The sequence below is a fragment of the Lepus europaeus genome, chromosome 20 (genome assembly GCF_033115175.1).
Source record: "Lepus europaeus isolate LE1 chromosome 20, mLepTim1.pri, whole genome shotgun sequence".
Classification (NCBI taxonomy): Eukaryota; Metazoa; Chordata; class Mammalia; order Lagomorpha; family Leporidae; genus Lepus; species Lepus europaeus.
The window spans coordinates 15,334,554-15,395,501 of NC_084846.1; the positions used below are offsets into that span (position 1 = coordinate 15,334,554).

Sequence of the window (60,948 nt, forward strand, 5' to 3'; positions counted from 1 at the left end):
GGCCAAGCGTGCAAATGCAATGGAAACAATACATCATGAGCACATGCCGACCCACATGACATCACACAATTAACCATGTGATGTCATGCAATTAACGATGTGACCTCACCTGATGACCGACACGACGTCACAGGCTCCAACCCACATGACGTCACGCAAAGAGCCATGTGAGATCACCTGATAACCGCATGACGTCACTCGAGAAGCTCCCCCCCCCCCGTGTGACATTGCCTGGAGTGGGCAGGGAATTCCTGGATGCCTCTGTGATGTCATCGAGCCGCGACTGGCGGCTCGTGTTGGATGTGATGGTGGCAAGGTTTTCCCCTCCTTCTCCTCCTCCTCTCAGTGAAGCCCGGCTCACCCCGTGACATCAGCTTCCAGTGGGAGGAGGAGGCAGTGACTGTGAGCTGCATGCAACTACCCTACAGCGGGATCCTGTACGAGGTGCAGCACCGTAGCACCTTCGACACTGAGTGGCAGGTGAAGGAGTCGGGGCCTGGGGCGGGGGGCGGGGTCTGCACGGGTCTCCCAGGTGAGTGCAGCAGGTGCACAGGGACCTGAGCCACCTCCTGCTGCTGCCTCCTAAGTGTGCGTGAGCAGAAACATGAAGCCAGGAGCCAGGAGCTCCATCCGGGTTTCCCAGGTGGGTGTAGCAGGTGCATAGGTATCTGCAGCCTCAGATGAGCCCTGAAGTGTGGTCGCTCTGTTTCCCCAAAACCCCCAGTCCCAGGATGCGGAGACCTGCAATGTCACCATCCGGGGCTTGGATCCAGACAAATGCTACCGCTTCCGGGTGCGAGCGAGGACGAAGCTGTCTGTCTATGGCCCTGAGGCCCAGCCCAGCGAGTGGTCAGCTGTCAGTCATTGGAAGCAGGCACGGCCAAAAGGTGAGAACACCTGGCTTCAGGTATAAGCCACACCCAGCTTCAGGGTTCCCAGGGGAACTAGAGGAACGGGGTGGGACCAGGGGAAAGGGGAGGAACTAGGAGCTAAGATTGACAGGAGAAGGGGCAGGATCAGGAGTAAGGATTGGCAGGAGAACAGGAGGGACCAGAAGAGGAGATTGGCAGGAAAAAGGGTGGGACCTGGAGTGGAGACTGATAGGAGATGGGTGAGGTATCAAGGCTGGAGATTGACAGGAAAAGGGGTGGGACCAGGAGTGGACAGAGGGTGACTTCTGCTGGGCACAGATGAACAAATGGGAATAACAGAAAGCAGTGATGGAGGCCCTGATGGATGTCTAAGGTGACAGTCGTCATGGCCAGGAGGTGATACGTGACATGTGACATGGCCACGTGGCTTCAGGCATGTCTATGGCTGCTCAGAGATGTCAGGCAACAGGTGGATGACCAGGTGGAAGGGTGGAATAGATGGTTGTGAAGGGACATGGAGCTGTGCAGGTGATGGGCAGACTGGTAGAGAGATGTGGAGAGGCTCAGATGATTGACACATGGAGAGATGGATGATTGACAAATGAATAAACACTCAGATGATTGACACATAGATGGACAGATATTAAGATGATGGACACATACATTAATAGATACACAGAGGATGGACACACACCCAAAGATGATGGGTAATGGACACATAGGATAGATTGATGGACAGGTGCAAAATAACAAGAAGGAAATTGGAGTTGAAAGGCCAGCTTGTTTTGGGTGAAAGAAATGTGAAATCAATGCAAAGTGATTTCCATGACACCTCCAAGGTCACTGCATGGATAACAGATAGATAGGCAGATTGACAGGTAAATGGATGGATTAATAGATAGATAGATAGATAGATAGATAAAATGGATAGGCAGATAAATGGATGGATTGACAGACACATAGATATGTAGCTAGATAGATGATAAGTTGATGGATTGGCAAATGGATAAATACATAGATACTTTGATATGTAGACATGATAGATAAATGGATGGATTGGCAGATGGATGCATATATATGTAGATAGATAGATGATAGATAACTAGATGGACTGATGGATAAGTGGTTGGATTGACAGATACATAAACAGATGGATCTGTAGATAGATGATAAATAAGTGGGTAGATTGACAGATACATAGATATGTAAATAGATGATACATACATAAGTGGATGGATAGACAGATAAGTAGCTGGATTGACAGATGGATAGACAGATATGTAGATAGATGATAGATAAGTGGATGGAAAGACAAATAAATGGTAGGATTGACAGATACACAGATAGATATGTAGATAGATAATAGATAAGTGGATGAATTATCAGATGGATAGATATCTAGACAGATGATAGATACATGGTTAAATTGACAGATACATAGATGGATATGTAGATATATAATAGGTACATGGTTGGATAGATAAATGATACATCAGCAGATGGATACATAAGTGGATGGATTGACAGATAGATATATTGATACACATAGATAGATACATAGATACATATATAAATGATTAATGAGAGACACAAACCAGAGGATTGACACATGACTGGGAGAACTGATAGAGAAACAGTTATGGAATGTGAATACCTGATGCACAAATGACAGTTCACCAACAATGGGTAAATATAGACACATATATTGGAGATGATGGACAAGTGACAGACAGAGGAGAAGATAGACATCAGTTGGTGGTAGATGGCACAGACAGACAAGTAAGATGACAGATGGATCTATGAATTGATGACAAGAAATAGATTGACAGACGATAGGTGAGGGATGGATGGATAAAAGATGAGACAGAACATACATAGTTGATGGACTGGTGGATGATTGACAGATGGTAGATAGACATACGACATGATGGAATTGACAGGTCAATCTGTATTATACATATCATGGACATATGTGATTGACAGATGGTAGATAGACCCACAGATGAGTGGATTGATTGACAGGTCAGTTTGTACTATATGTGTCTCCATGCATGAAGATGGACAGACATAGATGATTGACAGATGGCAGATAGACATCAGATGAGTGGATTGACAGATCAGTCCATATTACCTATGTCTCCATAGATAATGATAGCTAGACATAGATGATAGACAAGTAGTAGTGACACACAGGTGAGTGGACTGATTGACAGATGTCTCTGTGGATGATGATGGACAGGGTCAGCATCAGGGTCTTGTGGGTGGCCCTGCCTCTGCCCTGGCTGGGGGTGGGTGTGCAGGTGGACGCCTGGTTCATTTGTGGCCTGAAGGCAGTTCATGGCATTCTAGAGCATTCCAGAAGGTTCTAGAAATGGAGCAGGGCCTTGTTGATTTATTTTATTTTATTTTATTTTTTAAGATTCATGCTCGGACAGGACTCAGGTCCCCAAGTTTACCTTCGTCTTTGTCCTGGCCAGCATCCTGCTCATGGGCCTCCTCTTTCTGTCCTTGTGGAAGCTGCACAGGTGAGGCTGGCACTGACCAGATGCACAGGTGGGGGGGCATCAGGGCTGGGCAGGGGTCCATGCACATCTGGGAAGAGGCAGCAACAGGGCTTGGCTCAGAGCCTTGTACACCTGCTATACCCACCTGGGAGACCCAGATGGAGCTCCTGGGGATGGCTCAGGGTCTTGTGCTCCTGAGTAGGGAGGGGAAGGGAGGACCTGCCACATGAATGACAGCTGTCGGTTACAGTGTCAAGAAATTTCTCGTGCCCACTGTGCCAGACCCCAAATCCAGCTTCCCCGGGCTCTTCGAGTGCCACCGAGGAGATTTCCAGGTAAAGCCCAGTGTTCCTGGCCCATGTACTTATCCCTCACCTTTTACATTTCACCATTCACCTTTCACCTTTCACCCCAGCAGGAGTGGATCTCTGACACCCAGAACGTGGCACCTCCAGATCCAATGGAAGACAGTGCCCCGGAGCACACACTGGTCATCCACCTGCCCAGGATGGACCCCCAGGAGGTGCCTGGGGCATCCAACCCGGGGTACCCTGAAGTTAGGGAGCAGAAAGCCGCTGTGGACTCCCCCAGGCTCCCTTGCTCCCCACCAGAAAGCACCAGCCTGGAAGCCCTGGCACAGCCCAAATTCACACTGGAAGACACACACTATGTGGTGATGTAAAAGGAGTTTGCAAACTAAGGAGGCAAAGCGGGCAGCGGGGGCAGGGGGATGTCTCCTGGGCTCCACAGCTTCAGGATGCGGACCTCTGTGGTTCCCCCAGCCTGTGCTGGGCACCATCCTGGGGACCTGAGGACCTTACCTGGGGAAGGAGGGGAGCTGTTAGGAGTTGGCTGCTGGGGACTGTTGCTGCACAGGACCCCTTCTGGATGTGAATCAGAGACCTCCTTGGTCTCCGGGAACCCCTCCCTCAGCTGTCACTCAGAGGAGGGGTGGGGGATGGGTAGATGGAGCTGTCGCTGCCAAGGATCCCCTTTTGGCTATGCATCAGAGACTCCCTTGCTCTCAAGGAACCCTCCCTCAGCTGTGGGCAGGGACTGCAGCTGTCCATTACCCTGCAAGGCCCGCCCCTTCCTGGAACTTTTTAGAAACTAAGCTGTGGTGGCTGCCTAGATGCTGAGCACCAGATACCTCAGCCACACCCTTGGGCTCCAGCCAAGACCACAGATGCCATCTCTGTTGTTGCTCAGTGTCCATCATGGAAATGACAGCTCAGCCATTAAGCCTCTGAACCATCTGAGAAGATACTTCCTTGACGTGTGTCAGTTACACTAGGGAAAAAAAACCCAGAGGTGATAGGAATTCCCTCCACAATGACATTAGCACTTCTCCTAAATCTGCCAGCTGACCTCTGTGACTCTTGACCTGCATGACCCCTGACCTCGTGCCCCACTAGGAAAAAAATGGAAAAATATTCACATTCTCGGTTTGGCTTTTATTATTTATTAAGCAGAAAACACAAAACGCACAGATACCTGAGCAAGCACCTGCTGCTGCTTCCCAGGGTGGGCATCAGCAGGAGCCTGTAGCCAGGAGCTCCATCTGGGTCTCCTATGTAGGTGTAGCAGGTGCGCAATGCACTGAGCTATCCCCTGCTGCTGCCTTCCAGAGGTGCATGAGCAGGGGACTGCAGCCAGGAGCTCCATTGGGGTTTGCCACGTGGATACAGCAGGTGCACAAGGACCTGAACCATCTCTCAGCAGGTGGACTGGGTGGGGCATGCCCTGGCATGCCATGTCAGGGGGCCCAGAGGCCTTTGAAGGCAGGAGCCTGAGGTCCAGGTCTGGGCCTGAGCTGGGCTCCCTTGGTGGACTGCAGGAGCTCACCTGTGCCTGGGGCACCTGAGTTCCTGGACATCAGGTGAATGCCACCACATAGGAGGCAGGTGCACAAGGCCCTGAGCCTTCCCCTGCTGCTGCCTCCCATGTGTGCATGAGCAGGGAGGTGCAGTCAGGGAGCCAGCAACTCCACCCAGGTCTCTCAGTGTCAGTAATCCATCTGGACAGATGTCCATCAGTTCTGATGGCTGCCTTACCTGCTGCTTGTGCTGGGTCTCCCACCAGGATTTGTCTTCATGCAAAGATCTATTGCACTCACATTGGGGAGCTGTCATAGCAATGCTTGAACTTGAGTCCGGCTTTTGGGTGTGTCACCAGGCCAGCTGTCCGTTGACTTTCAGTGCAGCTTCCCTGTGCTATACATCTATCTACCTACCTACCTACCTACCTACCTATCTATCTATCTATTTATCAGTCTATCTACATCTCCATCTACGTCCATCCATAATCCATCATCTCTTATCTGTCTATCTTCATTATCATCACGTGTCATCTAACTCTGTGTACCATCTCTCTTTCTACCTATTGTCTAATTATATATATGGGGCACCTGTCAGCTACCCATCCTCTTTATTAATCTGTACATCATGTCTTTCTCTATATCTGCATATCTAGGAATGAATCCATCATCTATCTACTCATCATTCTGTCAATCATCTCTCTTTCCTCTCTTTTCCCTCTTATCATTCTGTCAATCATCCCTCTATGTGTGTCTATGACTTATCTATTATCTCTTTGAGCATTAGTCTCTAAGTCAATCACCTCTCTTTCATATATCTCAGTCTCTATGTGTGAATCTCTCCATTATCCACCCATCAACCTCTCTGTCTACCTGTGCATGTCCCTACCTGTAATCTGTCCATCATCCAACCATCTGACAATCATCGTCTGCCTTTCATTATCCACCAGTCCATCATCCATTTGTCAAGCATCCATCCATCTGTCAATCATCCATCTACCTGTCCATAGTCAGTCTGAAAGCAAAATGGGAACCAGAACCAGAATCACTGGTTCTTCCCCCACCAGCAGCCACGTCACAAGTGCCCCTGGAAAGTCCAGGACATCCCAGTTTCTAGAATGTGTTGAATCAAACTGTCATTCATGGGCTGGATGAGGAAGAGGAAGCTTGATGCTGAGGCCCAGGGCTGCAAAGCAATGAGTCTCCCTGAAAGCCAGTTCCCCTTTTTTATTTAAAAATAATTTATTTGGAAGGCAGAGTTAGAGAGCGAGAGAGAGAGAGGGAGAGAAAGAGAGATAGGAAGAGAAAGAAAGCGACTGGTGACATCTGCAGGTCCTCATGCCCATGTGATTGACAGGATGACTTCCCCAGTATGTCCAGGTCCTCATGCCCTTGTGATAGACAGGCTAACAACCCTGTGTGATTGACAGAATGATGGCCATGTGTGTGTGTGTGTATGTGTGTGTTTTAATGCCAAGACTGACTCTGCTTCCTTCCTGCCACTTTATCCCCCACTGCATCTGTGCCTCTTCAACAAAGGGGCATGGCCTCCACATGTCACTGACCAGCTGAATTCCCCCTGGAGAGCTGTCAGATATGTGTCAGTCCCTTGTCTCAGGAGCAGGCATGAAGGCTTCCAGCTGGGCAGGGGCTCCCACTTCTGTCTTCCTCTTTTCTTTTCCTGCTGGGACTTGGGGAGGCTTCAGGGCACCTGGGGACACGTTAGGAATCACCTGGGAGCAGGTAAAGGGGCACCTCAGCAAAGGTAAGGCCTCAGCCCATGTTACTTGTGGTTTATGGTCTCTGTCCTGCTTTTCGATTTTTTTTTTCTCTTTGTGAAAGTACTGTGGAATGGGGTTCATTTTTGTGTGTGATTATTTCCTGGCACCACAAAAAGACCTACCTCCGGGGTGTGTGGAGAATCTGAGGTGTCTTGAGAATCTGGTCTGTGTGCAGAATTTGGGCCATGTGGAGAATCTGGGCTAAAGCCAGGAACCAGGAGCTCCATCCAGATCTCCAACATGGGTGCAACAGATGCTCTGGGATTTGAGCCATCCCCTGATTCCTCTCTTCATCCTCCTCCTCCTGCTCCTGAGTCACACCCCAGCTATAAGTTCCACAGCTGCTTCTCCATTGCAAAGTGGCCATGGCAAATGGCTATCACTCACTTCAGTTTGGTGGGTTTTGTGTATTTTTTTGCATGAGGCCTGTGCTGCTGCTGGAGGCATGCACAGGGATACATGCACACATGCAACTTCTTCTCCCACAGGCCTGGGTGAATCCCAGCAAGGACTTCCCAAAGCTTCAGGTCAAGATGCCAAGAGTTGATGGGTGACTGACAGCTGTCATAACTAGTAACACTGAGACTGCTCCAGCTCACAAAACAAATCTGCTAGATGAGATAGAAACTTCCAGACCCGGGACAGGCAGGGCCTGCACTACGCCCCTCATAAGCAGGAAGCAGCTGTAGATGTGATGATTCTATGCCCTTCAACATCCCTTAAGATTAAGAGAATGGAGTCTCTGAGGGGGGAATGTTGTAGGCAGGCATATAGGATAAAATCGATCAGGTTTGTGAGCTACGCCTTCACCATGCCTCCTGTGTGGCCTCATCCCCCTACCTGGCCCCACCTGTGTGCCTACCTGCCAGTCAGGCTAATTAACCACTCCCCTTTGGAAATGGATTAAAGACCTGGGACACTGTGGGTCCAGCTCTTTTTTTTTTTGCCCTTTTTCCTTATTCCCTGGACCCACTTGCTGCCCCTGCACCTTCAGGGCACACAGCCTTTGAACCACCTGCCCCATGCTTTCTGGCCTGCGTGCTCCTCCACATGGCTGGCTCCTGGTACTCAGTATGAATCCAGATTTCCCTCTCTCTCTTTGATAGGGCCATCACTCTCATGCATTCCTGTCACTGAATAAAAACCTTAAAATTAAAAAAACATCCAAACAAACTGGTGTCACCAACTGCAACCCCTCAGAGAAAGCCACGTGGCATTCAAAGAAGAGTTGATTTCGGCATTGAGATTTCCTTTTTGTAAATGTTTGTTTTTTTTTTTTCATGATATGCATTGCCCAAGAATGTTTTTAGCAACTTCTCATTGACTGACACTTGGATGCTTATATATGCATTCAGCTGCATCACATACAAGTTGCTATTGATCCATCTGCCCATGAATCCATCCATATGTTCACCTACATGTCCATCTGTCCACCCATCCACCCATATATCCATCTATCCATCCATTCATCACCCATCCATCTATATATCATCTACTCATCCAATGACCCACACACCCATCCATCCATCCATTCATCCACTCATCTTTCCAACAATTCATCCATCCATCCATCCTCCCATCCATCAATCCAGATGGCCATCCACCCATCCATCTACCCATCCACCCATCCTTCCACCCACCCACCCATCCCTCCACCCACCCATCCCTCCACTCACCCATCTATCCATCTATCAATCACTTGTCCATCAATCCATATTGACATCTATCAATCACCTGTCCATTGATCTGATATAGGCAGGCAGATAAGATAAATTGATTAGGTTTGTGAGCTGGAAGACCATGTCTCCACCACGCCCCTGTGTGATCTCATCTCCCTACCTGACCCAACCCGTATGCCCACCTACCAATCAGACTATGTAACCACACCCCTTTGGAAGTGTAAAAGGCCTGGAAAATCACAAAGTTGCTCTCTTCTTCACCTTCGCTTTGCTGCTCATACTAAGCTGCTTGTGGCTGCTCATAACCAAACACTCACTGCACATGGCTCTTGGCCTGCTCTCTGCCCAGTATGGACTTAATTTCCTGGCTTTTCTTTCTTCCTTAGATTAAAGTCCTCACTCTCCCATGCATTTCTCTCACTAAATAAAAAGCTTAAAAACTTACCATGCTGCCTGGTCTATTTGTGCAAGAACCCAAGCAGCTTATTAATTTCAGAAATATTAATAGGGGCCAGTGCTGTGGCATAGTGGGTAAAGCTGCTTCCTGCAGTGCCAGCATCCCATATGGGCACCGGTTCAAAACCTGGCTGCTCCACTTCTGATCCAGTTCTCTGCTTTGGCCTGAGAAAGCAGTACAAGATGCCCAAGTGTTTGGGACCCTACACCCGGGTGTGAGGAAGATCCTGGATCCTGGCTTCGGATTGGCTCAGCTCCAGCCATTGCAGCCACATGGGGAGTGAGCCAGCGAATGGAAGACTTCTCTCTCTCTCTCTGCCTTTGCCTCTGCCTCTCTGTAACTCTTCCTTTCAAATAAATAAATAAATCTTTAAAAAGAAATATTAATAAACAGTTTGATTTCAGATCCACATCCACATCTTATCCTGTCCATCTATCTATATCCCAGGTGCATCCCTTGGCCAAATTACCCACCATCTGCTTCCAAAAATGAGGACAGGGACTCTGGGTGATGGACAGCTAGGGCATCTGACCCTCACCATGCATGAACCATGCACTGATCACGTGGTCACCCTACAATCTCCACTCAGCTGGCTGCCAAAACATGGCTACCTCTGCAATGGATGCTTCTTCCCATAGCAGCCATCCAGCCACGCCCTTTCCTTACTGCAATCCCCACACTGCTGCCCATATGAGGACCAAGCATGCCCATGCCCATAAACTGGGGACCCGAAGAGCAGGGGAATTTTTTCCCCAGTTCAGCGTGGACCAGGCCTGGTCTACATGGCTCCCCGTGTGCCAGCACCACCTGTACCTTGAATGAGGTACTTGTGCACCTGCTGCACCCATGTGGAGGTCCAGAATGGAACTCTGGTGCAGGTGATTCAGAGCTGAGTGACTGATGTGTGCAAAGTAGCCAGGATCTTGGGAGCAGCCAGAGCTGGCAGCTCTCCCACCAGCAGCACTGTGTGGTTCTTTGATTTCTGCAGCTGCTGGTGGTCTTTGTGGTGCTAATAGAAACATGTGTCAGTGATCCTGTGATGTATGTACATAGCCTTGTCTTAGTCATTCAGAATGACTGGTCCCCTGCAAAAAAAAAAAAAAGTGAAGAATGACAGCTGGGTAAGGGAGATGTAATGTAGCAACTCAGCATCCCCTGCTGCCTCCCAGGTGTGCATGAGCAGGGAGCTGCATTCAAACCACAGCAACCTAGCCCCTTTGCAACGCTCCCCAAGCTACCAGCCCAGCCTCCCCACCTTCCCCCATCCACTACACCAGCATCATTGTTTTGACAGACAGGCCCTGGGGGGATGCTGTGACATCGTTCCTCTGGACATAGCATGCCCTGGTGATTATAGGTGATCTTGCTTTGCTGCTTCAGAGCAGGGACTGTTCCTTTGAGAACAACAAGTAATAGATATTGGTCTGCTCATCTGGCTGTAACCCTGTAACTGGCATATTTCTGGCTTCTGTACTTCTGCTTGCTTGCTTGATAAGAGCCAAGGCCACCAAAATGTGGTTTCTCTTTAAAAATACCCCACAATACAACTTGGGGCTGTTTTCTCCAGACTTACTCTGTGAGAAGGCAGTCACCAGCTGTCTAATAGACTCATAATTTGACCTCAAAAGTCTCCCTGACTTTTTCATCTGTGTACCCCACAACAATGCATGTACTTGCTGCTACACAGACCAACCCAAAGCCCCAGTCTCGTTTTGATCTAAGTCCCCCTCACAGTGCTGTCAAGAGCAGGAGGCCCAGAGGGAGCTGTGATGGTTGAGGGACACAGCAGGGTATGATGGGGGTGGGGCAGCAGGCTCTGTACTGGGGTGAAGGTGGGGTGACGTGCACCCCTCCCATTCCCCCCTCTACCGCTGAGGCCTTGGAGGGAGGAGCAGAGGTAGCTGGGTGCACACACACAAATTATTCAAGGTTTTTTGCTTGCTAAAATGATTTGTTGGTGCAACCTTGAGCTCAGCTGGTTTGCAAAATTTGCAGCTTTGACTTCAGATTCTTTGCAAAAAATTGTAGCTCCGAGGTCAGATTCTTTGCAGAAATTCCAGCCCTGAGCTGAGTTGCTTGCAGAAATTCCAGCTCTGAATTCAGTCTTTTCAGAAATTGCAGCTGGTGTTACAAATTGTTAGGTTTGGAATAGCTTGGGGTTCTGGCCTTTCATACCCCCAGAAAGGAAAACGGAAAAAGGAAGACATGAAAAAGGAAGACAAGACTGACCTCAACAGAGATAGGTTGCATTATCTGAAGCAAAGAGGTTGGTGACACTCTGTTCTTGCAAAGAGACTGCACAAAGAGGGTGTTTAGAGCTCAGTTTTTATCCGGCCAAGGAGGGGGTTTGCCACTGGGGAGGGTGGGTAGGAGGCAGCTGGTGGGGGGGGGGAGTGGGGAAGTAGGTGGAACTTTCCTCTTTTCTGTTTCATACCTGCCCTGTGCAGCTTATCTGTTTTGCCATTTGCTTTGCAACAAGTCTGGAAGGGTCTGGTTCAGCACCAAGGGTCTCAGCTAAAAGGAAGAAATAGGACTGGGGGTGGGAGGAGGAAGAAAGGTGACATGTCCTTTATTCCAGCCCCTAGAGGCAAAAAGGAAAAGGGGTGTTGATTTCATCTGGCTACTTCCTGCTGAGAAAGGGCCCTGTGGATACTGCGGTTTGCCTGTAGAGCCCAAGGTCCTATTTGGGTTTTGAGGGAAGGGTCTGGTATCCTTGATTGAGGTGGTAGAGTAGCATCATGGTTTTAATCTGGACTTGAGAGAGCTTTGATGCTATTCTTTAAGAAATTTTGCAATAAATTAAGTAGGCATGGTCCGAATAGCAAGGCCTTAAGGATGACTGTCATGGGCCTGAGAAGAGGAGCTAGCCATGCCCACTCTCCCAGTGTAGCAGTCCACCCCATGTTTTGTTGGTTTTGAGCCTGTGCCTGTTCCAGTAGTCTATTTTTTATCTTGTCTGGGGAGTCAGTTACCACTCCAGACTGGCTGACATAACAACAGCACTCTTCTCCCAGAAAAGACAGGTTCCACCCTGTTGTGCTGTCAGGAGATCTAGTGCTCTCCTGTTTTGCAGGACCATGGAAGCCAGGGAGTTTATTTGTTCTAGTAAGGCGGTGGCTTCCTGGTGGAGGCTTTCAAAGTCAGAGTCTATTTGTTGGGCCAATTGGTTTAAGAAGTGCTGAGAGCAATTTTTAACATAGGTCCAATCAGTAGGCGTGACTGCCACTAATCCTACAGCAACAATAAGGGCAAGGACTGTGGTTGAAGACAGCAGCAAAGGGTGACAATGCATTTAAACAGAAAGAAAATCATGGAGGCTGGCGCCGTGGCTCACTTGGTTAATCCTCCACCTGCGGCGTCAGCATCCCATATGGGCGCCGGGTTCTAGACCCGGTTGCTCCTTTGCCAGTCCAGCTCTCTGCTGTGGCCCAGGAAGGCAGTGGAAGATGGCCCAAGTGCTTGGGCCCTGTACCCGTATGGGAGACCAGCAGGAAGCACCTGGCTCCTGGCTTCGGATTGGCGTAGCTCTGGCCGTAGCGGCCATCTGGGGAGTGAACCAATGGAAGGAAGACCTTTCTCTCTGTCTCTCTCTCTCACTGTCTAACTCTATCTGTCAAATAAAAAAAAAGAAAGAAAATCAGATATTTGCATAGGAGTGAAGTCACTGAGACCACCTAGGGCCAATAATAAGGGAGTGAAGAAGTCCATTTACTCTGGAATGAAGTCAGTGAACATTCCCTGGAGCCCAAGATCCTCAACCAGGGGCCATAGGTTGTTCAATGAGGAGATCTGAGGTGAAGTCACCCAGAGATCTGACTGAAGGGCTGTGAGGAAGATGCAGAGTTGGGGCAGGGCAAAGGCCATTAGTCAAAGGTGGCTGTGAAACAGGTTCTGCTAAAATAATGCTGCATGATTTAGTTAGTTTGAGTGTGGTGAGAACAGTGGGGGAAGCCATATATCTGGAGTGGATTGGCATTGTTGTGGGAGGGGCCTCTCCTATAGCCAAGGCTGGCAGGGGGGCCTCAGGGAAGCCTTCCAGGCCTGGTTAGTATGTTGTAAAATGGTCTGAGAGCTGAAAGGAGGGGATAGAGCAAGTTGGAAGGAAGTGTGGAGGGGAAAACCTCAGCCCCAGGATAGCAATGTGTCTGCCAAACATGACATGAAAGGGACCGAGCTATACAGGTTTCTTTGGCAGAGCTCTAAGCTTTGGGAAGGCTAAAGGTAGAAGTTTTGTCCAATCTAAATTGAGCTTGATGGAGAGTTTGGTGAAGGTTTCTTTCAAGGATCTGCAAGTCCTCTCAACTTTTCCTGATGACCGAGGCCTATAAGCAATATGAAATTTCCAAGGGATGGGTAAACACTGAGTGACTTGTTGGGACACCTGGGAGCTGAATTCAGACCTGTTGTCTGATTGGAGGGAGGAGGGTAAGCCAAAAAGTGGTATAATTTCCGTTAGGAGGGAGTGGACAACTATGGGGGCTCATTTTTTCTTAGTTGGGGGGAATGCCTCCACCCACCCTGAGAAGGTGTCTACCAATACAGAGAGATATTTAACTCTATGCACAGGTGGCATGTGAGTGAAGCCCATGGCAGGGAGAGAACCCTGCGTTTGGTGAGTGGGGAACTTTGGAGGTGAAAGATTGGTGCTAGGATTTGTCTGTTGGCAGATGGGGCAGGTTTTAATGAGGTTTTCTAGAAATTGTTGGTCTAGGGGATGTAGGGACAGGTGAGTCTTTACAGAATGCTGTAAGATTTGAGTAGAGGGATGAAAAGGAGAGTATAGATATGAGAGGATTTGGGGAGCAGAAAGGTTAAATGGGTGTTGGGATGGTTTTGAGGTTGTAGCCATTAGGGCAAGTAGAGAGCTTTGGGAGTGAGGGCAATATGCTTCACCACTTGGTCTGTGACATGATATAAAGTGGTCAGGGGAGATTTATCTCTTTGGTGATCCAGACAGTGGAGTACAGCAGTTTGTTTGGGTAGGAGGGCTGCAGCAAGAAGAGCTTTAATGTGAGAGGCATTGACTACAGGAGTGCCTGTCTGAGTGAAAAGGCCACATTCTCTCCAGATAAAGATATTATAATGAAGAATGTTATACGCAAACTTGAGTTAGTGTGGGTGTTTACCTGTTTATCCTTTGTTAGTGTGAGAGCTCGGGAGAGTGCAATAGGCTCTTCCTATTGGGAAGTAGTTTTAGGTGGAGGTGTTGTGCCTCTAATTGGATGTGTTTAGAGGGATAAGAGTTCTTTCCTTGTATAATTGCATATCCTGCTACATAGGGTGGTATTTTTAGGAACTGACATTGATGAACCAGTGTGGGACATGGGGAATCTTTGAGAGGCTCATGCATGATATGGGCAAAGGGTTTTAGGGTGAGATCTAAGATCTCACAGCAATTGTGTGTTTTAACTTGTGAATCTTGAGTATGGAGGAGGGAGTGTTGCAGGGTTTAGAAAGGGGAGAAGGATATGATGGTTAAGGCATGTAGGACCTGGACCCTGGGAGAAGGAAAAGAAAGAAAAGTCTAATGCTCACAAGTCTTGGGGGTTATGGGGTGAGTGAATATGTAGGAGGAGGTAGGGACCCATGGTCAAGACAGGGTTCAGGCAGAAGGTGGCTTCTCGGGGGGGGGGTGGTGCAGCTCCAGCTCTCAAAAACTGTCTCCATTACAGGCTTCATGTGCATGGCCATCTAAAATCTCATTGTTAAGTCTGGAGGAGATAGATCTGACAAACAGGGTTTAAAATAAAGGGCAGATGGTTATTAGAGGACCTAGAAAAGGTTCTGTCCAGACCAGGAGTGAGTTTTTCATTGAGAGGCAAACAGCAAGTAATGGGAGGAGAAAATTTTAATTGTATGTTAATTAGATAGCTTTTGTATTTAAAATTTTCATTCTTTTATAGCCTTCTATGACTTCCTCACATCTTCCGCAGCTTACTTAAACCTTCTTAGCTTTTCATTCCAGTCTAAAATAATCTAGCACTTGAGATAATTTCTTACAAGCCTTGTCCTTCATTCAAAATTCTCTATCTTAACCTTTCTTACTAATAACATACTTTTGTGCTTAAACTCAATGTCCAGTTACAGCTGAACCAAAATTTTATATATGAGGTTATTGTTTACCATTATGTTAGGCTGGGAAGGGCACCTATCAGAGTAGATGGACACCTCTCTGGTCGGAGAGAGAGATTTTTAAGGAGGAGAATCTGATAGATGACAGAATAAGGGACAATTATGCAAAAGGAGATATGCCTAAAAATAATAACCTGGTGAGCCTGTTGGTTTGAGGGCCAGTAGTCTTGAATTTTTTTTTTTAATTTTTGACAGGCAGAGTGGACAGTGAGAGAGAGATAGAGAGAAAGGTCTTCCTTTTGCCGTTGGTTCACCCTCCAATGGCAGCCGCGGTAGGTGCGCTGCAGCCGGCGCACCGCGCTGTTCCGATGGCAGGAGCCAGGTGCTTATCCTGGTCTCCCATGGGGTGCAGGGCCCAAGAACTTGGGCCATCCTTCACTGCACTCCCTGGCCACAGCAGAGAGCTGGCCTGGAAGAGGGGCAACCGGGACAGGATTGGTGCCCCGACCGGGACTAGAACCCGGTGTGCCGGTGCCGCAAGGCGGAGGATTAGCCTAGTGAGCCGCGGCGCCGGCCAGTAGTCTTGATTATTTTACGTAGTTTGGAAGAGATATCTTTCAGGGTAATGTTGCCTTGGGAGGGGGACCTTTATTTTTATTTACTTATTTACTATTCTCTCTGTGTGGAACATTGCTGGGTAGAGGGCTTCATGGGTGTAGAATTCCTAAAATTCCTCCCAGGACTTTACAATGGACTTGACAGCCCTTTTGGTGTAGGGTTGGGGAGCCAAAGCAGAAGAGACAGCTAGTTAGAGTAGACTGGAGCTGAGCCTGCCCAGAGGGTGGGGGTGGGCTTGGGGTTTGAAGTCAGACTTGCAGAGCAGAGCTGCTTGTTGGGGGAGGTGCAGAGTACCACAAAGACCCTGATTAGGTGAGGGGAGGATGAGAGAATTTCTCCTTGGTGAAATCTGCAGTGCATCCTCTTAGCAGTTTGGAATGTCCCAGGTGCAGGGCTTTTGGAGTGATAATTTTTGGCTAGCCATTACAATATTTTCTTTGTACTCAGGAGGAGAGAGTGGTGGAATGATGGAGGAGGGTTCAGGAAGAGAGAGGCAGTTTTGGCTGCCGCAGAGGGGAAGGAACAGGGCATCAGGCAGAGGGGAGGGAGAGATGGGGATCTGAGGACAATCGGAGGGGTGGAGCTGTAGACAAAAGATGGAGGTGGAGTCTAGGGGTGGTATGAAGACCCAGACCTTTAGCTTGGAGAGAAGGTCTCTGCCCATTAGGGGCATGGGGCATTGTGGCATCACAAGGAAGGCATGGGCCAGAGTAAGGAAGCCAAAGGTGCAGGGAAGGAGTGGAGTGATTCTTGCTTTGATGGGGATGCCTGAGACTCCTTTAATGGAGATGTTGGGGTCCAGAGTATGGCCTAAAAATGTTTTCAACAGAGAGAAAGAGGCCTCAGTGTCCAGGACAAAAGAAACAATGTGTCTGGCCACCATCCCAACCACCCAGAGTTCTTTGGATGAGTCAGAAACTCCAACCAGGGTTGAAGAACCCAGGCCCCCTCATTGGAACAGTTGCACTGGCAGGAGTCAGGGTGGGAGGGGGGTCACCAGGGGCACTAGGGCATCCCTGGGGACAGTCCCATTGGCCACAAGTGGGGCACGCATTTGTCGGGGGCCTTGGGTTAGGACATGCTTTTGCCCAATGTCCAGCCTAGTTGCATTGAAAGCAGGGAACAGGAGGGGTCCTATTTTGGGTGTTGGAGTGTCGGGGCCAGATGGATTCTGGTTTCAGAAGGCTGAGACCAGTGTATATTTATTTAGTTTTTCTGTCCCAGTCCTTTTCTCTTTTTGCCTCATCATCTCGGTTGTTATATACCTTAAAGGCCACATCCAGGAGCTCCTTTCGGGGGGATTTCAGGCCTTAAGTTGTCGGGGTTTGCATCTGGCATCAGGTACCAACTGGACATGAAGATATAGAGTTCCGGCTGGGGCGGTTACATCTAGATTTGTAGATTTTTTGGACTGCTTCCGTGAGACAAGGCCTGGATTTTTGTCAGGCACAGGGTAATCCTCCTGACCCTATCATGGTTCACATAGGCATGAGTATTTTTCTGCATTCCTTCCAGGAGACAGGCTACCATATGATTAAGTCTGTGTGCCTGACTCTCCAGGTTGATACGTCCAGTCTGGGAGAGCAGTGTCTGCCACTGGAGATGGTGAGGGGTCTTTTTACGCAGGTGGTCCACATGAGCCTGAGCTGAGGGCCAGATATGCTCCTTTTTATCAACCATAAGTGTAGAGGTTAACACATATTAGACATCTCCCCAGGTTAAAAGGTACACTTGGGTGAGGCAGAGGAAACATTCTTAAATTTAGCTGGGATTTGTGAAAAGGAGCCTAGCTTTTCCTCAATCTTGCCCATGTTGGACAAACAGAAGAGGACTTGGACCCTGGTGGGTCCTTCTATCCCTGCCACTTCCCTTAGGGGGAACATATGTATTTGCCTGTGGCTCTGAGACTGAGTGAGGGGAGGGGAACATATGGGGGGCTCTGCTGGGGGCATGGGGAGGATAATAGGTGGAGCCAGCTAGTGTGGTTGGCAAAGGGAAACCAGAGAAGGGAGAGAGAAGACAGATAAGTCTGTTTGGCCTCATGGTTGGGGAGGAGGGTGGTCAGAGAATTCTCTATAATAATAGAGGTGTTAGCAGAGGAGGTGGAGGGAGTTTGGGAGGGAGCTTCCAGGAGAGGCTGGGAGGTGGAGGAGGGGGTTGTCACAGGGGAGTTGAGTGGTTTGGGCAGTGCAGGGGGTGGGGGTTGGTAAGGAGGGGGCTCTTTAGCTGGATCAAATGCATCTAGATCAAGGGGTGAGGAACTGGCTTTGGATTTTGAGGTGGGTCTGGGAGGGAAAGAGGGGGAACAGAGGAGGAGTACATAGGAAGAACAGTCCTTACATAAAGACAGTTGGTTGTGAAGGGTGAAGAAGGCCTGTAGGCATGGAGGGAGAACTGGTTCTAAAAGCTTGCAAGGGGGAGTGGGAGAAGAGAGGGAGGAGGGAAGCTCAGAATACTTGCCATTCCATGTGAGGATGTTAATAGGTCCATGAATAAAGGATGTTTTGGTTAATGGTGCCAAATTCTGGCCTGTGGTCACGGTTATCCAATTTGTATTGAGGCCAAATTTCTGGGCAAGAACATGTCATCTTGCAAGCCTGAAGGTCTGTGAATGTCAGAGGCTTAAGATTTTTTAACATGCAGGCCAAGGCTGATTCTTTTGGAACTGAAATTTCAGGCCCCGTGGTGTTAGGCAGAGACAGGATTCCTGCCTCTGGGCAAGTCCCCACTTGACACAGAAGACTGCAGGAACGGAGATGGAGACGCTGCAGTGAAGTTGGAAGTTCCCTTGTTCACCGTGGGTCAGGCCAAAGCTGGAGCCAGTAGGCAGAGTGCACGCAGCAGTGAACTTAGGCGGCCCCTTGTTCGCCGGTGGGTGCAACCGAAGCTGGAGCCTAAGGGCAGAGGATCTGGGGCCTGGACCTGGAAGACAATATCCTAGGGTAGCTCTAGAATATGTCCAGATGGAAGAGTCTTACCTTACCACACAAGGGGCTGAGGCCAGTGTCTGCATGTAACTTGGTCAAACGGCAAGAAGCCCTGCTCTGGAGGTTGGCTTAATAGGAAAAGAAGGGGGAGAAGATGAAAGTCTAAGGGACAGGCTTACACCAGTGAGCTCAGCAGGAAGCATTGCTCCTGAATGCCTCTGGAGGGTGGTGTGGAAGGGCGAGGAGAGAGGCAAAAGGTTAGGGCCAAGGAAGTCAGAAATGAAAGTAAAAGGAAGTTGACTCTAGGATAGAGAAAAGTTTGGAAGAAGCTGGGGGTTAAGGCCGGCGCCGCGGCTCAACAGGCTAATCCTCCGCCTTGCGGCGCCGGCACACCGGGTTCTAGTCCCGGTCGGGGCACCGATCCTGTCCCGGTTGCCCCTCTTCCAGGCCAGCTCTCTGCTGTGGCCAGGGAGTGCAGTGGAGGATGGTCCAAGTGCTTGGGCCCTGCACCCCATGGGAGACCAGGAGAAGCACCTGGCTCCTGCCATCGGATCAGCGCGGTGCGCTGTCCGCAGCGCGCTACCGCGGCGGCCATTGGAGGGGGAACCAGCGGCAAAAGGAAGACCTTTCTCTCTGTCTCTCTCTCACTGTCCACTCTGCCTGTCAAAAAAAAAAAAAAAAGAAGAAGAAGCTGGGGGTTAAGACATGAAAAGACCCATTCCCTGTGCAGGCCTCCAGGTGCTGGGTTTGGAATAGCTCGGGGTTCTGGCCTTTCATACCCCCAGAATGGAGACAGATAAAGGAGACAGAGACCAACCTCAACAGAGAGAGGTTGCTTTATTTGAAGCAAAGAGGTTGGCAACAGTCTGTTTTTGGGAAGAGACTGCACTAAGGGTGCAGTTTTTATCTGGTCAAGGAGGAGATTTGTCACTGAGGGGGAGTAGGGGGCTCTTTGAAGCCTCAGGGAACTTTCTTCTTATCTGTTTTACCATTTGCTTTGCAAGGAGTCTGGAAGGGTCTGGTTCAGCACCTAGGGTCTCAGCTAAAGGCAGGAAATGGGGGTATATGTGACATGTCCCTAACAGACCCCCTCCTGTTTGCCATTAAGGAGCCAGTTCAAGGGAATGCTAGCCTCCCTCCTGCTTGTTATCAGAGGGCCAGCTGGGTCTGAGCAGCCCAACACTGATAGAAACACTTTCTCCAGCTGCCATAAAAGCCTAGCCCCATGTCTAAGGTAAGACAGTGTGTGCCTCCTGAAATGGCCTTCAAGTTGTGATTTACCAGTTCCTGCCTTGCTGACCATGTGACAGTAACTCCTGCAGGACAGACAGACAGGGAGGAGTCCTCCAGACAGTGGGGAGCTCTGCTGTCCCAGCCACCAGCCACTACCACCAACCCAGACTCAAGGAGACTTGGAATGATTGGACCTTGACAACATCAGACGAGGTAAGACATGCCCTAGCAGGCAGACGGGGTACCTGATCACTCTCCAAGAAATCCACTTCATCTTCTAGGGACTGGTCCCTAGGGGCCAGGACTCTGTGAGTAGTTGGAACTTGACTTTGGCAATATGTGAGTTAATAAAACAGGTAATGGCATTGAGTATGCAGGGGCCAACCACAGATATCACGAACAGGAGAAGCAGGGGTCCCAACACAACCCATCAGAGGCCTTAACAACCCAGGATTCCAGATGTAGGAGGGAGGGTCTCACATACATGCACAGAGAAACACAAGTGCCATAGCATGACATAACACATACAACAAAATGCCTTTTTTTTTTTTACAAGCAGAGTTAGACAGTGAGAGAGAGACAGACAGAGAGAGAGAAAGGTCTTCCTTTTTTCAGTTGATTCACCCCTCAAATGGCCGCTATGGCCGGTGCACTGCACCGATCCGAAGCCAGGAGCCAGGTGCTTCCTCCTGGTCTCCCATGCAGGTGCAGGGCCCAAGGACTTGGGCCATCCTCCACTGCCTTCTTGGGCCTCAGCAGAGAGCTGGACTGGAAGAGGAGCAACCGGGACAGAATCTGGTGCCCCAACCCGGACTAGAACCCGGGGTGTTAGCGCCGCAGGTGGAGGATTACCCTAGTGAGCCACAGCACCGGCCAAAATGGCTTTTTTTTAAATTTATTTATTTGAATGGCAGAGCTAGATAGAGAGAGCACGAGAGGTCTTCTATGCATTGGTTCACTTCCCAAAAGGCAACAATGGCAGAAGATGGCCCAATCTGAAGCCAGGAGCCAGGAGTTTCTACTGGGTCTCCCATGTGGGTGCAACTCCTTGGGCCATCTTCTATTGCTTTCCTGGGCCATAGCAGAGAGCTGGATTGGAAGAGGAGCAGCTGGGACTCCATTTTTTTTTTTTTTCAAGGAAAGCGGGGAATGGTTAGCAAAGCTCTGTAGAACTGTTCCCCCAGGCCCCAAACACTTTTTTTTTTTTTTTGACAGAGTGGATAGTGAGAGAGAGACAAAGGTCTTCCTTTGCCATTGGTTCACCCTCCAATGGCCACCGCGGCCGGCGCACCGTGCTAATCCAAAGGCAGGAGCCCCGTGCTTCTCCTGGTCTCCCATGGGGTGCAGGGCCCAAGCACTTGGGCCATCCTCCACTGCACTCCCGGGCCACAGCAGAGAGCTGGCCTGGAAGAGGGGCAACTAGGAGAGAATCCGGTGCCCTGACTGGGACTAGAACCCGGTGTGCCGGCGCCACAAGGCGGAGGATTAGCCTGTTGAGCCACGGCACCGGCCCCAAGCGCCTTCTTATGACAGCATAAAGAATGACATAAAATGGTATCTCATAACATCATGAAAAGGAAAGAAGATAAAATGCCATCCCAGGGTGTTATAAACAATGACATAAAACATCAGGGCCGGCGCTGTGGTGCAGTGGGTTAATGCCCCAGACTGAAGTGCCGGCATCCCATATGGGTGCCGGTTCGAGACCCGGCTGCTCCACTTCCTGTCCAGCTCTCTGCTATGGCCCAGGATAGCAGTAGAAGATGGCCCAAGTCCTTGGGCCCCTGTACCCACGTGGGAGACTGGGAAGACTCTCTTGGCTCCTGGCTTCAGATTGGCGCAGGTCCAGCTGTTGTGGCCAATTGGGGAGTGAACCATCGGATGGAAGACCTCTCTCTTTCTCTGCCTCTCCTCTCTCTGTGTAACCCTGACTTTCAAATAAATAAATCTTAAAAAATAAAATAAAATAGAATAAAATATCATCATGTGACATCATAAACAATGGCCTAAATGCCATTCCATGATGTTATAAATAATGACATGTTATCCTATACTATAATAAAATGACATAAGCCAAAATATCTTCCCATGACATAATAAAAATAACATGAAATACAATGCCATAGTGTAACATAATAAAAATTAAAACCATCCCATGACATGATAAAAATAAATAAAATAAAATAAAAATGTCATCCCACGACATCATAAGCAATGACATAAAATGCCATCCCATGTCATAAACAATGATATGATTAAAAATTCCATCCCATGACATCATAAAAAATAACATAAAATATAACAACAATGAAATGCAATGAAATAGAATAACCACATAACTTAATAAAAGTGAAATAAAATAAAAAGGAAATCATATAGCATAGCATAATATTACATGAAATGAAATAATGAAATAAAAAAGGAAATAAAATATACCAGAACATAGTACGATAAAAAATAAAACAAAATACCATCCCATAACATAATAAAAAATAAAATACAATAAAATAACATAGCATAACATAGTATAAAATAACATGAAATAAAATGCCATGGCATAAGATCATAAAAACTAAAATAGCATCCCATCCCATAATATAATAAAAAATAAAATAGCATGCAATATCAGACCATAACATCATAAAAAATAAAATACCATATTATAAAAACTAAAATACCATTCTATCCCGACATATGAAATATCATCCATGTCATAAGAATGACATAAAATGCCATCCCATGATTTAAATAAAATACCATGAAGTCATAAACAGTGACATAAAATAAACTGACATCCCATGATGTCACAGCACCCAACCCTCCTCTGCGCAGTACTGGCTGTGGCCTTCCCTCCTGGGAGCAGTGGGCGGAGCTTCCCCACCTGGCCCCACCCTTTGCACTCACCCAGGTTGAGGAGGCCTCTCCAGGGAGGGTGCCATGGGCATGTCCTTGCAGGGGGGCCCCCTGCACTCCCCTAGCAGTCCGATCAGGTGAACCTGTGATTGAGAGCTTCTCAGCCATGTGTCAATCATTTCTGACAGGCACCTGTCACTTTATTCTTATTTACATTATTCTTTTTAAATTTTTTTTTATTTGACAGGCAGAGTTAGACAGTGAGAGAAAGACAGAAAAGTCTTCCTTCCATTGGTTCACTCCCCAAATGGCCACCACAGCTGGTGTGCTGCGCCGATCCGAAGCCAGGAGCCAGGTGCTTCCTCCTGGTCTCCACTTGGGCCATCCTCCACTGCACTCCGGGCCACAACAGAGATCTGTACTGGCAAAGGAGCAACCTGGTCTAGAACCCTGCGCCCATATGGGATGCCAGCGCCGCAGGTGGAGGATTAACCAAGTGAGCCATGGCGCCAGCCCATATTCTAATTATCTTAATTTATTTTTAATTCATTTATTTCATTTTTATCTTATTTCATTTCTTTTTTATCTTATTTCATTTCTTTTTTATTTTATTCCATTTTATATTGTATTTACTTCATTTAATTTTATTTAATTATATCTCATTTAATCTGATTTCATTCTCTCATTTCATTTTATACCATTTTAAAATTTTTTCATTTTGTTTCATTTATTCAACTTTATTACATTATATACCATTTTATTCATTTATTGCATTATTTATAACATTGTATTTATTTTATTCTATTTTTATCTCATTGTATTTCATTTATATAATTTTAATTTATTTATATATAAATATTTAAAGATTTATTTGCTTGAAAGTCAGAGTTAGAGAAAGAGGTAGAGCCAGAGAGAGAGAAAGTCTTCTATCCACTGGTTCACTCCCTAAATGGGCCAGAGCTGAGCTGATGTGAGGCCAGCAGCCAGGAGATTCTTCCGGGTCTCCCTCACAGGTGCAGGGGCTCAAGGACTTAGGCCATCTTCCACTGCTTTCCCAGGCCATAGCAGAGAGCTGGACTGGAAGAGGAGCAGCCAGCCTGGAACAGGCGCCCATATGGGATGCTGGCACTGCAGGCTGGGGCTTTAACCTGCTGCGCCACAGCGCCTGCCCCCATTTATATTGTTTTAACTCATTTTATTTTATTTTACTGAATTTCATTTAATTAATTTACTTCAATACATTTAATTATTTTGTTTTATTCCATTTCTTTTTACTTCATTTTATTGCATTTACTTCATTTCATTTAATTTCATGTATTCCCTTTCATCGTATTTATTTATTTCATTTCATTTTAATTTATTGCATGATTTACCCAGAGCTACTGGATACACACTGAATTTTTCTGGAAGCTTTGTGCTTTGATTGGCAAGTGTTGAGCCCTGGGGAGCAGACTGGGTCCCTCCTCAAAAATCAGCTGTAGACAAAAAATTATTCAAGAAAATAATTTTTTCTCTAAAAAATTAAAGTATATATAAATACTGTATGCAAAATTCAAACAATATGCAAATCCTAATTCAAAATACATGAATATCAAGCTATATGCAAATCATGCAGGTAAAAACCCAAACTATATGCAAATAATGTATGCAAAAAAGTATATGCAAATCCTATATGAAAAAACCAACTGCATGCAAATATTATGTCCAAAAAATCAAATACTACCTTGGAAAAAGCTATGAAAAATTCAAATTAGATGCAAATACTTAATCAACGATGCACCCAACAATCAAATCATATAAAAAATCAAATTATATACAAATCATGTATGGAAAAAATCGAACATGCAAATTCTGTATGCAAAAGGTCAAAATATATGCAAATATGTCCCCAGATGCATACAATTAACTATATACAAAATTTGTATTCAAAAATGCATGCAAAATTCAAATCATATGGAAATATTGCCTGCAAAAAATGCATCCAAAAATCAAATTATATAAAAACATCAAATTACATGCAAATACTGTGTCCAAAAATGCACCAACACATCAAACTGTAAGCAGTGAATCCAAAAAATGCATTCAAAAATAAGGATATACGGAAATGACTGTGCACAACATGCATGAAATAAACTACGTGTAAATCCAGCTGCTCTCCTTTGCCTTCTGGGACACCTGCAGCCGGCAGCGGAAATCCACGAGGGTACCTGCCTTCCTTCTCCCCCTCCTCTTCCCCGTTTGTCATCCCAGAAAGCCGCAGCAAAAATCCCTGACTGACAAGGATTCGTACGGCATTTTTCAAGAGTATTAAAAAAAAATTTTTTTTTTCAAAAAGTCCCAGGGAGGAGCAGAGCTTAATCCGGAAGCGCGTGGGCGGATTCGCCGCGCTGTCAATCACGAGGCGGCGCGAACTCGGCCCCCGCCCGCTTCGCCCACGCTGCAGGGGCGCGCTCGGGGACTCTGCCCGCCAGCTCCAAGTTTTAACAGACTCTCCGGGCTCGGATCAAGGGGTGTCCGCCGGCTGCCTGGACTTCCAATGCCGGGCCCAAGGTTTCATCGTCACTCACTGCTGGGCCAGGTCTTTAGTGGACCCCAATTCATTTTAAAATCCAAGTAGTTTAAAATCCTACTACACATAAGCCGCCTTACTGGCGCAGTCCCGGGGACACACACTGCGCATGCACCTAACCATAGTCTTTCAAGTCCTGCGCGCGAGCCTAGCTGCACACCGCGCATGCTCACTCCCATCCTCGCTCTCTCCCGGGTGTTCCCGTTCTCAGAGGATCGCATCGCGCAAGCGCCAACGAGCAGCCGTGTTTCCCTTCACAGCCTTGCTTCATCAGCACGTTCTGCGCACGCGCAATCCCACAACTGCGTCCTCCCTGGACGTACTGTGCACGTTCCTGCGGCACCTCCTCAGAACACCTCAGGTATCCCAAAAAGCCATGCGAGCTGGGGTGCCGGTCGTTGCCTAAGCCTCCGGGACTTTCCCGTTAGCGTCAAGTAATGGCAGATTGGGCTAAGAAGTGAGACACAGGAAGGGAAAAAACAGCGTCGCGGCCCAGTGACGTCAGGCAAGTGGAAGCCGTGACGCGCGTCGCCGCCGGTTCGGGGCAGCTGTGAGTCCGGAGCGCCCGGTCCTTGGTTTTGTGAGGGGAGAACGGCGGCGGCCGTCATGCCGCCGGGCAAGACGCTCCAGCCCGTGCTGAAAATGAAGGTGGACGAGCTCTTCCTGCGGTGGCTGAGCGAGGCCGCAACGCAGCGGCTGCTCCACGAGTGCCTGCGCGCAGTCCAGGCCCCTCAAAGCGCTCCCAACGTGGCCGTCTCCGCGGGTGCCGAGATGCCCGCGCCCGCCCCGGGAGGACCCGGACCCCCTGCCGCTCCTGCCGCTCCTGGACTCCCGCCTGAACCTCAAAGCCGCAGAACCCGCAGACCTGCAGTTCCCAGAGGCGGGCGTGGCTGCACGGAGGTAAGGGGAGGACTTTATCTGGGAAGTGACTTCCGGAGAGGGCGTGGCCTATGAGGAGGGTGTGCCCTGATCGGTGGGCGTGGCCTTTGAGGAGCGTGAGCGGGCTCTGTGGGAGAGTGAGCCTGGCCTTCATGGATGAGCGTGGCCTGGCGTGGCCTCTCTGAGAAGTAACCCCGAGAACCAATACTGCTTTGGAGGCTGCAGGACCATTTTGGGCGTTGGCCACCTTGGGTGGTAGAGAGGAGAGGGTGGCAGGAGCCTAAGTCGGGTGTAGGTGGGGACAGGGGCTTCATCCGTGGAGCGAATTCCGGTGTGCCTGGCTTGTTGAGGTGGGTGTGGCCCGTGGCTGTGGGCTGGTGAGGGGCTGGGGGAAGAGAGGTTCCCTGAGTTCACCAGGGCCAGACCCCAGTGTTTTCCTTCGGGTGTGTGGGGGGGTGGTTCTACAGCAAGGGGGACTGTTTGACAGTTGCTTCGCCCCTGCTCCAGAACCTTCACCCCGAAAAGAGGAGGTTCTATCCGAAGTTGTGGGTCCCTGGAGATTTTTTTAATTCCTTAAAAGAGCCATCCTTGGTAAGAAGTGATTTTTTTGTTTTGTTTTGAAAGCTGGAGTGCCTGGTGATGGGCAGATGTCACTCATATCAGGATTGTCCGTAGGGGCTCATGAGAAGGAAGCAGAGATGCTGAGCTGTCACTCATGGAGCAGGGAATCATGGGAAGGGATGCTGAGCTGTCACTCATGGAGCAGGGAATCATGGGAAGGGAATGGAGGCGCTGACCTGTCACTGAGCATAGGCTCATGGAAAGCAGCAGACACTGAGCTGTCTTGGAGCAGGGGTTCACCTGCTACTTTCAGCCCCACCTCTGCCCCTCCCCTAGATGGGTTTCTGGGATCTCTGGCCAAACGCAGGTATCCTAGGCCCAGCCATGGATAGCCGGGGTATTGGGGTCAGCGGCTCTGTGCGGCCTATGGGCCAAGGGCTAGGCTAGGCCATCCCTGCGGCTGTTGATCGCAGGCTGATCTGAGCTGTCAATTAACTTTCTTGGGTTTGGAGTTTATCCCAAAGGCTGCTGTCAGCCTAAGTGGCATGAGGGTGATGAGGACTGTGTGTGTCTGAGGAGGATGAAGAGGGAGCCGTGACCACTGCTGGGTCTCTTCGCAAGGCCGACTGATTGTGGTCCTTGGAAGTGGGTTCTGGCCCTGGCCCTGTTGCAAGGATAATGGACAGCTGTCAATCATTGCCTGTCTGATGTGGAGTGGCGGGTTCCCAGATGGATGCTGTGGGGCCAGGAATGGGCTCCTGGCAAGAGGGAGTGGGGCAGCTATCCATCAAATCTACTTTCTGTGGAGATAGGGCCCCATCCACCGACAGCCCTGGATGCTCAGGGACAGCCAAGGGTAGGGTCAGCACAGCAGGGAGTGGCTCTGCATTCCAGTTCTCACTGCCCAGGCTCAGCAGGGGAGGGGCTTGATGTGGGAATAGGGTCTCTGGCCCTGCTATGGGATTGAGAGTTCCCAGGCTGGAGTGACAGGTCCTGGGCAGGAGTGACAGTTCTAGGGATGGAGTGGCAGGTTCCGTGGGCAGTCCGTGGTCAGTGATGGTCAGTGCTCAACAGCACAACAGGGGTGGCTGGGGCAGGTCGCTGGCCACTAATGCCCCCTTCATCCATCCCCCACAGGTGCAGACGTGGCCAGAGCTGCAGGGAACCCCAGGACTCCCGGTGGGTGGGATCCCCACCTTCTACTTCCCGCGCGGCCGCCCAGTGGGTCCTGCCAGCAAGGATGCAGCCATACGTGCCGTGGAGACTGCGTTTGCCCTGTTCCCACTGCAGCGCGCCCGCCTGGAGGACATGGGCAATGTGGCTAAGGTGGGTGCCAGGGATGGGGTGGAGGTTGGGCTTTTGGGGCTGGAGATTGGGCTGGAGGCCAAGGGCGGGGCCTGCGAGACCTGGATGTGACCAAGGTGGGTACCGGCCTGGGGATGGGACAGCCTGTGCCCTCCCTGTGGCTGGGTCCCTTTGTCACCGCTATCAACCAGAGTGGTATTGCCTGTGCCCTCTCTGTTGCCGGGCCCTTCCTTCACATCTCTGCTGTCTGTCAGCATGAGTGACACAGCCTCTGCCCTCCCGGTGGCTGGATCCTTCTCCCTGGTATTTGGTTCCTTCCTTTCGCTGTTGTCTGTCGCTGTGAGTGGCACAGCCTGATCCTTGCCTGTGATCAGGCCCTTCCAGTTGCTGCTGTCTGTCACCCTCATTGGCAGTCTCAGTGACTGCCTGGTGGTGTTCCAGGCCTGTGGCTGCCCTTTGTACTGGAAGGGACCCCTGTTCTACCGGGCCGGGGGCCGCCGTGGGGGATCCGTGTCTGTGCATACCTTCGTGGCCATGTGGCACAGGTGAGTCCCAGGTGTGCAGGGTAAGCAGTACAGGGGGCAAGCCTTGGGGATCCTACACCTGCTGGGCAGGAGAGTGTAAGGGGGGTGGGGGAAGGCCTCCTCCAGGGGGAATCCTGGGCAGGCCCTGCCTCCCCAGCTACAGTAGCCAGAGGAGACCCAGGCTCTGCTTCCCACCTGTGATTGGCAGAGGGGACCCAGGCCCCGCCCCCACCTCCTGGGGATGGGGCTCCGAATGATGCTGATGCTTCCAGAATCCTCCAGGACTGCCACGATGAGGAGGCTAGGTTCCTGCACCTGCTCGCCAGTCCTGGGTGCGACTTTTTGGAACAGGAGGATTTCATCCCCTTCTTGCAGGTGAGCGCCCTGCCCCTCCCCCAGTGGGAGGTACACACGTCACACCTATCAATCACAGCTCGAACCTTTCAGTCACACCTGTCAGTCACAGGTCATACCTCATACTTGTCAATCAACAGTCACACTTGTCAGAGGGATATTCGCACCTCACATCTGTCACAGTTCATACCTGTCACAGGGATGTCTTCACCTCACACATGTCACACACCTCACACCTGTCACTCACTTCCTGTGTCCCAGGATGTGGTAGAATCACACCCTGGCCTCGCCTTCCTCAAGGAGGCACCTGAGTTCCACTCCTGCTACATCACCACTGTGAGTACCCCTGACCCCGACCCCAGTGTGATACCCAAACCCTGCCTGTAACCCCTGACCTTGCAGTTACCCCTGACCCCGCCTGGGACCCCTGTCCTGGGCAGTAAGAGGAATACACCAGGGTATAAGTTCGACTGTGCTGGTCAGAGTCATCCTGTGAGTGGCAGCTCCTTGTGAGTGGTGGCTCCTCCCGCCCTCTGTGAGTGGCAGCTCCTCCCTCCCTCCCTGTGACAGCTCCTCCCTCCCCTGTGGCTCTGCCCCTTATGGGGGCAGTTCTCTCGGGCCATCTGCTCACTGCTGCCCTGGACTCAGGTGAGAGGATGCCCTCAGGTGAGGACAGATGAGAGGACACTCAGGTGAGCACAGGTGAGGATGTCTGCCAGCCACTGCCAACATGCCACTGCTGGCCCCGCCCCCTGCTAGCCCCAGCCCCACCCCATCTGCCCTGCAGGTCATCCAGCGGATCTTCTACGCTGTCAACAGGTCCTGGTCCGGGCGCATCAGCTACAATGAGCTCAGGAGGAGCCGCTTCCTGCAGGTGGGGGGAATGGGAACCACCCACCATGATGGGAGACCCCGCCTCCTGGGAAAGGAGTCCCTGCTGCCAGGACAGGAGACCCCACCCCCAAAGAAGATTCCACCCTTAGGACAGGAGACCCTAGGTCCTCACCCAGCAGGAAAACCCACCCTGCACAACCTGAGGTCCTGAGCCCCACCTTATTCCCATCCTGAGGCCCTGCTCCCCGCAGGTTGTGGCGCGGCTGGAGGAGGAGGCGGACCTGAGCCTGACAAGTGGGCTCTTCTGCTACGAGCACGTCTATGTCATCTACTGTACCTTCCGTGAGCTCGACACTGACTGCGACCTCCTGCTGGGCAACTGTGACCTGGCCCGGCACCGCGACCACGGTCAGGGACCCCAAGACCCCTTCCCAGGGAGCACCCCCCCGCCCCCCGCTGACCCCAGCCTCCTGCCCTGCCCTCTGCATGGCTCACAGGCCCTGCCTTTTCTTCCACAGCCATCTCCGACAAGATGATTGACAGGATATTTTCAGGTGCTGTCATGCGGTAGGTGGGGTCCCTGGCAGGGGAGTAGAGGTGATACCATCGTGTTGAGGGATGACATGGGTGATGACATCACAGATGATGGCATCACAGGTATCATCACACCAGATTGGGGCAGTGTGGATAGCACTGGAGGGGGACTCAGGGCCAGCACAGGACTCCTGGGGTTCTCCTTGTGGGGCTGGACAGGGATACCCCCAGCTGGGAGTGGCCCATGCTGAACCAGCCTGTGTGTCTGCTGGCTACTGCTGACCACAGGGACAGGACCGCACAGAGGGCAGGGAAGATGAGCTACGAGGACTTCGTGTGGTTCCTGCTCTCCGAGGAGGACAAGACCACGCCCACCAGGTGGGTCTGTGGGCCCCCCTTGCAGGCGGATAGTGGATGACACTGGACACCATGGGCTCAGTCCTTGGCCCAGGTCAGTGGTCAACTTGGGTTCAGTGAGGTCAGCAGTGTCCATGGTGTGACCAGTGGTGAATTTGGGGTTAGTGTGGTTAGCAGTGCCCATGTGGTCAGCTCAGGGGGTCAGTGAACAGAAACTGTTGGGTGATCAGTGGTCATATTGCTGTCAGTGTGGTCAGCAGCATGGTCAGGGATCACTCCACGGTTAGTGTGGTCAGTGGCTGACTGCCATCTCCTTTGACCAGGCAGCATTGAGTACTAGTTCTGAATGGACCTGGTGGGGACTGTGTCCCTAGAGTGGTCAGTGGTCACTCTGGGGTCAACATAGTCAGTTTATTCCCCCACTGACTGCCACCTACCCAACTGGGCAGCATTGAGTACTGGTTCCGCTGCATGGACCTAGACGGGGATGGGGCACTGTCTGCCTTTGAGCTCGAGTTCTTCTACGAGGAGCAGAGCCGCCGACTACGTAGCCTGGACGTCGAACCACTGCCCTTCCCCGACTGCCTCTGCCAGATGCTGGACCTGGTTCGGCCAAGGACCCAGGGTAGAGATCCCGCCCCTTCCCCTCCCAGCCACCACCATGAAGGTCCCTTCCCTTGCTGGCCCTGCCCCCTCCCCATCTCCAGGGTCCTCAGTGGCTGAGCTCCACTTTCCAGGTCCCTGCTGAGATTTGCCCACAGGGTCTGGAGGGTGTTGCTGGCGGGTGGTCCTGCCGTCCCCTCTGGCCGTGGCCAAGGCGTCTGGGTTACCCCCCTCACCACGTCCATCCCAGCATCCAGGCCTCCTATGCCCCTGCTGCCCAGTGCCTGCCTGTGTCGTTTACTCTGATTTCTCTGAGGCCTCTCTGGGTCTGCATGTACATCCCCCACGAATGTCCCTGGCCCTGGTGTCTATCCCCACCCACATCCATGCCCTCGCGTCCACCCCCACAGGCCGCATCACGCTGGGCGATCTGAAGCGGTGCCGGCTGCTGGCGCCCATTTTCTTTGACACCTTCTTCAACGTAGACAAGTACCTGGACCGTGAGCAGCACGAGCAGTTGGCCCTGCCCGGGGTGAGGCTGCCTGCTGACCCCTGCTGACTACTGACCCATGACCAACAACTGACCGCTACTGACCACAGACCACCACTAACACAGGGAGGTGGGAACTTCCTGAGGAAAGAAGCTCCATTGGCCTCTGTCACCCCACTAGCCTGGCAGCAGAGGGAGTCTGAGCAGGTGGCTCCTTAAGTCTAAATTTCTGGCTTTGGTTGCCATGTCTCCAACCCTCGGCAGTCCCCTCATACCCATGGTTCCCTGGGAAGCTGGGCGGAGCCAATGAATTGTTTTTTAAGCCTGGGCCAACAGGGTCATCTATGACCCAGGAACCCTTTGACCCCTTACCCCCCAACCAGGGCATGGAAACGGGAACTACTGGGGGATGGGCTGGCCTTTTGGGGTCTCCATGATGGCCAATGACCTTGTCAATCACCCATTAACTGGCATGAATTTTTCTCAGTCTTCTTCCTCCTGGTCTCTTACAAAGCTGACCTTGGAGGTGGCCATGAGGACTTCAGCTGAGAGGGTAGTGCTTGGTCTCATCCCTAATTATTATTTTTTTTTAATATTTCCTGGAATATCAGGAAAGTAATGGTCGTGGCTAGATTCTGTCATTTTTTTGTATTTTCCATGTGAATTAAGATGATGCCCAGGAGAACTATGTGCTTGCAGCTCAGAGCTAATGTGCTAAGCTGCCCAAATGTTGACATCATCATGACGTCATCTAATAGTTTGATGTTATCAGAACGACAGGCATCACTAGCAGCATATTGGCATTTTGATGTCATCCTGACATCATCTATATTATGACATCAACAACACTTCCTATCTGCCCATCACTTTGGCCAGGCATGATGGCAGAAGATCTTCCTCACTGCTTTTGTAAATCTGATGACTGATGACCTCTGCTGACCGCTGATCAATGCTGTCCACTAGCCAATGCTGACCACTACTACTCACCAATGACTGCTGCCAACCAATTGCTGATGGCCCCTACTTGACCGCTGCTAACCAATGACTGCTGACCTCTACTGACCAATGACTGCTGATTACCACTGCTGACTGCATGCCTCCTGCAGGATGGTGATGGCCCTGAGCTGTCAGACTGGGACCGTTTTGCAGCCGCGGAGTACAGACTGCTGGTGGCCGAGGAGGCGGCGGCACAGCTGTGGGAGGACGGGTCAGTGCTGGATGCTCCAGGGATAGGGGAGGGTTGGGGGTTGGAGATGGGGCTGGGAAGAGAGGGTGGTGAACGACTTCCTGTGGTGGAGGGGCCCCAGGAGATGTCAGCAACCTCAGAGGGCTGTCCAGCAACCTCAGAGGGCTGTCCAGCAACCTCAGAGGGCTGTCCTCATACTACTCAGAGGAGCCTGGCAAAGCTGGAGAGGTGGGGCCAGTGAGAGGGGTGGGGCTGGAGTGAGAGGCTGGGAGGGAACTGAGGGAGGCAGGGCTGGGGAGGAAGTGGTAGAGCTGAGGGGGTGGGGCATAGATAGGGGTGGGGCCCGACAGGGAAAGCCCAGGACCTGGGCAGGTCCACCTCCCATGTTCAGAGGGGTCCAGAGTGGCAGCTGCACTGGTGTCGGAAGGAGTGGGTGCGTGGATTTGGGGATTGACCTGGGAAGCAGGTGTGCCAGTCCGGGCTGCAGAGTGCAGGTGCATCTGGTACCCACTTGAGGCTCACCTGTCACATGTCAAACTTGTCACTCTCCTGGGCACACCACAGGTCTGACACGGATGAGCCGAGCCCTGGGAAGCAGCAACCAAGTGGGCTTCACCCCCAGCGTCCGTTCTGGGAGGCATCGGGGGCTGAGCTCCTGGAAGAGGAAGATGACCTGTGGCCGGCGTGACATGCGTGGCATGTGCGTGTTGCATGCACATCACATGCAGGATATAAATCATTTATTCATCCCAGGGTTGCTTGGGGGTGTCTATGACTCAGCCTCCAGAAGTGGGTCCCATCCAGTGTCCACTCAGTCATCCTATTGTCCACTCTTGAGTCCAGTGTCCACTCCCCCTGCCCTCTGTAGAGTTACCTGAAGGTCACAGGGACTATCTGCTCTTGGGCAGGCCTCAGCTGATGTTCCTGGGTCGGAGTCCAGCTGGGTAATGTCCAGACTCAGCCCCAGCAAGGCCTAGCTGGTGCCCACGGCCATTCTGACCCTTGTAGACGCTAAGCAGCTGGATCACGTTTTGCTGACCTGAGCTCCCTGAATAACATCTGCCTCTCAGCTGTGTTCCAGAAGCTGCACTTGTGCTCAAGCTGCTGGCCTAGGGCCTTTACCCCAATCCCTTACCCCTACCCCCTCCCTGGGCTCTGACCCCACTGGGCTTCTGGGTCCTCCCTGTGGCCACTCAGGGCTCTGTCAATCCTTTACTTTTTCCGTTTACACATGTTGGCTCTTTCCTTTTGCACAAGGCCCTCTCTGTGTGCACACAGCCCTCTCCCTGAGCTGGGCCCTTTCCTTTTGACTCAGCTCTTTGTGTTTGCACATAGGCTTTCCATTGACATGGTTTTCATTTGCAATTCCCTATGAGGAGATGTTAAACATCTTCCTATGTGTCTTCACATACATCTGTAGATCTAATACAGTATGGTGCATTCTTGGATATTTACTCATTTTAGATCAGATGCATATTTTGTTATAGTTTTGTTTTCTGTTTTTGCTGAGTCTTTTATCTGTCTTGACATACATGTTTTCTAGTTGTAATATGTCTTTTCATTCTTTAACAGCAGCTTTCAAAAAGACAAAGTGCTTAACTTTCACACAATTATTTATTAATTTTTTGTTTAAGTATTTTGCTATTGGTGTTTCATTAATCTGGTTATTAAACTCAAGGCCATATTTTTCATGTAGACATTTTATGTTTTACAGTTTTCATTTCATGATGTGATTCGAGTTAAATTGTGTTAAGGTTTGCATCTGTGATTTTTTTTTTGTATTGGTGTCTAGATGTTCAAGGTGGATAATTTTATGTTTGTTGGCTTTGTTTTGAGAATCACTTAAGTCACTTAAAGCCAGCTGCATCCTTTCAAGTCCTAATTTTACTCTTTAGGTGGTTCCAGGGTAGCATTAAATTGTGAATTAGTTTTTCCCATCAATAGGCAAATATTTTCTTAAAATTATACCAGGCCCCAAGAATGAAAGGTTCTACCCTGGTTGGAAAGAACAGGATCTATCAGTGTGAAATCTAACATTGCTCCTTATGATTCTCTGGGTGATTCCCTCTATTAGTTGATGACCTTATATGCATTACCTCATTAGTCCTCAGATGAAACGCTCTTAGGGACCCCTGCTGACCTTTCCATTTTGGAGACCATTTTTATATTGGATTTTTGTTTTTGCTGAGTTTCAAATTTCCCTCGTTATTTTAGGTTGTCTATATGATATGTTCATAAATATTCCTTTATGACATGTTTTTACAAAAAATGTTTACCAGCTTTGGCCCTTCTTTTCTCTTGACATTGTCACAGAGGAAATGTCTTTCATTTTAATGAAGACCAGTTAACAGTCATTTATTTCATGGACTGTGCCTTCAGGACTGTATATAAGCACCATACCCAAGCTTACCTAAATTTTCTCCTATATCTTTTCCTGGGAGGTTAATAATTTACCTTTTTTTTTTTTTTTTTCATTTAGGTTTACAGTCAACTTAAGCTAATTTTTGTGAAGTTTGTGAGTAGATTTGTGTTATGGCATGTGGATGTCCATTTTTTGCAGCACTATTTGTTGAAAGTCTGTCCTTGCTCCATGACACTGATTTTATTCCTATGTCAGTGATCTGTTATCCACGTTGATGAAGGTCTATTTCTGTGCTCTCTATTTTTTTTTTTTAATATATAATGTGCTTACCTATTCCTTCATCAATACTGCACTGTCTTGGTTAACTTTCTTTTGTTTTTAAAAGACTATTTGAGAAGTAGAGTTGCAGACTGAGAGAGGGGGAGACAGTGAGAGGTCTTCCTTTCATTGGATCACTCACCAAATGTCGCAACTGCTGGAGCTGGAGCTTCCTCCAGGTCTTCCATGTGGGTGCAGGGGCCCATGCACTTGGGCCATCTTCTACTGCTTTTCCAGGCTACAGCAGAGAGCTGGATCAGACAGAACAGAAACAGCCAGGACTAGAACCAGCACCCATGTGGGATGCCAGCACCACAGGTGGAGGCTTAGCCTACTTGCATTTCAGCGCTGGCCCCTTGGTTAACGTTCTAGTAAATACTAAAGTTGGAGAGTGCTGATCCTCCAAGTGTATTATTTTCTTTTCTTTTTCTTTTTCTTTTTCTTTTTTTTTTTTTTTGACAGGCAGAGTGGATAGTGAGAGAGAGACAGAGAGAAAGGTCTTCCTTTTTGCCATTGGTTCACCCTCCAGTGGCCGCTGCGGCCGGCGCATTGTGCTGATCCGAAGTGGAGCCAGGCGCTTCTCCCGGTCTCCCATGCGGGTGCAGGGCCCAAGGACTTGGGCCATCCTCCACTGCCTTCCCGGGCCATAGCAGAGAGCTGGCCTGCAAGAGAGGCAACCGGGATAGAATCCGGCGCCCCAACCGGGACTAGAACCCGGTGTGCCGGCGCCGCAAGGCAGAGGATTAGCCTGTTGAGCCACGGCACCAGCCAAGTGTATTCTTTTCTTCCAGTAATGAGTTGGCTTTTTGGGTCTTTTGGTCTTCCACATTAATTTTAGAATATATTTTTGTTTATAATCACGAAATAACTTGTCAGCATTTTGATTGAATTATGTTGAATCAATATAGCAAGTGGGGGAAGTACTTGTAATTTTTTTTTTTTTTATTTTTTTTGACAGGCAGAGTGGACAGTGAGAGAGAGAGAGACAGAGAGAAAGGTCTTCCTTTTGCCGTTGGTTCACCCTCTAATGGCCGCCGCGGTAGCGCGCTGCGGCCGGCGCACCGCGCTGTTCCGATTGCAGGAGCCAGGTGCTTATCCTGGTCTCCCATGGGGTGCAGAGCCCAAGAACTTGGGCCATCCTCCACTGCACTCCCTGGCCACAGCAGAGAGCTGGCCTGGAAGAGGGGCGACCGGGACAGGATCGGTGCCCCGACCGGGACTAGAACCCGGTGTGCCGGCGCCGCAAGGCGGAGGATTAGCCTGTTGAGCCACGGCGCCGGCCAGTACTTGTAATTTTAATATTGGGTCTTTTCTACCTGTGACCATGGAATCCATCTCCAATATTTAATTTTTCTTTAATAGCTTTCAACAAAGGATTATGGTTTTTCTCATATAGATCTTTCACTTAGATATGCTCTGTCTACACTCATAATTTGTTAGGATTATACTGACATATTTTGGGGGGTTATGTAAATGGTAATGTGCTTTTATTTAAATTATTTATGTTATGTAGGGAAGCAACTGATCACAACTATATATAAACTTGGTATGATTGATCGATCATTGGTTCCAGGAGTAACTTAGTTGATTTGTTTGTATTTTTCTACATAAATATTTACATTCTCTCTGAACAAAGACTTTTTTCTTCCTAAACCTGTATGCCTTTATTTCCACTTCTTACCTATGTCATTAGCTAGGACTTCTAGTAAGATGTTGAAAGGCAGTGGTGGAAGGGACATATGTGTCTGTTCCTGATCTTAGGAAATTTAGACACTTCAGTAGAAAAGAGGTGGAAAGTCTGGTGTCTGAGGCTGCTGTCCAGTTCCTACACTTGCCAGACTGTTGACCTCCAGCCTCCTTGGTGCTGCTCTAATAGGGCTTTTAAAATTTTTCAAATTTCTTTGCAATAAAATTCAAAGCCCCCAAGACTATTTCCACTCCCATCTTTTTTACTAACTGAAAATGTATTCCCTGCCCTCCACCCTCAAGCAAGGAGTAAACCACACAATATTCAAGGGACATTTTAAAATCAGGGCCACATGAAGTTAATTATGCTGATCTTCAGGGCTACTGTAATTACTCTGGTCAAGATGTTATCAGCATATTTTTTACAAGAGACCAGCCTCAAAAAGCATATAAGCCTTCAGAGATGATTAGAAATTGGAAGAAAAGATCCACAGAAAAGGTTGATGGCAATGACACTGATAGTTGGGTGTTAACCAATTTGTGCAGGGCTTTCAAATACCACACTTGTCCATTGTCATAAACCAATCAGTCATATAGCTGATTATGTTTGGCAGTAGCGCTGAGTATGGAGTATTAACATTTGATGTGAACCATGTCATACTGGAGTTTAAATTGCTTTTGGTCTGCTATATTTTCATTTCCTAGCTTGTAAATTATACACTCTTACACACTTTTTAATGGTTACCCTACATACTAAAGCATGTATTGATTTATTGAAGTCTAATAATAGTTGGGCTCGGTGATCTTATGGTGAATATTATAGGCATTAGAACACTTTAAGCTCAATTACTCAACATCTGCCATATTTGATATATCCTGTTATGCATATTCCATTTGTTAAATACCTTGGATAAAATGTGTTTTAGATAACATAAAACCTTCTGAGGTAATTGTCCATTCATCAGCTTGTTCCTATCTGGCGGAGTTAAGGCCCCATGCTGGCTCTCAAGACCACTGGATGTCCCGTTGCCTACATTCTTCTCAACACACCTGCATCCAACTTGCAGCCTCAGTGACCTCTGCCTCAGGTTCTGCACCAGTCTCAGCTGTTTTGGCTTTGGTGCTTGGTGGGAATCAAGCATCTGTCCTGGTACTCACGATACCAGTTTTCCAGACATAACTTTCATTTAGGTAGTTCCACTATCAGAATTGGACTCTTCCAAATATACACCCGAGGTTTTCAAATAGTCCTCTATTCTGTGCCTGATTATGAACCAATATAATTAGGATAATATGTCATTATTACATTCTAAGATTGTTTCCTTTTCAAGTTTTGTCAACGTTTCCTAAAATATACTCCGAAAAACGTCACCTGCATGGGTTTTTCAAAAAAGATTTTGTGCTGAAATACATTTGGTGAATTCTATTCTGTTTTCTGTTCCTACTGATGATTCATGTTCATTTTGACAAAGGACAGTCTCTGAAGAATCCTGTATGAACGAGGTGTATTTACCTTGTTTTACGTGGTGATTTTTAAATTTACTGTTCATGGAGTAATTCTTTAACCACCTTAATATTCCATTTTGGAACATTGTATTAAAATTGCATAAAATTATACATTTTATGGGTTTCGAAGACCTTTTCTAATATTTTTATTGTCTCATAATGAACTGGGTACATAACATTATTTGTATGAAATAAAATGTGTCAAGATTCACTAGAAACAACTTATAGAGAATACATAGCAATCCTGTAATGACTTGAAATTGACTAAAAAAATCCAATTTCTCTTCTTCCCTTGAGTGCCATGTTTTCATGGCTGTGTGTCTGATATTGCGTAGAATGGAGTCTAATCTGAACAATGTTTTATTAACATGATCTTTTTCCAACCCAGTAAAATATGTATTTTGAGAATACTCTTTCTAATTTACTTCTGCATTTGTTCTAGATCTATTAAATATCAGAATTTCATCATTTTTGGCTTATATCTGTATAAATCAAGGATTTAACCTTTCCTACATGGATTCACAGCATTACTTTCATCTTCAGAATATTGTACATGACTAAAGTTAGAAATGTCTACCCAAGGAAGAGCCAAGCCTGTCTTGAGCAGAATGGGCTATACCCATTGATTGATCAAAGGAAGGGCGATAACATGAACAGTTTTTCCTACTGAGTTGCATTTCCTATAAACTAATGGACTCAAGTAGAGAATTTTTAAATTGAACTTAATGTTTGTCACTGAAGCACTTGTTGAAATGCATGTAATAGTTGGGGCCGGCGCCATGGCTCAGTAGGTTAATCCTCCACCTGTGCTGCTGGCATCCTATATGGGCACCGGTTCTAGTTCCAACTGCCCCTCTTCCGGTCCAGCTCTCTGCTATGGCTTGGGAAAGCAGTGGAGGATAGCCCAAGTGCTTGGGCCCCCTTGCGCCTGTGTAGGAGACCAGGAAGAACACCTGGCTCCTGGCTTTGGATCCACACAGCTCCAGCTGTTGTAGCCATCTGGGGAGTGAACCAATAGTAGGAAGACCTTTCCCTCCCTCCCTCTCACTGTCTGTACCTCTCAAATAAATAAATAAAAATCTTTAAAGAAAAATGCATGTAATAGTTTTCCTGAAAAGTCCATTTTTCTCCTGTTTTTATGACAATCATCCCCAAAACATGCCTTTCAGTAAACCGAAGCTCATCCTACTAAGAGCTCACAACTTTCAGCATTGCCTTCTCTTTGTTTTTGTAAAATGAAGTACTCTCTTGGTTCCAGTCAAAAATACTGTTGTAGCTGACACACATTAAGCTTTAGCATAAAATCAATTAGGATCCTCATAATTTTACATTAAAATGGCACACTGAACAGAAGTACTATTCATTCTGTTGTGTTGCCTACTAATTAAATAACAAGAACTCTGATCTACGAAGGCATCATTGTTACTCTTTGTGGATTTTCTTCACTTAGCAACTGAGATTGTAGCCTTTCAAGAAGCATTCTTTTGTCCTACATATTTTCTCTTCTGCTTGCTCAGTGTTTTTTGAATCAGAAAACTTGACAGAAGATAGGGATGTGTGTGTGTGTGCATATTTTTATTCAATAGAATAGGTGCCCTTCTGCACTATTTTATTTATGCTACTAAAATTGTTAAAAGCTTCTCATAGAAGTCTATTCATCACAAGAGGAAATGAGATATTTTTGCATAACCATTTCTGTGTGTGTATATATATATATATATATATATATATATATAAACAGGCAGAGTGGACAGTGAGAGAGAGAGAGAGAAAGGTCTTCCTTTTGCTGTTGGTTCACCCTCCAATGGCTGCTGCGGCCGGCGCACCATGCTGATCCGAAGGCAGGAGCCAGGTGCTTCTCCTGGTCTCCCATGCGGGTGCAGGGCCCAAGCACTTGGGCCATCCTCCACTGCACTCCTGGGCCACAGCAGAGAGCTGGCCTGGAAGAGGGGCAACCGGGACAGAATCCGGTGCCCTGACCAGGACTAGAACCCAGTGTGCCAGCGCCACAGGCGGAAGATTAGCCTATTGAGCCGCGGCGCCGGCCGCCATTATTTCTATTTTATATCCACCTACAGTTTTAAAATATAACTGAAATTTCATAGTGGCTACACAGAATTTATTAATTAACATGGTGGAATCATATGTAATTATTGTCGTATGAGCAATATAATTTGCAAATCCAAATGTTAAAAAGATTAAGGAAATGCATAAAATTAAAGCAAAGATAATGGAGTAACTACTATTCAGGATAAACGGAGTCACCTTTCCCCTCCCAACATCCTACCACCTATCAGTTCAATCTTTGCTTCTTTCATGAGAAGCATTGTGGGGTTTTAATTCCCCAACTGTAGATTTTGATTGCTCTTCACGAGTACCAGTGGGCCCATTTGTTCTATGAGTATATGCCTAGTGATGTGGGAGGAGCTATAACACGATATAGTGGTTCTAGAGTGCTTGAGAATGTAGCACTAAATATATACATGTATGTGCTTTCTACAGCTTCTTCAAAGTCTATTGATGTCAAAGTTGTTTTCTCAGCTCCTATGGTAGAATCAGCCTTAGCTCCATACATGGAGGTGTTAGTGTAGACAGCAACTTCCAGAGTAAGAGCCATTCCCCTACCCATCATGATAGTGTGTGAGATACGGAGAAGGTGTGGAAGGATTATCAGGTCACCTCCCACATGTACATGAGGGCATAACAGTAAAAACATGATGAAATCATTAAAGGCAAAGCAATTAAAACAACATAAGTAAATTAGTAGAAAGTAACTTTTGATATACTTGCAAATATCTGAATTGTGACCTTCGTCTAGATAAAGCAGACACTGAGCTGGGAGGGTGGATCTCTTAATTCCTTTGAGAGATCTCTCATTAGCAAAGCCATGGCAGGGAGTTGATCAGGGCATCTTTTCCCCATGATTTTCTCTGGCCTTCTACCTTCACCAGGTGTAGAATCCCCACACTCACCTGGAACGTAGAATCCCTGTCCAGCAGCCCCACAGCAGTACCAGAGTCTGTCTTGGTCATGGTTTGGCTTGTTCTTATCAAGGTGACCTTGTACTCTGACACAACACACAGATCATTGTTTCACAACAAATCTGGAGCAAAGTTCATGACAGCCTGAGCAAACTGGAGGAGCAGCTCTCTAGATGTGAGGTGACACAAATGCTCCTTCTTGCCCTGTCACCTATCATGTGGGGTGTTCACATGAGAGGACCTCCCACCTACATGTTCTTCTCCTCATGGGCTTCCCCATCATGACTCATTACATCAAAGGATGAGGCTCACCGTGCTGGCCTGGTCTTGATGGGCTTTCCTGGGTCATCCTTTGTTACTTTCTGTGCCATCTGGCAAGTGACTGGAGGCAGTGTTCAGGCCTGAGTACATATTTGTATCACAGGGAAAGGCTTTTACCCACTGGTCTTCCTAGGCCACAGCCTCTGGAAATACAAAAGTAGCATTAGGACCTCTTGTCTCAACTCTGGCCAAATGAGTTGTGTAGAGGCTGTTTCTAGGTCATAGGAACCTGTTCACCAGGGTTCCTAGTTCTATCAGGGTCTGTCACAAAGGGAGTGACCTGACTTCCTGGGATCTCCTTGCCTGAACTCTTTCCTCTGGTACGAAGTCCCTCAATCTCCCTCAGAGACACTGTCTGCCCAGCCTCCTATCCCATATTATCTATATGTGTACACAATGATATTAACATCACCTCCCTACAACCCTCATGGAATTCTTGCATGCAGGTGTCTTCTTTCAAGACTAAAAAAATACTGAGTCATGAAATATGTGGTTCTAAAATAGTTCATACAAAATTTATAGTATAATTATGTGAATTTGACATTTTTGTGGTGCCTGCATCTCAGTTTGAAGTACCTTAGTTTTAAGCCCCAGCCCCTCTCTCAATCCCGGCATCATCCTAACTTGCACACTGGGAGACAACAGATGATGGTTCAAGTAATTGGTTCCCTGTAATCTGTGTAGGAGACCATAATTTTGTTCCCAGTTCCTGGCTTCAACTGGGTCTAGATCCAGCCATTAAGGGGATTTTGGCAGTCAACCAGCTAATGAGAGCTGTGTTTCTCTCTATGCCTCCCAAATAGTTTTTTTTAAAAAGGATTTATTTATTTATTTGAAACTCAGTTACACACAGAGAGAAGCAGAGAGAGAGAGAGAGAGGTCTTCCATATGCTGGTTTACTCACCAATTGTCCATAGTGGTTGGAGTTGCGCCGATCCAAAGCCCGGAGACCGGAGTTTCTTCTGGGTCTCCCATGTGGGCACAAGTCCTTGGGCCATCTTGTACTGCTTTTTTAGGCTATAGCAGAGAGCTGGATCAGAAGTGGAGCAGTCGGTATTCGAACTGGCACCCATATGGCATGCCGGTACTGCAAGCGGCAGCTTTACCTGCTACGCCACAGCACCAGCCCCATCCAAAGAGTTTTTAAAGAACAAATAAGGAGGCCAGTGCCACGGCTCAATAGGTTAATCCTCTGCCTGCGGCGCCAGCACACCAGGTTCTAATCCCGGTCGGGGCGCCGGATTCTGTTCCGGTTGCTCCTCTTCCAGTCCAGCTCTCTGCTGTGGCCCGGGAGTGCAGTGGAGGATGGCCCAAGTCCTTGGGCCCTGCACCTGCATGGGAGATCAGGAGAAGTACCTGGCTCCTGCCTTCGGATCAGTGCGGTGCGCCGGCCACAGCGCACCAGCCGCAGCGGTGAACCATTGGGGGGTGAACCAATGGAAAAGGAAGACCTTTCTCTCTGTCTCTCTCACTGTCCACTTTGCCTGTCACAAAACAAAAACCAAATAAGGCACAGAGGGTGTTATTTGCCTAGATAGACTGTCAGACAACTAATTCTTAGTTAAGATAATGCTCTTACTGCAATCACGATCAGAAGCTTATAACATTCTCATTAAATTTGCATTTGCTTAAAAATTCTTCTCAAATTATATAGAGGTAAGTATTTCCAAGGAAATTTTGAAGGGAAATTAAAGAAGTGGGGCAGTTTGTTAATTGTAACATATTTAAAAATACTGCACATTTTACATTTTAAGAGTTTCTTTCCTTTTGTTTTATATGAAAGACAGAGAGATACAGACAGAGATCTTTGTCACTGGTCCACTCCCGATATGTCAGCAACAACTGGAACTGGTTCAGGAAAGCAACTGGGGTCTGGATTCAATGTATAAAACCAGGGCCTCCCGTATGTGCCAGTCATCCTAAAGTACTGCATATTTTATGGATATATGAGTTAAAAAGTACTGATGTAAGAAGCAAGTCATTCATGGGGCCACATCCTCCCACCATAGGCTTTCCTGGCCAGCAGCCATGGGTGCCAGGTCCCTGGATGAAGGGCTTCTCCCTAGGAGACCTGGGATGACTCTTCTGATGACCTCCGTGCCTGAGCTGCATGACCGCCACGCTGGCCTTCCTGCTAGTAATGGCCACATAGAGAGAAACACATATCCTCTGTGGGCAGAGAATTTGGACTGTGCCCATGGTAGACTTGGTTTTGCAGTATAAGTGCACAGCGGTCATCCTCCAGTCCTTTCTTATGGCCGGTCTGTCTGTGGCTTTTGGGATACCAGGAAGACTTACTGCTTTGGTCTCCAGCCTTGACAAGATATTTAGTCTCCTCTCCCATGTTGGCTATTCACATTGTGGAGGATGAGGTCATAAATTCCTCCTATGACCTGTCCATGTAGTCATATTTTCCCCTCACTGTGGAGCTTCTCTGGGTCAAATGGGTTGAGTATAATGACATAGATAGAGCTTTATATGCAATAGCTGGAAACAGTGAAACAGTTCTTGTGTTACAAACTTCCTTATTCCTGAAGCTGACAACTTGCCATTACCTCATTTACTGTGGTCAGAAGAGTCCTCTGTTTTGCTCCTGCTTTAACTGACTAGCTATAATGGCTCAGTGATGGTGAAGAAGTGTATAGCCTTCAGCATGTTCTAATCATGGAGCTGGTGAAATCTCTGAATTTTATGTCTCAAGGTGGCTCTGCTAACTCCTGTAGCAGGTTAAATTTAAGCAATACTGATTCCCAGCTTCCTTATCCTGCAGGAAGAGGAATGAGAGCTGAGTTTGGGGAGCATTTTCTATCGTCATGTAAAGTGGGCTTACACATCTGTTTCTCCCACTTGCCCATCATTTCTGATTCATTTATGTTGGAGGACTCAAGGCCATCTCTACCACTACTCCCAGTATTTGACACTCAGCTCTCTTTTCAGCGCTGAATTCATAGGTTCAAACATTTGTGAAGTAGCGGTAGTGTAATTACAAAACTATTGTGCTAAAAACCCCTTTAATTTTTGTGTACATGCAAATCTTTTCCCAACAAATAAATTGGATGATAACTTGTCAACTGTAACCATATAAATGGAAATTAAATATTCCTAAACAAAAAATGAGTTAAATGTAAATGTGCTACTAACCAATTGATTTTCAATATTTTGAGAGCCCGGTTCATGTCACAAAGAGTCTCACCAACTCTCCTTCCATGAGGTCACCCTACAGGGCTTTATTTTTTTGACAGGCAGAGTGGATAGTGAGAGAGAGAGAGAGAGACAGAGAGAAAGGTCTTCCTTTTTGCCGTTGGTTCACCCTCCAATGGCTGCCGTGGCCGGCGCATCGTGCTGATACGAAGGCAGGAGCCAGGTGCTTCTCCCAGTCTCCCATGCAGGTGCAGGGCCCAAGGACTTGGGCCATCCTCCACTGCCTTCCCGGGCCATAGCAGAGAGCTGGCCTGGAAGAGGGGCAACTGGGATAGAATCCGGCGCCCCAACCAGGACTAGAACCTGGTGTGCCGGTGCCACAAGGCGGAGGATTAGCCTGTTAATCCACGGCGCCGGCCACCCTACAGGGCTTTTTAAAAGTACTGTACATAGGGGTTGGCACTGTAGCATCATGGGATAATCCTCCCCCTGTGGTGCTGGCATCCCATATAGGCACCAGTTCTAGTCCTAGCTGCTCCTCTTCCAGTCTAGCTCTCTGCTATGATCCAGGAAAGCAGAAGATGCCCCAAGTACTTGGGTCCCTGCACCCACATGGGAGACCCAAAAGAAGCTCCTGGCTCCTGGCCTCAGATCAGCCCAGCTCTGGCCATTGAGGCCATTTGGGGAGTGAACCAGCAGATGGAAGACCTTCCTTCCTGTCTCTCCCTGTCTCTAACTCTACATCTCATATACAATCTTTCAAAAGTATTGTATATATTTGAAATTGCATTGTGCAAAAATTTAAATGGGTACTTTTATTTTGTCAGGTACAACAATGAACTGCATGTTCATTGTTTGTTATGTAAGTGATTGAATATATTTTGTTAATATGTTTTAGTTCCTATGGTTTGCTATAAAATTTTTATAGCATTTCCAATATGAAACTCCAAATTTCATGCTTTGAAGAATATACATAATTAAAATTTCACTAATTATTTTTAGTTCAGGAGCTATTTGGATTTTGACATGAGTTAATGCCGCCTGGGTGTGAGAAATGTGAGATGTTTTGAACTAATAAATTACTTGTATTGGCTTGGAATGCAGGTCTGGGGGTTCTTAGGTCTTTTTTTTTTCCTTCAAATTTTAAAAACTTAAAAGTACTGTAAACCTCACTTTGAACAATTGGATTGTGGTTCCAGTTTGTGCACTGCTGCTTAGAGGTACAATGACTGGAACAGAATAAAGGGTGCATGGATAAGAATACACACACACAAAACAGACCACTCAATGGAACAGAATGCAAATTCCTGGGAATTTCAGGTAAAATATTTAGCCTACTGTCAAAACATGGACTGTTTGAGATTAGTGAATACACATTTTTAAAACTTCATAAATATCACGCTCCAAAGTAAAGCATGGGTTGGCTCATGATTCAATTGAGGGAAATAACAGCAAAAATGAAAGATGAAGGTAAGGCTGGGCTAAATGAGAGAGGTAGGAGACCCCTAGAAGTGCATTTTCATTTCTCCTGGGAAACTTTCACTGGTTTCTCCTCTTGAGTTTGCACTTGATGGCACATATGGCCACAGTATCTGAAATCACGAAAACACAATTTTGTTTTCGCATCTGTTACATTCCCATTGAAACTGACTAGGGCCCAGAGGCTTGGGAAAAGCGAATAAACTGAAAGATACACAGACTGAGAAAGATCTTAGGGCAGTTTATTCTGGACTAGACCTTCAGCATCCTGAAATTCAATGTCACTTTATTCCTGTAGAGCGCAGAAACTGCTTTCTCATGCGCATGAGTGCTCCTTTTCCACAAAATCCCCAACAGTCAGTCAAAGTCCCAGGGTTGTGTGATCGTAACACAATCCCTCACGTTTGCCGGGTGTAACTCCCACACATGCGCACTGAGCAAAGCTGGCCATCAGGCCTTTCTGCGCATGCGCAACTTCTGCCCTCTAGAGGTGCGCCTGCGCGCAATGCTGGACTACAACTACTGTGAGCTGAGTTTGGAAAGGCCTGGAGCTTTGCTGTTGGGACTTCAAGGGAAGCCGGTTACTCAGCTATAGGTCTAGCCTCAGGCTTACCAGGGCATGAAAAGCGACCCCCAGCCTCGGTCATTCAGTTTATACCTTCTCGTTTCAGAAGTGTGCTTCTTCAGCGCCATCATCGAGTGTGAAAATGACAGATAAGATTGAATCATGGCGCTGGTCATCATCCGGGACCAGGCTCTCGGCAAGAGCCACGAAGCCGAAGGGGAGCTGGTGAGGGTTCCAGGGCAGCAGCTCGTGTTGCTCGGGTGAAGACAGGAACAGGTAACAGGGCCTGGCGGGCTGCGTGCGGGGCCGGGCAGGTGAAGGCTGGACCGAGTGAGGAGAGGCACCTGCCTCCCAGGACTCGGAGACTGCAGGGGCCAGGCCCTACGAAACTGGGGATGCTGGGCTTCCCGCTCCCCGCAGCCCCTCAGAACCTAAGACGGAGAGACTGAACCCCCAGGCCACCTCTCTTAGCCCAGGAAACAAAAGTCAGCTGGTTTCCAGCATACTCATAATCTCCTTATAAACCACTTTAATTAAAGGCTGTGTGATTTAACACATCTGTTCAGAATTTTTAACTTGTGATTATTTATAATATGCAATGAGTAAGGGAGCTGGCTAACTTATTCAGGCACAGCTCTATTAAGATTTTATCAATATTTCTATGGTTGCCTAAGCAAGTTGCTAAGGGAAGTCTACATTCAAAAGGAGTTAGTTTCCATCCATCATATTCCACATTTTTTTTGCATGAGTTGACTTTACAAAAAAATTGCAACATAATACAGAGTTCAAATATACTGCACACCCAGCTTCCCCTATGGTTAGCATCTTATTATCTTCTCAGCCTCAGAAATCGATGATCTAATCATACTGAATCATTTTAATTTTTTTTTGACAGGCAGAGTGGACAGTGAGAGAGAGAGACAGAGAGAAAGGTCTTCCTTTGCCGTTGGTTCACCCTCCAATGGCTGCCGCGGCTCGCGTGCTGCAGCCGGCGCACCGCGCTGATCCGATGGCAGGAGCCAGGTGCTTCTCCTGGTCTCCCATGGGGTGCAGGACCCAAGTACTTGGGCCATCCTCCACTGCACTCCCTGGCCACAGCAGAGAGCTGGCCTGGAAGAGGGGCAACCAGGACAGAATCCGGCACCCTGACCGGGACTAGAACCCGGTGTGCCGGTGCCGCAAGGCGGAGGATTAGCTTAGTGAGCTGCAGCGCCGGCCCATTTTAATTTTTAACACTAACATAGGGAGAATGTACAGTGTTTGTTTTTCTGAATCTGGCTTATTTCACTGAATGTGATATCTTGTCATTTTGCTGAAAATGACAGAATTAGCTGAAAGGTCGTCTGTTGTGTCTAAATATCACATTTTCATTGTCCATTCATTTGATGATGGACCCCTCGATTGAATCAATATGTTGGCAATTGTGAGCAGCACTGGGATGAACATGGTGGAGCAGGTTTCTTTCTGATACAATGCCTTTCAGAAACATTCCCAGTAGTAGGACTTCTGGGTCATCTGGCAGTTCTGTTTCTATATTTGAAAGAAGTATGCATACTGTTTTCCATAGTGGCTACACTAAATTATATTTCCACCAATAGAATATAAGAATTTATTTCTTTTTTTAAAAAAGATTTATTTATTTATTTATTTGAAAGTGAGAGTTACACAGAGAGAGGAGAGGCAGAGAGAGAGAGAAGTCTTCCATCTGATGGTTCACTCCTCAATTGGCCTCAACGGCTAGAGCTGTGTCAATCTGAAGCCAGAAGCCAGGAGCTTCCTCTGGGTCTCCCACGGAGGTCCAGGTGCCCAAGGACTTGGGCCATCTTCCACTGCTTTCCCAGGTCACAGCAGAGAGCTGGATCAGAAGTGGAGCAGCCTGGACTTGAACCAGTGCCCATATGGGATGCCAGCGCTTCTGGCCAGGGCATTAACCTGCTGCGCCGCAGCACCAGCCCCATAAAATCAGTTGTTTCATTCTTTCTTTTTAAATGTCAATCCTAGTTGAAGTGATGTAGAAATTCCTACGCTTTAGATTTACAATCTCTTGCTGGATAATGGATTGGCCATTTTTCCTTGTATTTCTTGGCCATTTGTGTTTATTTTTTGGGAATTGTTTATTCAAGTTCTTGTGAATTTCTTAACTGATGGATTTTTTTTTGACAGGCAGAGTGGATAGTGAGAGAGAGAGACAGAGAGAAAGGTCTTCCTTTTTACCGTTGGTTCACCCTCCAATGGCCACTGCGGCCAGCACATCTCGCTGATCCAAAGCCAGGAGCCAAGTGCTTCTCCTGGTCTCCCATGTGGGTGCAGGGCCCAAGCACTTGGGCCATTCTCCACTGCCTTCCCGGGCCATAGCAGAGAGCTGGCCTGGAAGAGGGGCAACCGGGATAGAATTTGGCGCCCCAACCGGGACTAGAACCTGGTGTGCCGGCACCGCAAGGCGGAGGATTAGCCTATTAAGCCACGGCGCCGGCCAGTGATGGATTTCTATTGCTGAATATTTTGAGGTACTGATATTTTGGCTATTAATGTTTCATAAGTGACTTGCAAATATTTTTTCCCATTCAGGCAAGTGTCTCTTTATGCTATTGATTGTTTCCTTGGCTCTGAGGAAGCATTTGAATTTGATATAATCTCATTTGTCTAGATTTGCTTCTTTCCTTTGTTTTTGGAATCCCATAACAGAAATCAGTGCTAACACGAATGTCTTGATATCTTTCTCCTATGTTTTCTTCTGGCAGTTTTGTTATATAAAGTCTTACATTAACATATTTGATGCATCTTAAGTTGATTTTTAAAGATTTATTCATTTATTTGAAAGTCAGAGTTACAGAGAGTAGGAGCGGCAGAGAGAGAGAGAGAAAGAGAGGGAGAGGGAGAGAGAACATGATTCTTCCCACTGTACTTACCTTCCCTCCCACACTCTACCCCCTTCCTCTCCCATTCTTATTTTTCACTAAGATCCATTTTCGATTAATATTATACACATGCATTTACCTCTATACTAAGCTCCTCTATCCGCTGTTTCACTCGCAAGTTGGCTGCAATGTCTGGAGATTCACTGATCCGAAGCCAGGAGCCAAGAGCCCTCTCTGGGTCTCCCACAGATGCAGGGGCCCAAGAACCAAGGCCATCCTCCACTGCCTTCCCAGGCCACAGCAGAGAGCCAGATTGGATGTGGAGCAGCTGGGACTTAAGTTGATTTTTGTATATGATGAGATGTAGCGGTCTAAGTTCATTTTCTACCTATGTATGTACAATTATGCCACAATATTTACTTATTTTTCTTTTTTCCTCAGAAACCTTCTATTTAAAAAAATACAAACTTCATGCATTTCATAAATAAAACTTTAGGAACATATGATTCTTCCCACTGTACTTACATTCCCACCCACACTCTACTATTCCCCTATTCCCCTCCCATTCTTATTTTTCACTAAGATCCATTTTCAGTTAGCATTATACACATGCAATTACCTCTATACTAAGTAAAGAATTCAACAGATGGTATGGAAAAAGAACTGTTTCTCAATAGTCAGTAAAAGGGCTGTTCAAACTCATTGCATCTCAAAGTGTCTATTTCGCTTCTATAGATTACCTTTTAGGTGCTCTATTAGTTATCACAGATCAGGGAAAACATGGTATTTATTCTTTTGGGACTGGCTTATTTCACTAAGTATGATGTTTTCCAGTTTCATCCATTTTGTTGCAAGTAATAGGACTTCACTTTTTTTTCAACGCTGTATAGTATTCTATGATGTACATGTCCCATAATTTCTTATCCAGTCTTCAGTTGATGGACATTTGAGTTGATTCCATATCTTAGTTATTGTGAATTGAGCTGCAATAAGAATGGGGTACAGATAACTTTTTCTTGCTGATTTCACTTTCCTTGGATAATTTCCCAGGAGTGGGATGGCTTGGTCATATTGTAAGTCTATATTCAGATTTTTTGAGGTATCTGCATACTATTTTCAATAGTGGCTGTACCAGTTTACATTCCTAAAAACAGAGGATTTGGGTACCTTTTCCCCCAGAGCCTCACCAGCACCTGTTGTTTGTTGATTTCTGTTTGAAAGCCATTCTAATAGGGATGAGGTAAAACCTCATTGTGGTTGTGATTTGCATTTCCCTGATTGCTAGTGATCCTGAGTTTTTTTCTTGTGTCTGTTGGCCATTTGGATTTTCTTGTTTAAAAATGCCCATTTCTTAACTGGGTTGTTTGTTTTGTTGTTGTTGAGTTTCTTGATCTCTTTATGTATCTGATTATTATTCATTTAATAGATGTATAGTTTGCAAATAATTTCTCCTGTTGTGTCCGTTGCTCCTTCATGTTGCTGAGTATTTTTTTTTTTTTGCAGTGCAAAAGCTTCTCAATTTGATGTAATCCCATTTGCCAATTTTAGCTTAGATTGCTTTGGCACTGAAGTCTTTTACACTTTGTGTTTCTGTGTGGGTGCAAACTGTTGAAATCTTTACTTACTATGTACTAAATTGATCTTCTGTATATAAAGAGAATTGAAAGTAAATCTTGATGTGAATGGAAGGGGAGAGAGAGCGGGGGGTGGGAGGGAAGTTATGGGTGGGGGAGAAAGCCATTGTAATCCATAAGCTGTACTTTGGAAATTATATTCATTAAATAAAAGTTTAAAAAAAGTTTGACAATATACATTAGTTTTTTTCTTTTTTCTTTTTAAAATAATTTTTATTTATAATAGTATAAATATATATAAATATAATAATATATTATTATATATTATGATTGGCTGGCGCCACAGCGCAATAGGCTAATCCTCCGCCTGTGGCGCCAGTACCCCGGGTTCTAGTCCTGGTCGGGGCACTGGATTCTGTCCCGGTTGCCTCTCTTCCAGGCCAGCTCTCTGCTGTGGCCCAGGAGTGCAGTGGAGGATAGCCCAAGTGCTTGGGCCCTGCACCCCATGGGAGACCAAGAGAAGCACCTGGCTCCTGCCTTCAGATCAGCGTGGTGCGCCAGCTGCAGCGTGCGAGCCGCGGCGGCCATTGGAGGGTGAACCAATGGCAAAAGGAAGACCTTTCTCTCTGTCTCTCTCTCTCACTGTCCACTCTGCCTGTCAAAAACAAAAAAGATATATTATGATTAATAATAAAAGTAAAAGTGAAATGCAAATTCTTTCCAATCCCAGCTTTGTTTGAGATATAGCCCACATTATTATTTGGTTATTAGAGAAGTGTTAGACTTGGGGCAGCGAATTATCTCAATAATGGGCTATTGCCTAATTAGTAGAGTTGGTTAATTGGTCAGTTTCTATTAAGTCTCAGTCAGTACCCATTTTAAATGGGAGGCTCCTTCTGTGCCTAATGATTTATCTCCATCTTTTGTGCATATAACATCCTAGCTTTCTGAATAGCTTCAAAATCCTATCAGAAAATCAAACCTCCTACTGCACTGATCTTTGAACAGAATAGACTCCCATGTACAATACTCGAATATAATGACCAAGAGTATGAATGAATGATGAAATCAAATTCTAATTTTGTCATCTCAGGTGATGTCTTACAAACATTTCTCCTAATTTATCAATTAGGCTACTTCTTTGCTCTATTTAAAGTACATGTAGTTTTTTCAAAGATGTTTACCAATACAGTAAGCAGGAGACACATATGAAGTCAGTCTGGAGATTCCTCAGAAACCTGAATATAACCCTACCATACAACCCAGCCATCCCACTCTTTGGAATTTACCCAAAAGATATTAAATTGGCTCAGACGGCGCTGTGGCTCAATAGGCTAATCCTCCGCCTGCGGCACCAGCACCCCAGGTTCTAGTTCTGGTCGGGATGCCCGATTCTGTCCCCGTTGCTCCTCTTCCAGTCTAGCTCTCTGCTGCTGCCCGGGAGTGCAGTGGAGCATGGCCCAAGTGCTTGGGCCCTGCACCCTCATGGGAGACCAGGAGGAAGCACCTGGCTCCTGGCTTCCGATCATCCTGGTGCGCCGGCTACAGTGCGCAGGCCACAGCGGCCATTTGGGGGTGAACCAATGGAAAAGGAAGACCTTTCTCTCTGTCTCTCTCTCTCACTGTCCACTCTGCCAGTCAAAAGAAAGAGAAAAAAAAAAAGAAATTAAATCGGCAAATAAAAGAGTTGTCTGCACCTCAATGTTTATTGCAACACATATGAACTTTAAGCTTTTCCTGGATTACAAAATTCTGGAATGATCTGTCAGATAATATAATGAGTGACTGCAATGATGTTTAATGCCATTAGAGAGTTTATGAGTAATTGCCTGATAGTTATAGAATCCTTGTCACCTTCAAGTCCAGAAGGAAACCACAATGCCTGAATTTTTCTTCTAGTTACTTGGCATATCTGAAACTATTGTGTCTTCTTTAATGCAATCATTTCCATGAACATTTTTTGTCAAAAATCTAATCATTTGTTTAAGGTAAAATATATCTGAATTTAAGACTCAAATATTTGCTTTTATTTCATAAATTTTATGTATGAAAACAAATTTGGTTATATGTAAGATTTATGGATGTGTATATGTATATATATACATATATGTATTTGTAAATATTTGTTATTGTTAACAATTGTTAGTACTAAATTTTACATAAAAGAAAAATTGACATTTTGAGAATAAATGGTAAGCGTTAAAAAGCTTTCTAATACAGTTATATCAGAGGCTTTTAGTAATATTTAAAAGAGCACATGGGTAAAATTCTTCAGTTTAAAGAGTAGCAAATACATTTAAAGCAGAAATACAAATTTCCTATTTTGTGATTATATTTTATATGCTTGATTTGTTAAAAACCTCACACCTGAAAGCTGAGGTTCCTTTACATGTCCTGCAATTTATAGTAAATAAGCTTTGCAATCATTGAATAATTGTGAATAATCTGTGAAAAGTACATGGTTTAGACATTTTATAGCTAGCTCATAAAGATGGTACAGTGCCTCACATGAAAACATGCTTCTTAAGCCACCCTAAAGACAGTATCCTTGCATGTCTTCATGGGAGCCAGCTGTGAGGGTGTGATACATGAAGGTTTCACCATGGGCGTTGGTCTGTTGCCAATATCTGCTAACAGGCTGTGCCACTGCTGCCGAAGCCAGTTAAAACCCAGTATGAACCCTGTACTCAAAGCTGGACAGGCCACATATTTCAATCTTTTTTCTTTTTCTTCCCAACCATGAGGCCAAAACCTTTTATCAATGGCTGTGGATGAATTAAAGACTCTGGAGGAATGTGGCTATTTATGGTCTGCAACTTTTTGGCGGAGTTCTCCAGTTTTCTTCATTTTTCTGCAGAGTTCATTTTGGCAAGTGGTGGAAGCCTTTCTCCACAGTGCACTTGAATCCCCAGGGGTCAGTCATGTAACTGTGTCAGGCAATCATGTCAGGTAACCCAGGCGGTTGTCCGTCAGCGAAGCAACAATGCCTCAGCCGTGTCTCTTCTGCTGCTCCATCACTCCAAGTGCCCTGTTCTGTTCACGTTCTTTGTGGGCACACGCTGGGGAACTACTATGGGCTGGGTAGGGGCAAGGGGGCCGGGGTCAGAGGAAGTGGGTTTTCACAGCCCAGTTTTTTTCTTTATCCAAAAGATGGGTCCTACTACATTTTTTACAGCAGTTATAGCATGACAGTATGTACACAATGATCGAGGAAGCAGCATCTAAAATGCAATTTTGATGGAGCTCATGAGAGAAACTCCCTTGCCTAAGAGCATTAGAAATTTTAAATGAACAAAAAGTTCTAGGTGTCCATTCTGTAGGATGATTACATCCAGGAAATATGTATCCCGGGTGTGAGCTTGTTTTTGTGCTTGGACCACACTCAAGAGATAACAATCGTAAGTCTTACGATTATGCTTTGAATATTCAGTTACAGCCAGAGTAACTGCTCTATGTGTGTTTGATTCATCTAGACTCATTGTAACAGGTATACCCTGTTTGGAGTTACCAATGGGTCTGTTCATATAAAGGAGTCTGAGGAAGAATAAACCCCTTGGTGAAGACATGGCTTAAGAGGAGGTAACTTATCTGTTGTTTTTCTTTTCTTTTTGAAGAGAGATCTGAGGACCTCTAGAGGCTCACAGGAACACTGGATTGGTTTGTCCTCTGTTGAGTGGCCGAGGTCCTCAGTTTTTCTGCTATTGTTGACTCCCAGGCTTCACCTGAGTGCAATGGCTCCAGGAGTCACAGCCTTTTTCTGCAGAAGGGGAAAACAGTAGCAGTGAAAGGATCCTCCTATAAAGGGCTAAAGGGATGGAGCAAGGTAAATCGTAACAAGAACTAAGGCAGCTGCTTCACATAACGGCTCTCTCAGTTCCCGGGAAAGACTTTCCAGGTGCTCCGCAATGCCCTTTTAACTGAGAAAGAGAAGTGGTGTGTTTCATTTCCTTTGCAATCTCAGCCTCGCAGTAGTTATTAATGAGAAATGGTTGGGCATGTAACATTTCAAAAGGACACAGACCAGATTGGCCCTGAGGAGTGTTTCTGATTCTGAGAAGGGCCATGGTGAGGACAGTCCAGGGGAGGCCTGCTTCCAAGCCAGTTTTTAAAATTTATTTTAAGATTATTTTTATTGATTTTATTTGAAAGGCAGAGTTACAGACAGAGGGAGAGACAGTGATCTTCCATTCACTGATTCACTCCCCAAATGGGCACAATGGGAGGAACTGGGCCAGAATGAAATCAGGAGCCAGAGTCATCCTCTGGATTTCTCACATGGGCGCAGGGGCCCAAGCACTTGGGCCATGTTCTGCTGCTTCCCTAGGCACAGTGGCAGGGAGCCGGATCAGAAGTAGAGCTTCTGGGACTTGAACCGGCATCTATCTGGGATGCCAGGGCTGCAAGTGGAGGCTTAACTTGCTATGCCACAGTGCTGGCACCAACAACAGAAATTTATTTCTCACAGTTTGAGAGGCTGGCAGCCCAAAATCAAAGAGTCAACAGGCTGGGTTTCCCCTGAAGCTGTTCTCTGTAGCTTGCAGATGGCCATCTTCTTTCTGAGTGTGCACATGGCATTTTTTCTTGACATCTACACCCCTGATGTCTCTTCCTCCTATTTTGAGGACACAAGTCATATTGGATTAGGTTCCCACCGTTAGGACCTCATTCATCTCTGTGAAGTCCCTACGCCCTTCCTTCATCTCTGTGAAGTCCCTGCTCCAAATACAGTCACACTTCAGGTAAGTGAAACTTGCTAAGATGAACTCATTCTTGCTAAACCCAGACAAAGTTAGAGCTGGGAGTTATGAAACAGGAGACTTCATACCTGACTAGATATTGTTTTTAAAGACTTTCTAAAAATCCCAGGACAAGCGCCTTCTCCCAAAATGCACCCTATTTTTTTTTTGACAAGCAGAGTTAGACAGTGAGATAGAGAGAGAGAAAGGTCTTCCTTCCATTGGTTCACCCCCCAAATGGCCGCTCTTCCCGGCGCGCTGCACCCATCAGAAGCCAGGAGCCAGGTGCTTCCTCCTGGTCTCCCATGCAGGTGTAGGGCCCAAGCACTTGGGCCATCCTCCACTGCACTCCTGGGCCACAGCAGAGAGCTGGACTGGAAGAGGGGCAACCGGGACAGAATCCGGCGCCCCAAACGGGACTAGAACCCGGGGTACTGGCGCCGCAGGTGGAGGATTAGCCTAGTGAGTTAATCCTATGTTTTGCTAATCTCACATGTGGGCATGTATTTCTGTAACTAAATTTGTCTTTACTGTTGTTTTATACTGCAACAATTCAAATAAAGTGTTCTGGATTGAACATTTGCCCAGCAATGCACCTCCACCAACAAGCTGATGCCAGCTCCTGCCTCAGGTCTTCAAGACCAATGCCCTATGTATCCAAGAAGCTTGTGTGATTCATCTCTTTGTGCTAATAAAAGACTTCCCTTCCTTTTCCTTATTCATGTGTAACTGTGGCTTTTCCTAGTGTGCATCCTGGAATATGATCCTTTTTGCTTATTTCCAAATGAGTTTGTTGCACATGGAAATATTTTTCTTTGTTGTTACTTTTCAGTGTTGACAAGCTTCAACATATGGATTTGTTTTGATGGTGGTAGGGCAAAAGCCGGTCCATAAAACATTGAAAACATCATATATATATCTCACAATCTCCATGAGTCAGAAGTGGAGAAGCTGCTTAACCTGTAGGCCTGGCTGAGGGTCAAGGCTATGCCATCCGAAAGCTTGACCTGAACTGGAAGAGCTGCTTCTGAAGTGGCTCATTTACATGATGCCTTAGTTTCTTGCAGCTGCCATAATAAAATACTGAAAGCAGGGTGGCTCAGAACAGCAGCTCGTTTTTGTTTCACAGTTCTGGAGGCCAGAAGTACAGGATAGAGGTATCAGCAGTACGGATGCTTTCTGAGACCTGTGGAGAAGCATCCTCAACATAATTCTCTCCTCGATCTTGGTGGTTGGCAGTGATCTTTGGTTTCTGTTAGCTTGTGGTTCTATATCAGATCCCTAACTTTATCTTCACCTGCTCTTCTCTCTCTCTCTCTCTCTCTCTCTCTCTCTGTGTGTGTGTGTGTGTGTGTCCATGTCCAAAATTCCCCTCCTAAGGAGGACACTAGTCATGTTGGATTAGCCCACCAAAAACATCTTATTTTAACTTGATAGCCTCTGTAAAGCCCTATCTTCCAGTGAGGCCCTGCGGGGAGGTACTAAGGGTTAGACTGCTATGGTTGGGATACAATTTGAATGTTCAAGTGTTGAAATTTGATTCTCATTGTGAGGTATTAAGAGGGAGAAAACTTGATGATGTTTAGAAGGAGGTGATTTTTTGTGAGGTGTTTAGGATTATACAAGGTCATCAGGGTGGAGCCCCCATGATGGAATCCTTGTGGTTTATTTTGGCTCTTTATTTTTAAAAAAAACTTTATTTAAGTTATATAAGTTTCATGTATTTCATATATACAGATTTAGTGACATTTTCCCTCATACTCCCTACCACCCATGCTCAAACCCTTCCTCTTCCTCCCTCTTACATTCCCACTCTTAATTTTTTTTAATGGTGAAGTATAATTTATTTTGTATAAAGATAAGTATATTAGAAATGGGGAAAAGAGGACATTTGAGTATTAAGGTTCCTTAATAATTGTAGAGAGACAGTTAGTATCCTCAGGGCCTATTGTTTCCCTGTGATTAGACTCATATGACTAGTGATGTTAGACTTCCCATTATATCCTGCCAAACATATTTCAATTTTTACCATTCCTGGTGGTGCTAGGTTTACCTAAGATGCCAAATTTCAACTTTTATCTGTAAGCTCTAACTTTTCAAAATGTAGAAGTTTATGTGGAGTATTTTTAGGTAAATTAACCCCAATGTAATAAATTCGAATTAAAAAAAAAGTCCCTTTATTCTTCCTTTTTTTTTTTCTTGTTCTTTGGCATTTTATTTCAAAATTGCAGCACAGAGAGGAAAAAAAAAAAAAAACCGGCAGCACTGGGGTCCGGCCTGAGCACGGAGAGACGCAAAGTAGGGGCCGCGGTACCTCATCAACCCCCCGGAAACGGAGCAGCGAGGGAGCCTGGTCCCCGAGGCCCGAGGCCCGAGATGCGGGGCTGGCGTCTGGTCGCCGGGGTCGGCCCCTATGGCTTTGGGAGTGTAGCGACCACACGGGGGCGCCCTGGAGCCCGGCGTCTGCCCCCGCCCCCCAGTCTCCCCGTCTTTCACATTGCTCTTGAGGTGAGTCACCGAGGAGGCGAGGGTGAGGGGGCCTGGATGGTACAGCCCGCGGCGTCACACTGGGAGCATCCACTCTTGAGTTTGTTCCGTACTGGATCACCTGCAGCTCCTTTTGGAAGCGCAGGATGAGCTCGGGCCCATGTTCCATGGTGGGAATGTGGACGGCCTGGCCCTCATACAGGATCTGGTGCACAGGGCACACCTGGCAGGCGGTGCCGGAGCCGAAGACTTCCCGCACGCGCATCTCCTCCAGCGCCCGCAGCAGCTCCTTCATGGTGATGGCGTGCTCCGCCACCCGGAACTCCCCCCAGCTCTGAGCCAGGTCCAGGAGGCTCTGCCGGATTACTCCAGGCAGGATGATGCCGTCCAGCGGGGGCGTCACCAGCTCCAGCACCCCGCCCTGGCCAGGATGACGGAAAAGAGGCGGCGCCGGCACCAGGGCCCAGCGCCTCAGAACCTGTGAAGCTGCCACTGGGAACCGGGGCGGCTCTTCTGCGAGGTTGACCAGCGGCCTGTGTGCTTGGTTGCAGGGAGTCCCGGGAGCACCGGGCCCACACCATGGCTCCCATCGACGAGGCCTTTCAGAACTACCGAGAGAAACTTCGCAGTTCTGAATGTAGTCTTACAGTCAGATGAAGACAGTTATGCAGTTACAGCAAACAGAACTGAAGAATGCTACAAAGTGGAAGGAAACGATAAAGAATCAGCAAATGAGAATCAGCACGGAATTTTCAAAAGTACACCACTTCCTGGCTGATGAAGAGCAACTGATTCTTCAGAGACTGAGAGGAGAAGAAGAAACACAGAAGAAAATGAATGAGAACATGTTAATGCTCAATAAAGTGATCACTTCCATGAAGAAGCTCATCTTAGAAGTGGGAGAGAAAAGCCAGGCCTCCAGCCTGGAGTTGCTCTAGGATCCAAAAGATGTGCTGGTCAGGTGTGAGAACCAAGGAGATGTGAACTATTCCCCTCAAGTTCTAAATGTGAAGACTGTGTGACAGACACCAATGATGAAGGAAATGTTGAAGACACAGCTCACCACGAACTTATCATCTCCCAAGGAGGGAGATACATGAAAAACGGAGCACCGGCCAGTTATCGGCCAGTATTTTCTACAGCGTGGAGCTACTGTACTGGATGGAGGACTCCTCAGAACAACACACAATTTGCGGAGAGATTTCAACACTTGCTTTGTGTTTTGGGAAAAAACGTCTTCACTTCGGGGAAACATAACTGGGAAGTAGAGAGTAAAGATAGCCTAGAGATAGCCATGGGAGTGTGTCGGGAAGATGTCATGGGGATTACTGATAATTCAGAATTACCCGCCCCCCATATGGGAATCTGGGTCATTTACTGGAATTCAGATGGCTATTGGACTCTAACAGCCTTCCTATAATGCCTCTCAAACAAGAATCATCTCTTCACGGGGTAGGAGTTTACCTAGGTCATGGGGCTGGGAATGTTTCATTCTATAGTGCTGTGGATGGGGTGCACCTACACACTTTTTCTTTTCCTTTCGTTTCTGGCCTCTGGCCATTTTTTTGGTTGAGTCCATTAGCATCTTTAGTCATCCCAGTGACTGATGGGAATTAAGGCTGTCCTTCCCCTGCCAAAAAGGTCCCTCTTTGTACTGCAGCATAGGGGCACATATCCTTTAGCCTTCTTTTACTATATATATTTTCATATATCCTGGGTAGTCCATCAGTAACATCCATTCAGATTCTGACTTCATGTTCTGTTTGGCCCCCTGTTGGCCTTGTGCATAGACCTATGTGGCATATCTGATCAGTTGCCTTTCCAGTTTCCATTCCCCTAGTTCTTACCTTCTCTTTTGAGTCTTTCTAATTGAATTATTAGTTTTTTGTATTTATCCTCCATGTGCTTCAGAGGAGACAATTCCAT

At 47.2% G+C, this 60,948-nt stretch overlaps 2 protein-coding genes and 1 pseudogene across 3 annotated transcripts in view; all 3 read left to right on the forward strand.

Annotated features, from left to right (window-relative positions):
• CRLF2 (cytokine receptor like factor 2) overlaps nucleotides 1-4,058 on the forward strand; it is a 12,036-nt gene extending 7,978 nt beyond the window's left edge. Inside the window, exons 5-9 of the mRNA XM_062178523.1 lie at nucleotides 317-480; nucleotides 725-887; nucleotides 3,292-3,397; nucleotides 3,627-3,711; nucleotides 3,795-4,058. Coding sequence (XP_062034507.1) covers nucleotides 317-480; nucleotides 725-887; nucleotides 3,292-3,397; nucleotides 3,627-3,711; nucleotides 3,795-4,058 — 782 coding nt within the window. The remainder of the gene's footprint in view (nucleotides 1-316; nucleotides 481-724; nucleotides 888-3,291; nucleotides 3,398-3,626; nucleotides 3,712-3,794) is intronic.
• Nucleotides 4,059-25,658: 21,600 nt separating this feature from the next.
• On the forward strand, nucleotides 25,659-39,317 carry LOC133749022 (serine/threonine-protein phosphatase 2A regulatory subunit B'' subunit beta-like). 2 transcript variants are annotated; one of them, XM_062178118.1, is made up of 13 exons: nucleotides 25,659-26,281; nucleotides 27,959-28,147; nucleotides 28,568-28,671; nucleotides 28,923-29,025; nucleotides 29,266-29,340; nucleotides 29,792-29,878; nucleotides 30,090-30,246; nucleotides 30,357-30,405; nucleotides 30,661-30,750; nucleotides 31,179-31,354; nucleotides 31,743-31,864; nucleotides 32,929-33,029; nucleotides 33,573-39,317. In XM_062178118.1, exons 1-13 carry the CDS (start codon nucleotides 25,988-25,990, stop codon nucleotides 33,694-33,696), a joined length of 1,671 nt encoding a protein of 556 aa, XP_062034102.1. In that variant the 5' UTR covers nucleotides 25,659-25,987; the 3' UTR covers nucleotides 33,697-39,317. The 2 variants fall into 2 exon arrangements, with proteins under 2 accessions (XP_062034102.1, XP_062034103.1); XM_062178119.1 differs by lacking the exons at nucleotides 32,929-33,029; nucleotides 33,573-39,317 and adding an exon at nucleotides 32,786-32,922.
• A 19,594-nt stretch (nucleotides 39,318-58,911) lies between these two features.
• LOC133749345 (E3 ubiquitin-protein ligase TRIM4-like) lies at nucleotides 58,912-60,639 on the forward strand (annotated as a pseudogene).
• Nucleotides 60,640-60,948: the final 309 nt, after the last annotated feature.

Bases quoted from the DNA above. Each gene is read 5' to 3' on its own strand.
- LOC133749022 (XM_062178118.1), top strand. From the start codon at position 25,988: ATGCCGCCGGGCAAGACGCTCCAGCCCGTGCTGAAAATGAAGGTGGAC. The intron at 29,341-29,791 runs GTGAGTACCCCT...TCTGCCCTGCAG, and splicing joins ACTCCTGCTACATCACCACT to GTCATCCAGCGGATCTTCTA. The intron at 31,355-31,742 runs GTAGAGATCCCG...CCACCCCCACAG, and splicing joins GGTTCGGCCAAGGACCCAGG to GCCGCATCACGCTGGGCGAT.